The following is a 53,836-nucleotide window of genomic DNA, read 5'->3' on the forward strand; positions in this document are numbered from 1 at the left end:
TTAAGAGCAACTGCTTGCAGGGCAGAGATATGACGCAAAAATTTTCCAAAAAGGATCCAAGGTTCTAGTGGAGGAAGAGATTAAGAAAGCATGCCTTGTATCCATCTTTAACCTCATATGAACCAGAGGCATTACCTTCCCAGCATAAATGTTTCGGGATATTAGTAAGGGATATAGGGATTTTTGGATAGATTCAACCGCAGCAGAGGAATAAAGTTCATGAATTAAAGAAGCATTCCACTGCAGGGGGCTCCAGTTAGAAGGAACATACACTAATAGGTCAGCAAACATTGAAGAAAATTTGCGTTGCAGAAATCTTCCTGCATGGGCCACCATAAGGGGTAGCTGAGTGGGATTGAGGAGCCACCACCAACTCTCCATTTAGCCTATTAAAGAGCGAGAGTTACAGACGAGGGTCGTTGTGGGTGAGACGCCGACCAGAAGAGCGGCCACCGACTCAGGATCAGGCAAGAGTGAAGCACGAGATACATGCAGCACCATAGCAGCGGCGCCTGGGAATACTCCCTTTTTTTTAATTTTTTTCCGTCCAAGCCCGGAATACTTAATTTGTTAACATATACTTATGTTTTTTCCGAAAACGGAGAATGTTGAAAAGATGAAAAGACCAAACTATCCCTGCCTGGAGTCCACAACCTCGTATCAGATACAGAAAAGGAGAATCCACTTGGAAGGCTCGTCTTCTTACGACGGAGACCCTTCGACAGAGGCACTGCGACACCAGGAGCCATTCCGCGCAAGTGAGCAGTTCCGACGAAGAAGGTGTCGCGCTGCACGAAGGTTTTAGCTAGGGTTCGAAAATTTTGCAAAGTTAGGTATGACTGTGACCGATTCTGCTTGCAGATTAATGAGTTACTCATTGCTATTGTTAATAAGTAGAATTAGTTATTAGTCTGAACTGAATGTGTTTCACGGAATCATCTCAATGCTTGCAACTATCGTGCGTATGACAAAACCACATTTGGCTGCTGCGATTTGAAACAATATATGTGCTTAATCCTCATCACCATACTAGAAGCTAGTTTGCTTCTTCTTTTTATATAATCCATACGTTGTGGAGAGGAACCATGTGATTTAGCAGCAACACAAACATAAAGTTACAGATTTTTGTTTACTTCTCTTGTGAGTATTATTGATTAGAAAAAAGGAACAGGACGATGTTTTATCTTTTACAAAATTGCAATTGTAAAATCTCTTCACAAGAGAAATTATTTTATGACTTGGGAAAACTATGATACCCCATTACATGTAATGTAATCTCTCTTCCGATACCATCAAGTCAACTAGTTGGATTTTTAGGAAGACCTTTGACAGAATTTGTAGTTTTCCCCCTTTTTTGTTCTTGAAGTGACATTTTCAGAACTAATTAACATAATAATATGATATCTCCTAAATCATGGAAAACTTGATCCTCGAACTGACAAATCCTAGTGTTCCAATCTCTATGAAACAACTTGAAGCTTGAACCATTGATACTACTACACTAATTAATCCATCGACCTCCAAATATGTCCTTCAACTTGTGCACTTGTTTTCCTTTGATCCTGTTTGTGGGCTTCAAAATGATATATTAGACTCATGTTCTATTGTATTTATATGATGAAAAGAAAAGCGAGAAGAATATTGTGAAAGGAACTTTGCCTCTCAGGTTGTCCCTAGTGACTAAGTGAGGATCATATATTAATTAGGAAGGTAATGATAATGACATAAAATAAGAATAGTGTAGGTTATATTAGAAAGACTTTTTATGTTCTATTGTAACGTTATCACCTTAATTATGCCTAAATTTTGATTGATTTAATGTGCTTATCATGTTGGAATCTCCAATATCCTAAATTTCATCTTGTAGCTATTTTATCTATATGTTACTTAATGGAAACTTGATTTCATTGGAGTTTAAGCTGTTTTAAGTTTCCTGCGTTGTCTTTTAACTGTGATGCTTAAATTTTGGTTACAACTCGTTTAGTAATCTTTTTGCATGTGGTTTCTAAAAGATACATTGTTTAGAATGTAAAATATTTTCACCTTTTATGATTTTTTTGGTGGAAAATCTTTTAACCTTTTACGCTAGCTTCTACATTCCTTTCGGGAAATTTATATCTCCATGCTTAGTCTTTCTTTTTGCTTTTTTTAGTTCTGATGGAAATAAAAACTTACGCTACATCTCAGTGTATGATTTGTGTATATCAGTGTTAAAAAATAAATGTTCATGCTGAGTAATCTAATTTTCAGTTTTTAATCTTTCAGGCACAAGAGTAGGGAGTTGCTAGTGGGTAAATGCAGTGAATCTCGTCTAATATAATACGGAACTTGTCAAGCATCAGCAAATTTGAATGTAAGATATTTTTGTTCTAATCGATCAAAGCTTTAAATGGTCATGAATTTACATAAATACGCCTTTGATTAACTTGGATATAGAGTCTCAATTTAAAAGAGTTATTCTGACGATAGACAAACTTTGTCTTGTATACATTCTGTACAATTTTTTAATGTGATTGGGTCATGTCCTTGTTCTTTTTTATTATTTTTATTTCACACAGAGAAGGAGCTGTTGTTTCCATATTTCTTTGCACTGGTATGTCATGTATGTTGATTATTGATGCCTGTCTCAGTAACTTGATGGAGAGTTCTGAAGAAGAAAAAGATGCTGTTTCTGGGGCTCATGCTATACCCTTGGAATTGAGCCGTTTAGCATCTAATGGTGCAAATTTGTAGATGAAGTTTTAATGGTCATAATCAACGCTGTATGGAAAACTTTCGCATGGATAAGCATGTTTTTTATAAGTTGTGTGATATTTTGCAAGCCAAGGGCTTACTGCGTCACACAAATCGAATCAAAATTGAGGAGCAACTGGCCATATTTATGTTCATAGTTGGTCATAATCTGAGGACTCGGGCTGTTCAAGAGCTATTCCGTTATTCTGGAGAAACCATCAGTCGTCACTTCAACAATGTTTTGAATGCAATAATGTCAATTTCGCTCGATTTTTTTAAGCCTCCAGGCTCCGAGGTTCCTTCAGAAATTGTTGAAGATCCTAGGTTCTACCCATATTTTAAGGTATGATTTCTTTTACTGAATTGACCTTGCTTCCTGATGATCCAATATCACTTTTTGAATATTTTTTAAAATAGGATTGTGTGGGAGCAGTTGATGGTATACACATGCCGGTGATGGTTGGTGTAGACGAGCATGGACCTTTCCGCAATAAGAATGGTTTACTTTCACAACATGTTCTGGCAGCTTGCTCGTTTGACCTCAAGTTCCATTATGTTTTGGCTGGCTGGGAAGGATCTGCTTCTGATTTGCAAGTTTTTAATTCAGCAATCACAAGGCGGAATAGGTTACAGGTCCCTGAAGGTAAAATTGTCTTTAAAATGTTGACATGATTTAGGTAGTGATGCTGGCTATAATGACATAATGGAATCTTATCTCTCGCCAATTTGAATGGTCAACTGTTATACACGTATTCTGGGTAGAAGAGGTTTTGTTTATGTGATTTCTTTATGGCTAATGGTTTTTACTTCGCATGCTAGAAAAGTGAAGGTTATCATGATACAGGCAAATTCTACCTTGTAGACGACAAGTATCCAAACGTGCCAGGCTTTGTTGCTCCTTACTCAGATATTCCCTACCACTCTAGGGAGTTTCCCAGCGGTTATCACCCACAGGATGAAAGAGAATTGTTCAATCTAAGACACTCATTGTTACGAAATGCTACTGATCGGGCTTTTGAGGTATTAAAGGCACGATTTCCTATATTGATGGCGGTTCCTCCCTACCCATTGCAAACGCAAGTAAAGCTGGTAGTGGCAGCATGCGCGTTACACAATTATATCCGCACGGAGAAACCAGATGATTGGCTTTTCAAAATGTATGAACAGAATGTTTCACTTCAAATGGAAGAATCGCTGCCTCCAATAGAGGTTGAACAACCAAAGTCAGATATTGATATGCAGTCTCTGGAAGACACTTTTGATGCAGAGCAACTTGAACTTGCTGCGCAGTTAAGGGACTCTATTGCAGCTGAAATGTGGAATAATTTTATCCATTCCATGTCTCCTAGTTAATGTCTTTTGCATCATTTTGTTAGGCTAGGTTTGAAATTTACTTAGGGTGCACAGAAGATGAAAGGATTTTGATTTTGAGAGTCATATTGACATTGGCATCATTTTGGTCATACGATAGGTGTAGTGGGAAATTACATTTACTTTATAGCTTCACCGATTGCTTTTAGAAGATGGATTATGGTAATCAATTCAGGGGCAAAGTATCAATTTTTCCGGTGCTTGCTTATGTATGATCACTGGAAGAATGAAAAATCTGTGTATTACTACTATGTTGATCAAAAGACATGGGATTCAGTTTGGCTGATTGAGCCCTAAATCTGAACCGTACAAATTAAAATTGGACATCCAGATTTAATGTAGTTTAGTTTAAATATTTTAATACTTCCAAAGATATAATGGAGTTCTTTTTTTCCAAATTGGAAATCTCTTGAAATTCGCCCTTTAATTTAAGCTTTTACTTACTATTTTCCTCAGCACTCTTTGTGGAGAGTCATAGGGTTAAGGAAGAATATCAAATTAACAATAGGGCATTTTAATGTTAATTTTTAATACTTAGATTATCATCCAATATGATTACATTTTTTGGATGTTAATAATTGTAGGGAAAAAAAACTTTCACACCCGCGGGAAAACCTTCTCCAATGATTCTACATTAAATCACATAAATGATTTTAACAATCACGTCGATTATAATAAATTAAGAGTAACCCCCTATAATAGATAACTAAATGATTTTATTTAGGCAAAATTATGCTATAGGACCAAAATCACAAGTTTTTCTAAGACATCGCAAATTTTGAAATTACTTCTGAAAGAGGTCCTTCTCTGCAAAACAAAAAAAGTGATGGTTGGATTGCCTTTTTTTTTTTTTTTTTATGCAAAGGAAACGAAGCAAGTCTCTGAATAGTAAATTAATATAATATTGTATTTAAATTTGTAAATTCTTCGGCAAAAACGATTTATAGAATTTAACACTTGAAGGACGCAAATTTATAATCCGTGTACGAAAATTTACCACCAGTCAGATATCATAAATTTAGCAGTAACAGTTAGGACAATTTAATAATCACAATTTATTTATTTACTTTTGCAGAGTGCCAGGACCTTACCACTTCAGAGTAATTTTAGAAATTTACAGTCCCTTGACATAAATAACTTCTAGTTAGAATAAATTTTCCTTTTGTTTGTCCATTTAAATTATGAAACCGTGTGAAGCACAGGAGTTGGGGCCTACGGCCACAGTAAAATTATTGAAACCATGATTATAAGCGAGTGCATAAACATATCCCCAAAAAAGTAATTATATATAAAACGATGATTTGATTTCTATACAGGAGCTCTTGAAGAATTTCCTGGATTCATAAAACATCATTATTGATCACCAAAAAAAATGATTAAAGTCAATTTACTCACAATGTAAAATGAGTGCATTAAAATGTGGGCACATCACATCAGAAAAATTTGAGTAAAACTCAAATTACCCAAATAATTTAGAACAATAAAAACAGAAATCCAATAACACAATAAAAAATTAACAGACAGTCAGAAGGTGAAAGGTCCACATGTAACGAAGCTTTCTGCAAACTCGTGCCTTCTTTAAGCAATTCACAGAAAAAAAGGTGTGAATATAGAACAAGAAATCCAGACAAGTCCTTGTTGTGCTCGGAGAATTACAATGAGATTTGAAAAAAGAAATAATTATTAAAAAGTTTCAATAACATTTAAATAGTTTGTAATAACAAGTTTTAGAATAAAAATTATATTTTTTGTGATTTATTTTATAATTTTTTTTGAGATTTTATTACAATTTTTCCTATTATTTTTCTTGTGTCAGCAGGGAAGGTGACATGTTTTAGCAATGCTAGGCATTTACGCAATTGATTTAATATCCACAGACCAAAGCCTGAAACTGCAGCGCTCCAATTCAGTACTCAGTACTAACGTATGGTCAAGCGAAGACGCCTCAATTCCTCATTGAAGCAATCTCTTTCTGCAAGATAGCATCAACCGATGTACTAAAATTCTTGATGATTGTATTCCCAAAAACCCAAAAAAAAAAAAAAAAAAATCTTGATGATAGCCAAATAGCCAATACCATGAAACCTCTCTTAAGTTGCCCTTTTATTTTTAAAAAATTGTAACTCAAATGTCATTTGGGTGTGGCTGAACTAGAATCATAATTAAAATAATATAATCTCATTAAAATACATAAAAATATTTATATGTAATCCTACAAAGAATAATATTCAAGTAAAAAGATATTAATTTACAAGTAAATAAAATATTCATATGTAAACTATATAAAATTTAATAAAATAGTTTTTGAAGTATAAATATGATAAATTATTCTTTAAAAAAAGTCAAAATAATATCGTTTCGAGATCAATAAATTAAAAAATATAAAACTGTTTCCTGCAAAAATATTTTACAGTTACATTCCCCATTTTTTGTATGGGTGCTTGAGATGTTTTAAAAGTATTTTAAAAAAGAAATTTTAAATAAATTTGGATAAAACTCTATTTCAAATTTCGTAAAATTATTTTTAAAATTAAAATTTGATTTTCATCCAATATATATATATATATATATATATTTTTTATCTGGCTCACGTATAGCACTTGGCAGCTCTCAGGTCAGCCATCTCACACACGCAATTGGTGTTCTTTCCTTGGGACCATCAGGCGGCATGTTCTGATACACTTGGCGAAGGAATCAACTTCAAGAACAAAACAAGGTGCTTTTTTTTTTTTTTTTCTCTTAAGAAAAACTACTTTTAGGGGTGTTTGGATGAAACCATATCATGGTTTCAGAAATGATTTTACGGTTTACGAGATAAAATGTGAAAGAATTTATCTCGATTTGCAAAAAAGTATTTTTGAGAAGCACTTTTCAAGGTATCCAAACACCCCCTTAGAAGTAGATACCACTCTATTACTTATTATAGGTCACTTGTATCTCCAAAATTTGTTTCAAAATAGGGAAAACCATATTGGAGGTACCTATACTTTCTCTCAATTTTTAATTGGGTACCTATGTGTTTTTTTCCCTTTAATTAAACATTTAATTTTATCTTTTTAGCAACATTAGCTCTTATAACTTTATTTTATTGATATTTTTAGTCTTTACATAAGGATTAATGATATTAATAGAGCAAAATTAAAGATTTAATTAAGAACAAAAAAACATATAGGTACCAAATTGAAAATTGAGAGAAAGTATAGGTACCTCTAATATGATTTTCCCTTCAAAATATAAATCATTTGTAGTATAATTAATGATCTTTTTCTAATTTTACCCCTATTAATTTAATAAAAAATTAATTAATCTCTCCATCTCTCTCTCAGCTTTTCATTTCCTATGCAATCCATCCCCTCATTCTCTCTCTCTCTCAACTTTTACTAAAGATAAATATGAAAAAAAAACTAGTTAATTTAATATATTTCTTGATTTGCGGGTTTAGAATACAAGTAACTTATAATAAAGAATAGAGTGGTAGATCATTTCAATTACTTATCATGACTATTAAATGGAATTTGACAACAGATAGATTTAATCATTTTTTAAAAAATATACATTAATTTGGACCAATAAAAATTAATTTGAACGTTTCAAAATTGTAGTGAAGCATGATAGAGGGGGGAAAAACCAAGCATCTAATTTTAAGCTAATTACTTCACTTGGAGGTTGAATACTTTTAGCCTCTGGGTTTTCTGTTGTCTTTAAACTTTTTAGGGCAAGAGACTCATTTATTATTCCAGCTTTTGATTAATTTGTATGCATTAAATCCTGAATTGTTAAAAAAAAAAAATCTTCCCGCCCGGCCCCTTTCATCCATAGTTCTCAAACTCATCAAGTTTACTTAAAAAGATACACACAGACACACACATATATAAAGTCCTTTTTTGTTTAATTTTGAGCTATGAACTTCAAAACATTCTCAAAGTTGGCTTTTTTCCTCTAAGAACAGTACCATCATCTCTAGTGATTTAATTGAGGAAATAGTGAACTTTGAACTTTCTATTGGACATGAATGACTGCTCTTCGTGGTTGAAACTTTTTCACATGAATTTGCATAGCCACCATGAACTGTAAAGTTAGAGAGAGCCCACAAGTCCCACAAGCGTACCTAAAAGCAAGCATGACCAATTAAGTGCACTGTTAGTTTCTTTACTTTAGATGTAATTTGCACCTTTTAGGTTGATAACACAGTATCCAATTCACAGAATTCCAAGACTTCTCAATTAGGTGAACATTAAGGTACAATGTTGTTGCCTGACAAGATTCCTTATGTTCCAAGTGAAAAAATAGCATGATTCAGGGACACTAAGCTTCCTTTTTATTAAAATTGTAGCCATGTGAGTTCTTAGCAATAAATCAATTCCCATTCTTTATTTGAATTCCCAAGAAAGTATGAGATATTTAAATAACGGGGGAAATATCAGTAGAGATTGGATCAAGAGAAAAAGATTTGGTGTTTCTTAAATAAGATTATAAATTTTGAATAATTGTTGCAGTTGAATCAAATAATGTTTTAATTCGGTCTAATAATACGAAATATTCACTCCACTGTATATACTACCTCCGATCTTTAATATAAGACCTTGTTTGACTTTTATTTTGATCCTAAATATAAGACCCCAATTTACTTTGTCTTTCATATTTATGTATTTTTTTTCAAGATAATCCTTCTAACAATGATAGTTCTAACCAATATACTTGATTAGTAAAGATATTTTAGGAAAGATAACATATATTTATTACAAATAACTAACTTAACTTCTTTCTCTAGTCTCATCAAATTAGTCAACTAACTCTTATAATTAAGACCGGAGGTAATATAAGACACAAATAAGCGAATTATACAGATTAAAAATTAATTAAATTTGATTAAAGACAATAAATATGTTGCACATATATTTTACTTTTTTAAAAAATATTATTATTTATAGAAAGAGAAGAAGAAGAAAAATGAGTAAGTATTAAAAAAAAAGTAGGTAATAGCAATACAATATGTAATGGAACTATCAAAGGGTGCCAATATTTAAAAAGAAAAAATCGGTTAAAACTTCAGACATTCTTTAAGTATATCTTATATATAAGATCATGCATGCTCCAAAAACTATCTTATAAAAAGAACATGTTAAAATAAATAGATAGCTGCTTTTGAAAAATAACCCCAAAAAAAAAAGGGTTGAGTAGTTGTGTAAGAAATTATTTTTACTAATTTAACAATAAAATTGATTTTAAAATCCTTAAGTCATCCAAATGATTGCCTCACGTATTCCAACCTTTCCCCACTTTCCATCTCGCATTTTGCCCCATCTACCCATACTATAATTGTATTTGGTTACGACATTACATCATGTGGGATAGCTCATCTGCTCTCAATCAATCTTTGCCTTTAATTAAAATTTTGAGGGCATTCATTCTTCATTGCTTCATTCTCACTGGACCCATAATTGACATATCATTATAGCAGCATTTTATTCACCAAGCATGTCATGATACCTATAATTTTTTTGATCGACAGTCATAATGCCTATAATTAAAAAGAAGAAATTTTTGTAAAATTAGATATCATTATCTTAATTATTGTTGTAATAAATTAAAATGGAAAAATTGAAAAAACAAAAAGGGACTGTATGTATGAGCTTTAACAATAATCGAATTGCAAACAACAACATAATTTTAGCAAAATACTTGGTTTGCTGTTCTCAATTTTCATGGCTTTTTTTTTCCCTTCAATTTTTTCAATTAAAATTGTTTATTTGTTAAATTTCATGTCTATATAAATTTGACAGCATTTTACATTTGCTGTTGAGGGTCTAAAGCACCCCTCCTTATTCATCTGAGCATGGAATTAGCTCTAGAGCGTGGACAGAGTTAATAATCTATCTAACTAAAAGGCTTGATTGTTGATAGAATATAATGATATCGTATAATCCATATAGCTGATCCCATCTAATGAGAGAATGATTGGTGGTGTTGTTATTTGTTAAATTGTTAATAACTTGACATCACTCCCTTTTTTTTGTTTTTTCGGTTTTAAATTAGGGCATTTAGGTAGTTCTACTATAAAATTCAATTGTGAACTAGTTCGTAAAAACTTTACATGATCAGGCATTTTGGGATATTGAATTGATATTTTAAAATTTTAAGGGTATCTTTGATCTTTTTCTTATTTTTTTAAAAACAATATCTTTAAAAAATTGGCCAAGGGATGCCCATAATAAAATAGCAAGTCTCATGACTCGATAGGACGAGCCTGAAAAAGATCATGTGGAAATAAAGGCTATATTATCCTAACCCAATCATGCTTATCTTTTAAGATTGGAAGGTTAACTCTTAAGATTTATCCTCTTTTAACTGTCTTAATTCACACGCAATTTCCTTCATTTTTCCAATTATATGGACTTATCGTCCTTACACCCATACAGAAAACTATGTTTTAATCTTTTGGTAATTATTTTATTTATTTGGCAACTTAATAATCCAATTAAATCAAACTAATCCCTCCAGAGCATTACAAGTTACAGACGGCCTGTAAGCAATGCTTATGTTATTCAAAGTCTAAAATGATAACAGCCCAGAAAAATGAGGTTCAACCGTATCTAGAGATTTTAAGTACCCCTCTAATCTTTTTAAAGGCTCACAAAAATTGGTTTAAATATAAATTTTTATAATAAAAACAATATTCTAGCTATTAATAAATAGTACTAAATAACAATAATTTATAATAAAAATAATAAATTTAAAATATACTATCTAAACATTACATTTACTATTTTTGCAACAACAGAATCTGATATAATCAAGATGCGGACCTTTTAATACAATTCATTGGAATTTGAAAAGAATTAGGGATGATAGAGATCTCTAAATTAAGGTAAAGTAATCTAAGGCTATGATATTATATACTCAACAAGATGCTTAACCATGATGGCTCTCTTACATCATTTTTTTTTTTTTGACACCTCTTACATCAAAATCCAACTTTAGTGATTCCTTACTTAATTTGGGAGAGCCTTTTTAAATTTTCATCCCATTTCATTAACGGAGTAAATTTCAAACAAAGCCTAACACCTGTTAAAAGTAAATTATTTTTCTGAAGTATTATCAATAACATACATTATTTTACAGAAATATTTACTTGGATTCTTAATCTAAAAGTTATCTAAATAATTTATTTTGATTCTAAATATAAAATCTTAATTCTAGACTTATAAATTTTTTAAAGGTATCTCTAACTTTTTGGATCAGACTCTATTGATTATATATATTATTATTATATTAAGAGGTTTCAAATGCAAAAGATTAAAAATGATGTTTATAAGAATTTTAATTTTTAATCATTACAAATTAATTACCTAATTCTTATAATTAGGAGTGAGGTGTGTATGAAATATTTTTAGGGAAAAAAAGGTAAACTGTAGCTTTACACATTTTCTTTTTATTTTTTTTTGGAAAAAAAATCTGCACATGTTATTTTTTGACATCATTTTACCCAGCTGGTTAGCATGAATTCAAACACAATCATCTCTCGTTCTCTCTGTTCCTTACTTCCTCCTCTCTTGCAGGCCATAATAAAGTTTGCCTCAATCACAAAACTCACAGTCCCTACTTCTTTCTTCTTCAAAAACCTCACGAGCAATCCTGTTTGATCTCTCAACCATACGCAAAAATGCTAGATCCAGCTACTGAATTGATGCCTGCACCATCTTCACCGACCATCTCGTCCGTTTCCTCCTCCGATCTTGACACTGAGGTAAGTCGATCTCACTTTCCTGATTTCCCCACTTTGTCCTTCTCTTGAATTTATGATTTGATCTTCTTTTCGCTGTGTACAGTCCACGGGGTCATTTTTCCATGATAGAAGCACTACTTTGGGTACTTTGATGGGAGTGAGCTTCCCGGCCATCACATTCAGAGCCCCATCTCAGCACCGAGACCCGCATTCCGCCACCGCTGGATCCGCCGCACCGTTAGGCGGCTCCAGGAGAGGCATCAAGCCTAATAAGAAAAACATGAGAGCAAAGGCGGTGGACGCGGCGGCTGTCGTAGCAGAAAGGCGAAGGAGATGGTGGAGCCTGTGCAGGGACGGCGACGCGAGGCCGGCAGCTTCGCTCGGCGACTTTCTTGAGGTGGAACGGAGATTCGGAGACGGCGAGTTTTACGGTACGGCGGCCGAGCTCGAAGGAATGGTCATGGGTCAGCAGAGGAATAGTGGTCGAGTGTTATTCGCGAACGGTAGAGTTCTCCCACCGGCCACCGACGTCGACGACGGAGCTTCCACGGCAGGAAGTCTTTGCAATAGATTCCCGGTTTCACTCACCGGGATCTGTAGCGGCGGGGCATAATGGATAGGAAGGATAAAGCTCCGAGTTTTGAATTTTCAATCAATTAAAAAAACAAAAAAGAAAAAGAAAATGGTGACTGTTTTGGAGGTTGTTTGGATGATGGTGATTGATGACTAATTAGTAATCAAATTATTTTTCAGTGTGCATTTCATCTTGTGGTTTTGGTTTACAGGCAAAAAGCAAGGTGATGCCTTTTGGGCTCTTTTACTTTCTTCTTTTCCTTTTTGATTTGGGAGTGGTCCATATTATAATCAATCTACAAATGGGTGATTGACATTAATCATGTGTCCCTTTTGGCAAAATTCAAATCAATTACTGATGTAAAAATGGTTTTTAGGGCATCCCTTTGATTGTTGCATCAATCAAACCCACTTACAGGAAATGGAATTTTGTCCTGTGTGTTCATGGACAAATTTGTCTCCCCCACTGTATAACTTCAAACAAAAGATTGATGAATTTTCCAGGAAAAAGGGAATTGAAGGATTGGTTAGAACAGCATCTTTTCTTTCTTACTCAAAAGAACTGTAATTTCAATTTTTCAAATTTAGTAATAGACAGAGCAGTTGCTGTCAAAGTATGATATGTCATGAAGTTCCTTAATTATATATCTTTAGTTGATTTCCTTCATAGTTTTGTAGTTTTCATTGTCGAACTTTAAGCTATGCATTTCTTTTGTCGCTTCTCTTTATTTGAACATTCAAAAATAAGGTTATGTGGCTTTCTTCATGTGTCCTCATCTTCCTCTTGTGTGTTTTGTTTGATTACACAGAAAGAAACAAACAAGGTGGGGGACAACTTCCGAGTTGTACATTCATAGTCTTTCTTTTCTTTTCTTCTTTCTTGATCCAAAATTGGAGAACATTATGAATTGTAAAGTTTCCTATTCCCAGATCCACACAACACGTTAAAATTCCTTTTCTTCGGCAACTTGTGCTCCCCCTTTTGTAATGAAGTTATAAATTAACTATCATTTCAAGACAATAAATATTTAAGCATAGCAGTTCGTGACTCGGAAATTGACTATAATTTTGACATTACGTTCATATTAAGAAAGCCGATATAAATTAAGTACAGCAGAGTTGACGAGAAGCTGTAGAAAATTTTCAGTCAATTTTACAGTCTCGTTCCAAGTAGATTCTACAAGACTTCCACTTGCAATCTTTTAACTTAGAAAATGGCCAAAAAATAAATAAATATATCAACTTGATATTTAGTATTACCGATCTTTAATATAAGACTCTATTTGGCTTTTATTTTGACCCTAAATATAATACCTCAATCCACTTTATCTCTCATATTTATGCATTTTTTTCAAGGTAATCTTTCTAATAATTGTAGTTGTAGCCAATATAGCTGATTAGTAAGGATATTTTAGAAAAGACAACACATACTTATTACAAATAACTAATTTAACTTCTTTCCTTAATCCCTTCAAATTAGTCAACTGGGTCTTATAATTAGGACCGAAGGTAGTATTTATTTTTCCATCATTATTTATTTTACATCATTTGCGAAATTTGCTTTTGCTTACATCATCATCATCATAATTTAAAAAAAAAAAAATCTTCCTCCCATTGTTCTTCAAAGGAACTTGGACTTCTGGCTGTCCTGTTTCTGCTGTGTCTAAACCACTGCAAACAGTTGAGTTTATGAGTTCATTGTATTAGGTGCGATCCAAATTTTGCAAGACTTGTCTCTTCTAATACAATATCTTTTAAGTTATTAAATATAAGAGCTCCAGATTAGCAACCCTTAATGTCAAAGGATCCAAAATACTTAAGCTGACTGCTTTTTGAATCTGTACTGGTGTAATAGAATCTGATGAACTGGACCTCTAAATGGTTCCAAAGTGACTACTGCCCTCCATTCTTTAAAACCCTCTCGTGAAGCTTCTGGTATCGCATCTCAGTTCATAGCTTAAACTTCTAAATAAAATAAACTTTCGACAAGCTTCTACATGACCAAGCATCTTCTCGAAAGCGTTTGGATTCAAAAACAATTGGCAACAGAAGGAGGGAAGCAGCTTTCTTTCTTGTTTTTACTTTTCGGTGTAGATACAGTAAGAATGGGAGTGTATGTAGAGAAGAAAATGCAACAAATATTGAGATCCAGAGGGATTTCCCAGAAATGTGCAGATCCAACGTTGCAACTTTCCTGAATGAAAAACTCCAAATCTATGGAGGTTGCAGAAAAAAAGTATTATATGTATACAAATCTAATATAAACTTACAATATATGTATCAAGAATATCTACTTCCAAGTTCAAGTAATACCAAAACCTAAAAACTTAATGTGCATTAAAACCCCCTCAGGGAATTTCATCAATGGTCTCCAAAGCAGGTCTCCAGGATCCCTGCTTTGAAAAGCTTCTTTTCTCAGCCTTCTCTCCCTCGCAAACCACCTTATAATCATCATCGTCATGACCTTCCAATCTCTCTGCTTCAGAAGGAAACATACAGACAGGAAAAATCTTGCCCAGATTGTTAAACCCTCCATGCTTGAGAGCCCTAGAAGCTTTATAATTCATAGAGCTTATCTCCTCATGTGTGAGAACAGAGTAAAGAAGCTCCATGGGAAGAAGAAAGTAGAACTTTTTCCTCTCAAGCTCTTCATCAGCCAGAAGCCCATGAATCCTATGGCCTACTTTGAGGAAACTAGAGTCACAGACAAACTGCCCAGGATTCTCAAGCATTAATTCTGCAGCCTTCACCGCTCTTGTGTAGGACTCTAGCCTCCCATCTAAGGATAAAACCTTGATTCCCCCATTTGATGTCATCAAGGAAGGTGTACAGGAAGCTGCATTGCCCATATTTCTCAGAAAGAGGCAAAATAGAAAGAGACTAAAGTGGGTTTGTGGTATTGGCCTGGTCAGAGAAAGCAAATGGTGGTGATGAAGCTTCTGTGAATGTGAGGTCCTATATATTCTGGCAAAGCAACCTGTCTGTCGAGAAAAGAAAGATAATTGTTGCTTGTCCTTTTTCTGGCTCATGGATAGTTGGGTAATCTGTTGGCGCATCTTCTTTTGTGTCTTTTTTTAAATTATTATATTAACGTTAATGTTTGTCGTACTCTTAGTGGCATATTTGAAGACCAAAATTTCCCTTCTGGCAGTGGCTTTGTTTTATGCAGCTATACACATTTTAAAAAAAAAAAAGGTCCTCAAGCTAGTTTGGTACAATGCACAATTGATTATTAACGTAACAAAAATAAAAGGATTGATAGATGTCTAGAACACTTGGTTCAATTGGATTGAGAGTCATCCAAATGAGAATTCATGAAACCAAGTATTTCAAATAATGGGATTGATTGAAATATTTATTTATAGATTACTACCTTCGGTTGTAGTTATAAGAGTTAATTGACTAATTTGAGGAGATTAACAAAAGAAGTTAAGTTAATTATTTGTAATAAATGTGTTATTTTTCCTAAAATATCCTTGCTACTCAAATTTATTAGTTAGAACTATCTTGTTGGAAGAACTATTTTAGAAAAAAAAATATAAATATGAGAGACAAAGTAGATTGAGGTTTTATATTTAGGATCAAAATAAAAATCAAACAAAATCTTATATTAAATATCGGAAATGGTATTTTATTAAGTTTTTGGTAGAGATTTTTTTAATATGAAAAGTGGAAGACTTTTATTTAAAAACATACTACCCATATGTCTTTGGTAACCACTGAAGCGTACAGCTTGTGCCCTTTATGCCCACTTAGAAGATCACATCCTATTTCCTATCTTAGGAGGTGAAAAAGGCCAACCTGTCAAACTTGGCCTAATTTAGGACTTGTTGAGATAAAATATTCAGAAAGCAGGGCCTTAGAGTGCAATTTGCCCCTTGAATTTCAAAATTAGTTAAATTGTGTGCAAGAGAGAGAGGGTAAGAAAGTTTCTTTATTGAAATTGTAGTGGTGCACATGGAGAGGGATGGAAGGAAATAAGACTAAGTACGTGAGACGTCACAAAAGGACAGCACCAAACTCATGATTAGATATGGTAGGAAGCAATTTGCTTTGATTTTATTCTATTTGCAAATTAAGGAGGAGGCGTCTTCACTCTTCACCTAATGGCTTGGAATTCTTAGTATTGTAGTACTCCTCCGGTCCTAATTATAAGACCCAATTAACTTATTTGAGGAGATTAAGGAAGTAAGTTAAGTTAGTTATTTATAATAAATAAGTGTTGTTATTCCTAAAATATCCTTGCTAATTAAGTATATTGGCTAAAACTATCATTATTAGAAGGATTATCTTGGAAAAAAATACATAAATATAAGAGAGAAAATGAATTGGGTCTTATAATTAGGACCAAATAAAAAGTCAAATTGGGTCTTATAATAAGGACCGGAGGAGTATTGTCTATTGTAAATAAAAATATATATTTGTGTTGTTGGGAGACGTGAAAGGGCCATCATCATCTTCTCCTCCTTCTTCTCGTTAATGTGGGTGGTGGCAAATGTCAAATCTTTTTCGATTTGGTATTTGGTCGCTATCTGTCACTATCCAATGCTAGCTTGCTCCCATGAATTAGTATTTTATCAAGTTCATGAACTCAGCTTCACTTGACATGTGCTTCGGCGTCAATTTGCCCCCCCTTCAATATTCATCTTTTTAGCGGCGGATTTTATCTTCTGCTTCTGCTTCTACTTCATCAGTTATATTCATTTAGTTAAGATTTTATTCAAATCATTTGCTGCTTCGTTTCTTGTAAGCTGTAACTTAATTAAAAGAGCCCTTCGTTTCTTGCTGCTTCGTTTCTTGTAAGCTGTAACTAAATCTACCTCATTTTAACCTGATGATTTAATATGATATATTCAGATCAAGTTAAGTAGGATCACATTTGATGATAAGGTTCTCCCATGAATTGTTTAATCTAGCATTATAGCCGCATTTCCAAAACTTAAATTAAAACATTTGGTTAAATTGATACAATGTTTTGATATATTATCAAGAACTAAATATAGATACTTCACTAAACAGAATTAGAATTTTAATTCATTAGGAGGGATTAATATCTTATGTTATCACAAACTTTGTTGGTAATATTTTATAGTTAAATCAAGCGCTTGGTGATAGCTAGGAGGCCTTCGGGACTATGTCGCTCCGCTATGTGTGGCGAGTCATGTGTTTACTGTCTACCCAATTGCCCACCCGAGCATTTAGTTTTTCTTCGAGTAAAAAAAATATTTATCAAGTCTTTAAAATTGGCTCTCTCTGTTATAAACTGTTAGGAAAAATAAAACGTTCAAAAATTTAACACCGGACTAAATTGATATTAGTTTCGATTCTAATTATAAGATCTAGTTAATAGATTATAAATAAGATCTTATAATTAAAATCAAATATAATAAAAACAAATCATGCCACAATCAAATCAATGTATAGTACAACGTTATATAAGCCATATGGCGGATAAAACAGACACTGAAACGGGTTGGTACATACAAATAGGAGTTTTCCCAAACCTTTTTTTTTTTTTTTGAAAAAGGAATTGAAAAAAAAAAGGCTACCTGCTAAGGTAATAAATGAAGAATCTTGACCATAAAAGAGGGGGAACTAAATAATGATTAAGAATTCTGGCAAATTAATGATTAATTAGTTGTCAAATAGATTTGGTAGGTCTTATGTTGCTCATGTCTTGTCAGTCATCCGAAAGGAAATGATGAGTGCTAGCCTAGCACATACGTCTACTTGTTGCTTGCATACCCAGCATCAACAATTTAACATATTATTAACCAACCAAGAAACCCACTTCACATTCTGATTCAAAAGCCGCCACAATTTTGGATTACATGGGTTTATAGCTACATGTTGCAACATTTTGGCATGTTAATGGACCTTTAAGACACAATAATTCAGTTCTTGCCTCCCAAATCATTCACATTAAAGACATTCGTTGAATTAAAAAAAAAACTAAACTTTTCAGAAATCATGAATGATAGTATGATTTATTTGAAGTTTATATACATCCAAAACCTATATAGTTATACGATCAGGTTTTTTTTTTGCCATAATATTTATACAATCAGATTGTGGGGTGATGTTTTGTCTAGGATAACGTGTAAATAATGTGTTTTCGTCCAAATCCGATATCATATATAAATATATAAGTTAACTGTATACTACCTCCAGTCCTAATTATAAGAGCTAGTTGACTAATTTGAAGAGATTAACGAAAGAAGTTAAGTTAGTTATTTGTAACAAATGTGTTTTCTTTCCTAGAATATCCTTACTAATCAAGTGTATTGGCTACAACTACCATTGTTAAAAAGATTACTTTGGAAAAAAATGTATAAATATTAGAGACAAAATTGATTGGGGTCTTATATTTAGGATTAAAATAAAAGTCAAATAAGATTTTATATTAAGGACCAGATGTAGTATATATTTGATGACACTAGTATCTTAATAAGAGTGACTTTCACACTTCAATTTGTCAAAATTTGATGTTACTTAAATTTTACATTAATATATTGAGATAACTTTGTCAGTTTTTTTGGATAAGCATGGTCTTTTTTTGGGCCGAAATAGTATCCTCCTATTGATTTTTGAAAAACACATACTAAAAGAGGTTTTTTTGGGCCAAAATAACATATTGAGAATGATCCCATGAAAAAAGAAAAGGAATGATCCTATGTGTTTCGGCTTGACCTTTTGGGCCTAACTTGGAACCTTTGGGCTTTTGTGCCATTAATAGACCTCCAAAATTCAGAACAAGACCCCATAAACTCTCTGGCACTACTCCATAAAATAAACGGATCCAAATTATTGTTACTAATAGAAATTGAGTCTAGTCCTTGTAAAATGGACTAGTATAACGAATCAAAGTTCATTTTTAATTTTAAAACCGTCTGATTTAGACATTTTCACAGCCAATTCAAGTTGATGATGGTAGAAGAAAAGAAACCACGTATCAGCAAAAAAGTCTACCATTATTAGAAGGGAGAATTACAAGCAAGTCTTATAAAAAAAAATTACAAAATACGTCTCAAAAATTGTTATTTTTTATTGTAAGACTTGTTATTATAGACTGTTTAAGTTATTATTGAGATCTTTTAGTAATTTTTTCTTTTCTATAAGATTTGATTGTAATTCTCCCTTATTAGAAAGACTCAAAACCCCTCCACATCAATTCCAAACCAGAAATTAATTTTCCTAATTGTGCAGTCATATTTCAGATTTTAGTGGGATTATTTTGCAATTATTTAACTTTTTGCAGGGGCTTTAGTGCGATTTCCCCTATTTCTAGTGGGACCCAACTGAGCCGAGACGGGCACGTTGACGGGCGTGCAAAGAGAGATTAACGAAATACCTCATCTCCACTGCATTAACGGCCTCCACTCATCTCTGCGGTTGCTTCCACTCGCACCACCAGGTAATCCCTCCGTAAATTTTTGTGCTTTATGCTTTCCCATATTCGATTCCATGCTTGTTTGCATAATTACTGTTTTTTTTCCGCCCTTTTTCGTTGGATGAATTAATTAATACTCGTTACTCTCTATGCAACTGCAAAGCTATGCTTGAGCTAAGGCTGCCTTTTGAATTAATTTTTATTCATTGACTTCAGTTGGAATTTAGTGATATAGTTCGTTGGTGCATATGAGTAAATTTTCTTTAAAAAAGTGATCGGTATTATTTACAGGAATGGCTTCTGTTCCACACGGCAATGCGAATTGCCGCATTTTATTAGAAAAAACTGCGATCCCCTATGCGGGAATTTCTGCTTTGCCGTACTTGCATACCGGAAGAACAGCGTCTAGATGTTTCAGAAGAGGTCAGTTACTTAATTACTTATTGTTTAATGTTGTGTTGGTTTTGTAAAGTGGTACAAATTTTGGCAGTTCCATTTGGAACCGAGTTCTTTTGAAGATGAGAAGCAATGAAGTATGCTACTATTTTCATACTTCAGATACTTCATTTTAGGTGTGGCGATTGGTTCTTGCCTTATTCTTCAATTACTTGCGGTGCCTCAATTTTGTGGTCTAATGGGCATCTCTCCCCAAAATAATGTGAATTGTGACGTTCGAAGACTTTCATTAAACCAATTCGATCACCCTGCTGTATTTTTATTAAAATTTTAAAAACATTGTATTGCCTCGCCTACATCCACTTCTTTTGTGTATTCAGAGAGAAATTGAGAGAAAAGAAAAGAAGTATGTCATAATAATATGAATTCCAGTACGTAGTCACATTCTTTGGTGTCATTCGCTACTGAAGGTATAAATGCATGAATGTAGGGATTCCAATAATCTGAATCACCTGCATTCACGAAAGTGAATATAATTATATATATATGTATATATATATGATATATTCGAAGAGAGGAGACCAAAAAAGAAAAAAGGGAAAAAAATGATAAGTAAAATGATAAGATGTGAATTCCATGTAAATGGCAGGGGTTCCTTGACCTCTTGCTTCCAAGGGTAATGTTCATCCCTATCTATAAAAAGTTGCAATTTTCTCATGATAAATTAGTACCACTAGAACTATAGAATAAGACCCCTACAGTCTAAATTGGCTCTCAAGTTCAATTTTAGCCACGTCAAATTACTAAAATATCCTTGACATTCATCTTCATATGAGTTTAAATTGCCAGCGCCGTTAATTGATATTCCCTTATCGTAGATACAATAATAACGAATTATATATGCACGATATGGTGTTTTTCACCGGGAAGGGAACTGCAATTTCCCCATTTATTTATGCATAATGTATAAGATTTCTCTCCTGCTATTTATTGCAATGATTGAAAGCATTTTGTATCTCCGTTCCAAAAAGCAAAATCAACTCTATCAAACAGTAACGAGTAGAATAATACGGGATATTATAGAAAACTGAACTTCCTTTAGTTGAAAATATTCTTAGACTGTTCTAAAGGGAATCTTAGAGTCTAGACTACTGGAAAAGGCATTATACTTGTGATTATATAATTAGGTGTGAAAAATCTTGATGGAAGGTCTATCTGTTGGCCAGGTATGGACATTGAGAAATAATGGTAAGGAGCTAAATTTTTGGAACATTTGTACTATTAGCTTGAATGCTTAACAGTTTGAATGATTCACAAGCAATCATGACTTATTTGAGAGTTGGTTGACCTGTAATGCCGTAGCATTCGATTGTGTTGAACTTGACGACCTGCCAAGTGTTAGTATCTATTCTAGATTTTTTATGAATGGAACATCACATTTTCTTCACTGATTATGATTTCTTCTCTTAGAGGACTTTCTGTATCTCTGATTATGACACTTTTTAAACTGAAACATTTCAGGAACAATAATTTCTCGATGCTTGTATGGAAAGAAGTGTTTTTCTTCATCAGAAAAGAGCTTTAGTGGGAATTTTATGAAGAATGAGGGCTTCTTTGTCCCCAGAAGTGGCAGTTCTTTAAATTCTAGTGGAAGTGATGATGCCCCACCTAATCAGACAGAGGCATGTATCAAAAACTACAATGGTTCTCCTGTGACACTTGACTGAATATGGCCACTGGCATAGTAATTCATCCTTTTTAGATGGATGAAAGTGAGCATAACTATATTTCCTTGGAGGCTTCTCCTCTGCCTTGTATATCTACAAGAATTGGGTCTAGAATATTGCCTTCCATATTTGTTCAAATTGTTAAGCGGGGGTTGTCCCGTGCAATTTCCATGTGATGTAATAATGGTCTTGTGTTGATTGTTGAAATAGGATCAATACATGGAAAATGGGATGAACACTTGGTTCATAGAAGACTGTTATTTTAATCGCATAATACTCAAATTGAAATGATCTAGTTACTTTGCAACCTCCCATTATTTAACTAGTAAATTTTGGAATGACAAATTGTACTTATATCTTTGCACCTTACAGAAGACACCATTTGGATATACGAGAAAGGATGTTCTATTAATTGGGCTTGGAGTTACTGTCCTAGGCATTGGCTTAAAAAGTGGATTAGAGGTACCTTCTTTTTTGTGCTCCTCCTGTAATGCAATCATTGGTATGCATTTTCCATCTTATCTTATCCCATGACTTCCTTCAACCCCACAGCTCTGGTATAAGAATGAGATTGTATTTAGATGGCTCTTGACAAATAAATCAGATGCATTATGAAATAATTATACTTGCAGTGTGACTTGTTGATTCCTATAATTGTTTTCACCTTTGATATGATGGAGACCATGTCAGCAATACCACATTGATCCTACTCTGGAAAATATTTTTGCCATGTTTTATGCAGTTTGTAGGAGTGGATCCACTGCAAGCTGGGAATGTGGTTCAGTTGGTACTGGTTTTGGGACTCACAGTTGGATGGATCTCAACATATATCTTTAGAGTTTCAAACAAGGAGATGACATACGCTCAACAATTACGGGACTATGAATACAAAGTGATGGAGGTAGACAACATGACGAGAGCTTCTCTTTTTTCTATTGTTTCTAGCTAAGACATATGATTTGCCACAAGATAAGGTCTTCAATTGCATATCTGGTATTGATTGTCTACTTCATTAGTCTAATTCGCTACCTCCCGATTACATCGCACAACATAGTGTATAATTATGTGCTAGTTAAATTTTCTTTGGCACTTCTCATTGATTTTTATTCGTCATTTGAAGCATGTTGCAATTTCTGGTAAGTTATTTTCAAACTGTTCTGTGCTTAGATTAATGAAGCCGCAAGCCCTGTTCATGAATGTGGAAAATTGTGTTACTTTGTTGTGCTAGGGACTAAGATGAGTGAATTCCCGGCTTCTTATTAGTTTCTTTACAGTCTTGATATGTCTTTGTAATAAGATGATTGGATGTTGGATATATCTTCAGTTATTGTTGACAAATATCAATTTGGGAACAGTAGCACTCCCTTGAATGAGATTTCACTTATATTTTACTTTTCTGGATGATGACCCAGAATTTTTCCCCGTCCACAAATGACTCAAAACCGAATCTCATGTATTCATGTTGTAACCTCTGAATCTGCAGAAAAGATTAGAGGGCCTAACAGAAGCAGAGCTAGAAGCACTACTTGAACAAGTTGAGGAAGAGAAGAGACGCAGCGCTGGTGGAGAACAGGTGAATCGAAGTAACTAGTCTGTATATATAAAGTAAACTTTTACCACAGAAATTGGGGCTGTAATTTTAAGCTGTATGGACAACCTAGTTCAGATAGATTTTGGTTATGCCTGCTTCACATACCCACAGACATGAAAAATGGATTAACTTTCGAAATCCATTCTAAGAAATTCCCATACGTAAGAAATTCTGAAAGTTATGAAGGATTATATTGCTTTACATTGCATATTCTAGCAATGATGGAGGACGCAAGTGGCAAGGTTGCCCTTTATCTTTGCTTTGTTCACATATTTTCTGTCCGTTCTCCACATCTCAAGCCACGAGAAATTTTTTACTAGATAAATTTCACTTTTTTTAAAAAAAAATTTAACAACTAGGGGAGGGGGATCGCATATCCGCCCATCGCACACACCCATCCCATTTTGATCACTTTGGGGTATAGAACCTACAACCTCCTCTATGAGAGGAGGTGTGGGGTACCATTGAACCAAGAGGTTCTTGGCCTAAAGTCCACTAATTGACTGTACAATAAACTAATGAAAAAACTGAAGATAAGTGTTTTAGGAGGTGTAAATGAAACCCACTTTTCAGGCCAAGAAAGAAAAGAAGAGAAAAGAAAGCCACCTTCAATTGATTTAGGATACGAAATGACTTTACACCATGACAGTTGAGAATTTATGCTTGCCTTTAAAAAAAAAAAAAAAGTTGCAGACGACATATCACGTGATTGAACAACTGCCTAGGTGGATGAACTGTCTTCAGAATAAATTTGTCAGATAGACCCGAATTTCAGATGAAGATACTTACAGAATTTTGCTTCTAAATAATGAGGAAGTAGCAGCACTAAAACTTCCAACTCCAGAGTTCATGCAATGTTGCTGCCTTTCTATGCAAGAATGTTTTGAACCCACTCAAATATTTCTTTTAATCCACAGTGACTTTTTCGTCCAAATCTACAGACTAAAACTCGCTGAAATAACCTAACACTACAGAAGTGACTGCTCTAAATCTCCAATAGTCCCTACCATGCAACAATTTGGAGTAATTTCTTCATCTGCATTCTTTCTCCACAATGGTGGTTTCTGTGAGAAGCCAGAGTTCAGAAGAACTCTTTGCTCTGATGTCTGCAATAGCACTTGATAGCTGTCGTAAGCAGGCACATGCAAAACAGGGAAGGGCAAGTGGGAACAATCATGGAATTGAAATTCTTGTGTGATGAAGTAAAGGTAATATTTGATGCTCCTCAATTATTTTCTTTTCCTTTTTCTTTTTGGCCTGCATATGTTCCTCTATGATTGTGTTATGAGAAAGTGACTCATTGCCCTCCATTTTCTGATAATGACAGTCCATAGGTCGAAATTGTTGCTACTTCGCAATTTGATACCACACTTCACCTTCAGCATATATTCATACGTCCCTGAAAAGCCAGGTGTAGTGGGCACCTCAAGCTATAATTAAACAAAAGCATGCAAATTTTTTAAGAATGTAAGGCTAAGAAAATAAATAAATAAATAAATTGCGTTAATGGATTTTCTTTATGGAGCTTCATGCTTATCCATATTCAAGGCCCAAACTACCAACAGAAAAGACCATTCAAATTCCTGCGCGCGCGCCTAGAACACAAGCAAATGGAATAAGAAACAAGTAGTTAAAATTTATTAAAAAAAAAAAATTTATGTCTTTGATTTTAATTGGAAAAATGTTTGAATAGGATGAAAGAATCTCTCTCTTTTTAACATAGTCAACAAAATGGAGAACAACTTCCAACGGAGTGGTTGGCCCAACAAGTGCTTCCAAGTAGAGGAAGTACTCTTTTGCAATTTTGGAAGAAAGCAGAAGAAAACAGATAGGAAAAGAACAATATGGGGAAGGTCTTATTTATTTATTTATTTGGAAACTTGTGGAATTTGCTAAATGCCAACTGTTATTTGGGACTTGAAAATCATTGTACAGGGTGGCATATGTTGGTTAATAGCGCCTGCAGCAGCAAGGGCACGTGATGTGGCCTTAGTAATAGATCTGGCCTTTGCTTCCCACAATCTGTCTATTTAATAATTACTACTACTATCTTATACAGTTCCTTTTTTTTTTAAACCATACTACTATCTTATATTTCAACCCAATCCATTTTTTAAAATCAATAGAAATCGAAGTTATGGGAGTTGAAAAACAATAGGTCAACATAACATCAATATTAATACATAATATAAAACCTATAAAATTGAAGTATTTATAAGCCATAAATAGATTTCGTGCCATCGTAGTTTAATTTCTTCGATTTTTTACACATTTCTAAGCTAAATGTTAGTAGTTTTTAATTTATTGTCCAACTCATACATCATAATATAGAAAGAAATCTAGTTTCATCGCAAAATTTAGTTTGATGCCCATGTTACAAAATTAAAGAAGAAATATAATATGTTGTGCATATTTTTATTTCAAATTATGGTGTATAAAATGATTGGCTTATTTTGCCTGCCAAAAAAGATGATTAGTTTATTATATTATACGCATCGTATTTTATAATTTTTATTTTTCTATTTGTAACAATAGACTTGTACGTTGATGGCTAGAAAGATTATATGGTACCTGTCCTCGGGAGTAAAGAAAGTGAACATGCGGCGTATGGGCACTTAGGAGAATGCATGCTTGCCACGTGTCCTTTACCACAATTCTTGAATTCTTAATTTTATGTTTGAAAGATTTACTCCTCTGTACTATTTAGGCAAAATATTTTTTATCCTATTTATAGGATATCAAAAAATTCTTTTATATAAATATCTAATTTTATTTCTTATTTATTATTATGTTAATTTTGCTTGTATTAAAAATAATGTATATTAAAAAACATAAAATAAAAAATTATTAAATTTTAAATCAGAATAATAAAATGTAAGATTTTTTTAATTTATATAAAATACACTGAAAATAACTTGTTGTTGTTAATAGATTCAGAGCACTAACCAATTTTAATTATAGAAATAAAAATATTCACTGTTACAATGAGGTCTCCCATCAATTGGCTAATTCCTGATGATGATGATGATCTTGAATCTTTGATGAGATGCCCTCTGCTTGACTTAATGATTACGTTACATTACATCACATCCCTAGCCTCTCTCTTTCTCTATCACCCTCAAAAGCCGTACCCATGGCCGTTTCTTCCTTTTCGTCGATCCCTCCCAAACCACCATTTTTTCTCTCACTCCTCCCATTTTTGTTGTGAAATTCTTTCGCCTCTAGAGTTCTCTGTTCTCTCTGCGTAGTTATTTCCATCCGTTCTTCTGCATCTCTCTCTTTTTGTCTATGTTTCACTTTGCACAAGTCTTTCCCATGGAGTTGGCGGGTTCTGTTTTCTATCCCAAAACCCTGATTCGACCTTGAGGTCTCAAGGGATTGGATTGACTCCTCTCTGTATTGAAATGGCGATTGCAACTGGAGATCGGTACCTGGAGAAGTTGGTGAAGTTCGTGGACGAACAAGCTGGTCCTCTGATTGAAGGAACTCTGGTGTTGAAGCTTAACCCCGCTGGGCTTCACTATGTTCAATCTAGGCTTGAGGCCTTGCATGAGGTTGAGAGCCTTCTTGCCGGGGCACCTGTTGACTATTTGCGAGCTTATGTCTCCGACCTCGGTGATCACCGCGCTCTGGAGCAACTCCGTCGGATTCTTCGCCTTCTTACCTCGCTGAAAGTTGTTTCTGTCTTGCCACCGCCTGCCAGGGATCCCACGCCCTTGTCTTTCTTGTCTTTTGGGCGGTTGAAAGTGTTGGAGCTCCGGGGAAGTGACTTGTCCACTTCGGCGGCTAAAGGGTTGCTTGAGCTAAGGCACACACTCGAGAAAATCATTTGTCATAATTCCACGGTTTGCTTGCTCATTTCTCTGCCCCGCCCCCCGTTCTGAATTCTATGAAGCATAGACTATTTTCATGGCTATTACTTGTAAAGTGTACTTGTTTCCCATTTCAAGTGCTTCTGCGTTAGAAAGTTGATAATTATCTCATTATGTGTAATTTCTTTTCGTCGTAGTGGATTGAATGTTGGAATTTCCTATATGCTAGGATGCGCTGCGGCATATATTTGCAAGCAGGATAGCGGAAATTAAGAATTCTCCGCAGTGGAACCGGTTGTCGTTTGTCTCTTGTGCATGCAATGGTTTGGTTCTCATGGATGAGTCTTTGCAGCTTCTTCCTGCAGTTGAAACGCTTGACCTTAGCAGGAACAAGTTTGCTAAGGTAGATAATCTTCGTAAGTGTACAAAATTGAAGCACTTGGACCTTGGTTTCAATCACCTGAGAACAATTGCGCCTTTCAATGAGGTACTTGGTGAAAATATTTATTTTCTTGATGATTGCATGGAGAAATCTATGCGTGGTTTCTGTGGAAGGCAGTCTGGTGCTCGTTATAAATATTAATATCTTGTTTTTCTATAGGATATAGGTATGAAAGTGAATGGTGAAATGTTTTAGTATTATGGTAACCTGAGGGCGTTTTTAGTTTTACTTTTCGTTTAATCGTATTTGAAACTTAACAGCAAACATTCATCGTCGGCAACTTCAACAGGACCCTTGTAATTCCTCTGTTTTTTGTTTAATCGTTGGGGCGGGGAGAGTCAAGTTGTTTTCAACTGATGGAATTTAGATATCTTCCCAGGAAAGTTTTATTCAATTTGATGCTCTAACTTGGGGATGTGTTTCTCTATTTCATAATGAGGTTGAGCTGCTGTCAACCTCATGATGGATAATCTAGTTGAGAAATTATGAATCTCTTAGGACGTGGAAAAGGTTGAACAAAGTGGGATTGGTCTGCCATTGGATGTTATTGAGAGTATTCAGGGGTCAACCTGATTGCGTACTGGCACGATGACGGGCTTTCAATCTTGCTGAGTTGGAAAAATAAAACTTGCAAATGCACCATGAATTCAGAATATCATTACAGTGGGAAAAAGGAAATTACTGGAAGGGTTGTATGATATATCCTTTGTTTCCATGTTGATCACATTGGGTATAAGCATACATGGAGTGGATTTGAACATGCCACCACACAGTAGAGTAGAAATGGTGCTAGTCTTTCCATTTTGATTAGCTCTTTTTGTTGGGTCATTACTTCTGTCGGATCTTTTGAGTGAACAAAATGTTCCCCGGCTATATTTATTTTGAGAATCTTCTTTCAATTCCGCAATTTGATCGGGTTTCTGGATGTTGAAAGTAATGATATCACTTGTAATTTCACTGTGCATGTAAAGAACAACTAGGTTTTCTTAAGATAATATTATTGTGGATACAGTATTGATGGAATATATGTTGATGTTTGGGGTTTGAAAATAGAAGACTGTTGGTCCAAGACTATCGTTCTTGGAGATGGATATGAAACAACTTAAAAGACCTGTTAAATTATAAAGTATGTTAGTTCTGCTAGACATTTACTTATATTGCTTCCTGTTGGAAGAAATTTGTTGGAGAAATTCTTTAACCTTTGCTTTTAATGCATACCCTTTATTTGGGGATTGGCTCTGGGCTCATACCATTTTTGTTGGATCATTCAGGTTTCCTTTCATATTGTTAAACTAGTCTTGAGAAACAATGCACTAACTACTTTGCGTGGGATTGAGAAGTTGAAGTCACTTGAAGGACTTGACGTTTCCTACAATATTATTTCCAATTTTTCAGAGCTACAGTTCCTCACTGGGCTTCCGGTTCTTCAAAGCTTGTGGCTGGAAGGAAATCCTTTGTGCTGTGCTCGATGGTATAGGGCACAAGTATTCAGCTTCTTCACCTTCCCTGAAAAAGTAAGTTATGGTTTGAGTATACGCAAGTAATAAGCATACATGTTAAAGTGTCTATCTGTCTTATCTGTTTCATGTAATATTTCATTTTGGAATTTTTTTTCTACTCATGGTTTCTTCTTTAGTTATTATTAACTTGTGATGCTTGAAGTATTTCTGTACTTGAGCATATTCACCTACTGGCTTTATTCTCATTAAATTTCAATCTGTTCTTTTATGTGCTGATTAGCTGAAATTAGATGACAAGGAAATTAATACCAAAGATTATTGGAAGAGACGACTAATTATTGCCAGCAAGCATAGGAGACCTTCCAGCTTTGGGGTTTATTTGCCTGCAAAAGATGAGGATGCAGAGCAGGAAACATTAAATAGAAGGGTAGGTAAATAGTGAATTTGTTTGTGTATTTCTTTGGGCAATATGATTCTATATTTGTATAAATGAAAATTGTCAACTCAAGTTTTTATTTCATTTTAAGCTTGGTGCTAAATGCTCACGTTTCTAAAATGAAGGTGAGACTTGAGAGATCAGTTTTATGGGATATGTGTCTCATTTTCTTTTGAAAAATAATTAATATCAGTTTTGGCCTATATGGAGATGAACATTCCACTTTATTACGGTTTTCCTTTTTCTTTCTGTTTTTTTTGAACAAGCAGAGGAAAGCTTCACGTCTTGCCTGTATTGAGAATGAAGAGGATATCACTAGCATATTGTCTGACGAGGAGTCTGTGTCATGTGGGAATGATGCTCGAAGTCGAGATGATTGTGATTTATCTGATGGTGAAGCTGAAATAGTGGATTTAATGAATAAAGTTGAGCATATGAAGAAAGAGCGTTCTATTCTTTGGTTGCGGGAATTTAAGGAGTGGATGGATATTGATTCTGGTAGATTTGTGGAAAGCAGCAAAGAAGGAAAACCTAAATTGCATCCTCGGAGAGAGAATATAAAAAGGAGGCCAGACCAGGGGCAAACAGTTGAAGTCTCAAGATATGCCTCTGACTCTGTTCTAGCCTCTGGAGATGAAAGTAGTTTGAATATTGTAGAGTCTGATAGTTCTTTTGTAGATACTTCTGCTAGTGTTCTTAGTCAGCATTACTTTGAAAGTAGAGGTTTGCTTGGTAATGCTAGTGGGGCTTCTCTTAATGACTTAGGGGGAGTGGATCAGGACCATTTAAATCTCATTCCTTGAAAGGGATTAGTAGTGCATTCTCACGCTCTAGAGGTTCCCATTTTGATACCTATACTAATCAAGAAGCACATAGAATGGCTGAAAAAGGTGACTTATCGCCACTGACAACAATTGATGACATATCTGGAACTCACTCATCTGTTTGCCCCTCATCTCCTCCTCACTTTCAAGAAGACCTCCTTCAACGTCGGCAAAACTTGGTGGAGGAAATTTTGCAGCTCTCTGCAGGCTCCTTTTCAGTAGCATCTTCGGATAGCAACACTAGCTGTAGTGAAGTTGACTACTCTGGATATGATCAATCAGTGCTTGAAATTGATAATTTCTGTAATAAGGACTATGTGACCAGGGGTGTTAATGAGCGTATATCACTAAATCTACCCAAGGACATTCTTAATTATCAAAGCCCTGGAAGAGAGAATGGCATTCATTCGTCTGATTTTTCTGCTGATCAAACTTCTAAACAATGTTCCAGCGATTTTGCTGCTGGTGCTGACAGCAGTGAGAGTGCTTGTTTTGTTAACCAACATGCTGATCTGCTAGGGCTTAGAAAAAACAGAAAGAAAGCCAAGAAAAGATTTATTTCAATCTTAGAAGAGAGTTCAGACAATGCATGTCATTATGAAAGTGAATTTAAACAAGAGCAAAGTAAGCTAGTTTCTCATGCAGAGGCTCTGAAATTGTGGGAAAGGATCAAACGTTTGCAAATTTCAAGAGAATACTTCCTGCTGATGATGCTTCTGAGTTGTCTACCCAAGTTGGCAATGATGTGATTGTTACTTATTTCAATACACATATTGCTGATTCAGAAGCTCATGAAATTTGTAGCCGTTGTGTATGCTGTAATTCTGTCCTTCAGAGGGATTCTACCTACCAGGAAAGGTAACCTTCATCAACTATACTGTAATACGCTATGTATGTATGTATGTAAGTATGTGCTTTCCATAGGATGTTGGCCGACTATTTCTCATATTTATTCATTCTACTCTCTATCTATTAGGCATCTCATTCTTTTTAAACATGAGCTGTTCATGTTTTACTGGATTTGGAGAACACTCTTTTTACCTGCTAAGTAGCCACAATATTCGTTTACCCTTGTAACTTATTTATTCTTTTGCTAATAAAATATATGTCATCTTTTCATGTTAACCAGGTATGGGTTTTGTGCATTGATCCGAGTTTGAAGAATGAGTTTTACTATTTGTAGCTTATGGATAGTGTGACTTGATACTGATTTTATATTTTATATTGACATTTCATATTCAATTTCCAACCATGGTTGTTGCGAACATCATGGTTTCAGAGCATGATTTCCCATGATAGCATGTGTAATGTTACTTTGTTCCGGTGTAGGGAAGTTGCAGTGATACTTAGCAGCCATTTGAAGCTCTATTTGCTACTAATCACCGATGCTGATGACGAGTCAGGTTAGGCTGAGCACCTTCTCTTTTTTCAGCGGAGGAACTTCAATTTGAGTTCACATCTTCATTCGAATGTCTTTAGAGACTTTAAAAGCATGTTCAGATTTCTTAAGGAGGAGATTTAGTTGAGGCACAGGAGTTGAGTGGAGTTAAACGTAGAAGTCCAAATTCCATTTCTCTGCATATCAGACCTTCCATAAAATTAGTAAAATCAACATCTCATCCATATTTCACATGCTTAGACAATTAAGCACTGCATTTTTTGATGCTGTTCAGGAAGTCATCTGAGTTTATTGAGTTGCCACAAGGCAGAAGAAGTTTGTGAGGTGCTTGTTGGGATGGGACTTCAGGTGTTAAGGTTTGTGACTTTGTGTGCTCAAAAGAACTAAAGAACTGTTCATTTTTTTTAAATGTATGGCATTTGAAGTGTATGTTACTGATTTGGCAGGGTGAATTTTGAAAGTGGTGAAACATACCTTTTCATTACAAGGAGCATACAGAGGTCAAGAGAGCTACTAGAGACCTTGCAACTTTCTGGTTCTTGTGAAGAAAATGATAGATGCTCAATGAGAAGGTGATATATGTAGTGCCCTATACCTTTTGGCGCCGAACCTGAGATTGTGTGCCTATATTTTTGTCCAAATAACTGAAATAAAAACTTTGTACACAAATTTGTATTGAATTAATTTGGATTTCACTGAAAGATGTGCTATAGATTTTACCTTTTTTTTTTTTTTGGTGTCAATTATTTTCCTGCTTTAATATAGAGTTGGGTTTTGGAAATATAAATGGCAGTTTGGAGCAGGTTCAGGTTGAATTGTTTGACAACCAGATATGTGGTGGTTCCAATTTGAGCATTTATCAGTATGCAATGGTGCTTGCTTGTTGTAACAACGGCAAAGGTATGCTTACTTTTCCAAGCTTTTCAAATTATAGCTTTGTTTTCTTTTTATGCTACTGGCAATGTATATCTTTATTGGTTTTTATATTGTTAACTTTAACCCCAAACTTCCAGAAGACTAACTTATCTAGAACTCTAAAAACTGATGTTAAGGGAACTTTCTAGAAGCTAGTTTAAAACACCGATTTGAGAAATAGATTGTGTTTTTAGATGTCTGTCTAGAGCAATGCTTCACTCTCGTTATAAACTACTGTGTTAATAATATCCTTGCGGGAATTGATTTACTGTGAGTGCATGGTTATGGTAAGGTAAACCATGGTTCTCCGAGTGCTATATAAGCAATGCCTCTCAAAGGTATTAGATACTATGCGGGTTTTTAGTGGTACCAGTACAAGATCTGAAAATATTTGTTTAAACTTATGGTGTCACTTCAAATGGAAAAATTCAATGTAAAAACATGCTTATTAGTGTACAAACGTAAAGGTGAGTAGGTGACCTTTTGTTACTTGTTTATCCTTCAGACGAATCATGGCTTTCAAGATCACTGTTTGTGACTGGGGGATATGTGCTTTTGTGCATTGAGGATGTGACCCAATTCTGCTTATTTTCCTCAGATTCATCTCTATCACCGTATTTCAGAATTGACTCTTGTTGCCTAATTACTGACATTTGTGAGGCAGTAAGTTCTGTTATTCCTTAACAGTATTGGCTACATTTATAAGTGCTTTGAATCTTTGTCTGAGTGGGGTAAATGTCAGCACTTCTTTTTTCCCTCTATCTCCCTTATTCTTCAGTCAAACTGGTAAATTGGCATGTTTAAATTAGGTCATTCTTCAGGTATACAAATTTGCTTCAGTAATAAAACTTACTGCAGATAGCAATTTATGGACATTGCAGGAGGCCTTTGTAGGCTTCGGGAGTGAAATTGATTTAAAATTCACAATATCCTTGAATTTATTTAGGCATGTGCCTTTCTTTTAGAAGTTCTTAACGTAGAAAATACCCACTAAAATGCACACATCTACCGGGTTTGAATTCTTGATGTCTTGGGGCTTATTCTCAGGGCAGAAAACGAGCATAAAATGAAATGTTAAGTACTTTATTTGGAAAAAAAGGGAAAGGAAATGAAATAGAAAAAAAAAAAAAGAAACATCTTCCTTTGGTCACACCCAAGGATGGAGCTAGGTACTGGCAACCCCCCCAAAAATTTGTTGGCCTATCTATATATATAGGCTTATGTTACACTGTTGTCCCCAAAAAATTATAGTCAAAATATTTAGAAACTCTGATTTTTCCCCTGTACTTTTTTCTGGCTCCATCCGTGGTCACGCCTCTCCTTGGTATGGTGTTTTCCCTGTTCTTTCTTCTTACTCTTCTATCATTTTTCTGGGAATTTATGATTTAATGACATAATGTTGACTAATTCCAGGTTATTGATGTTAAAGAGCGCTTCTGCGTGACATTAGTTCTGGAACGTCTAATGTCAGAATTCCACCAATCTACCCACGCTAACCTTCATGTTGTGAATGACAGAAATCAGATTTCAAGATCTATTAAATTGAAGCTTCAGTGGTTCTCTAGAGATAATTTGTTGAAGTTTGTGTCGTTGTTGAAGGCAATCCATGGAGAAAAAATGGGCTCTACTTTGGTAGTAAGATGTACATCATAAAGCTTTTTTGCTTATTGTTGTTTCATATTCATTTCATTCTTTTGATTTCAGTTTTCTTTTTGCTTTTTCTGTAAGTTGAATGTTTTGGTTGGTTGCTTGGTGTGTTGAGTTGATCCTAGCTTGCTTTCCTTTTATTCTTTAATTTGTATCTGCGTAGCTGTCATTCTTTGATTTATTGCAGTGTACAGAGTTGTACAGTACAAACAGCAAATTTTTGTCTTGCTCTTTAACCTCTTCCCCTCTCCTTTTGGTCCAATTTATTGAAGAGGAAGATCGCAATCTTTGTGGAATGTTACAATTGTTTCTTTGAATATTGGCCTCTAATTTGGCGAGCAAGAAGTACATCCCTAATTACCAGCTATTTGTAATTTTTTCCTGTACTCGGGTTCTTTATTTTCGTGGTAACTGAGTCTAGTATTCTTTATATTTTGAGGGATCTAGCTGCCGCCTCTCGTGCTTAACATTTATCACTCCTATGTCCTAAGGTGCAAGCAGGGCTGCTCAAAGACTTGGTTTGGCATCAGTCTGAAGTCTGATTGAAAAATGACCAGGTTGAAATATTTGGTCTAAGGTCCTGTCCAGTCTGATTGAAGAACTCGAGACCAAGACCGGGTTGGACTTGGTCTGTCGGGTTACTCGACCAGTCCACCAAACTTTGCTCCTTCCTTTAAAAAAAAAAGGATTATACAAAAAACTCTGGATTTGGATCTGGGCTGTCATTTTTTCCCCTCATACATACAAAGGCGTAGACCCATTTTCTTTTCCGATTTTTCCATATTATATTCTAATAAAATAAAATGGTTTGATAAAAATATTTTTTGAATGGTGAATTTTTTCCTTTAAAATTTAAAAACTTTAAATTTTTTGATAAAAATATATACTTTAAAATGCAATTTTTTCCTTCTCTGCGCATCACGCCCTCATCCTTTTTCCCTAATTTGAATGGTGAATAGTGAACACTCAAGAACCCATCTTCAAGTTCACGGAACAACAATCATCAAACTATTTCGAACCCATCTTCATCTTCCCTTCTCCCAACACTCACTCTCTTCCACCACCACCAACAATGGAGTTTAGTCTCAAAAACCACCCCTACAGACCTATCATAGAAGAGCATGAAAATTATCCAAGATATAATCAAAGTCTGATAACTTGAAAAATGAATATGAAATCTATGTGAAATTTGAACTTATAAGTGAAAATGGAGAAGGATGGGGTCAATTATCACCAAGAGAGTGAAGAAGCTGAAACGCCAAAACTTAAGTGGAGAATGGGAAAGACTAACAAGTAGCGACACTAGAGCCTAAGTGGAAATGTAGGGTACAAAAGAGGCGAAGTTGACGCTAACACCGAAGTTTGAGTGAATATGGAGAGATGAGAGTAGAGGGAAGATCGATAGTCAAGAGGAATAGCGGCGACAAGTTGAAGGAAGAGGAGGCCAAAGGAAGAGGAGGATAGAAAGGAATCATGGCATAGGTGAAAAAATAAGGAGGGCAAAAAAAAAAAAAATTCTACCTGGACCAGGTCAGACCAAATGGTTCGAAGCATTAGTCCTAAACTCAATCTTGCCCGGTTTTCTAGTCTAACCCGATTGGCCTAGTCTTTTTTTTTTTCTTTTTTTCCAGGCAGCTTTTTTCAGACCAGGGGGGACCGGGTTGTTGCGGTCAGACCGAGCAAACCAGGTTTTGGGTTTTTTTTGCACAGCCCTGCGTGCAAGGATCCAAGTTATTTTGATGATCCCATTATATGTTTTTACAAAAAAAAAAAGCAGAGTTTTGATCTTTGATATTTATTTATACCCTGCTACATTTTTGTCACATAAGCTGGGGGTGGCTGCATCCAATGGAGTTTAAGCGCGGATAGAGTTATGTTAACTTAGAAGTAACCATTTGTCCTGGAAACTTGTTAAAATCGATTATGGTTGAAATCAGCAATATGCTGAAAATAAATAACGGACGATGACCAACAGTGCAAATTAATGTGGGGTAAATAATTATGAGATTTTAAGGAAGAGTGCTGAAAGCATTTTCTAACGTGCCTAAAATATTTTCTAGCACTATAAATTATTTTTTCAGGTAGATTCAGTATCTTAAAATATTTTTTAATGTAATTTTATGCTTCAAAATAATTTAGAATGCAGGACTGGATGTACTGGGAAATATAATTCAAGATGCTGGATACATTTCAATCTAAGAGTATAATTATAGAAGTTTTATAAGCCAGCAGCATGTGATAATGAGTTCTCGGTAATTTTCTTGGTGACTATTTCTTTCCTGTGAATTTTCCCATTAAATTTAAGATCTTTAGCTATGATTCATGCCACAGAATTTACACTTCTACCGCTACCGAAGATTCAACTTAAAATGAAAGTATGTTTTTTGGAATGTTCCAAAATTACCTATAAAATTTTCCGCCTCTTAGCAGTGCCATACGAAGCCTGCTCAATTAAAATTCCCACATCAATGAAGGACAGGCACAGCCAATGAAACAAGAATGATATCCCATGCCAACGGGGAAAACAAAACATAATCATGTAAGCACAGCACAAATAGGTCACTGAACTCAGCTGGCAAGGGGAATGGCCAAAAATGACCATTGACAAACCCTGGACATGTTAAGAGCTCAGTTTGAACAAAACTTAATAGGAAAAAAAAATTGAACATCAAGTATTGAGATTGGGACTGATTCAACTACTCACTTCCTCAGCTACCTCCTACTTTTAATACTTTGTCCTCTCAAAACAAGTAACAATACTTTATTTTCAGATGGAAAATTGGCTTGGTTGCCGCTGAACAATTTAATCGCCATCCACCTCATCGTTAAGTAAAACATAAGTGTCAAGAAACATAATCTTATCATCATTTAGGGCGAGAGCCATACCCTAGGCTGAGAAGATATCATTTGAACCGAACTTAGATGGAAATAATTCCCGTTCAGTTAAGATCTGACTTTAAGCGCGAAAACATGAATGGAGATGTATGCACCATGCCATATTACTGGGAAATGCGCAGTGACGATTTTGTTATCTCCGCTTATTTTTCTGCCTCAGTCTCTTAAATGCCATAAATGTAACAGCTGCAGAAAGAGAATACCTGCTCCCCCATCCAGAGAAAAAAAATTATAATGGTTAGAAGGTACTTTGGACCCCTACATTCTAATGAGAATGCCTCACCAGAACGGATATAAAAATTCCCATGTGATCACAGAACACAGCAAGCACAAGGGAAAAAAATCCTAAAGATTTGTGTCATGAGATGCATGACAAAGAGAAAAACTCCATTACATGTCAGATAAAACCAAACACTGTCATACTTCTGAAACTATAAATAATAATAATAATAATAAATAATAATAATAAAAATAAAATTAAAAGATGACAACGGAAATGACAGAGTCAAAGACATTAAGGGATTTCATAACAAGAGATTTAGTTTAGCGGAGACGTTTCAACTGTCTCTTACTTCCAAGCTATTTCTTTGTGTCAAAATTTTTAATTCCGTTATAAATTAAAACTCACAATTAGGTGAAACCCAGAGATAAAAGGAAATACAGCCATCCCAGGCAGAGAAGAATAAAATCAACACAGGAAATTGTTATGGCCTAGAGGCAAGGGGAAAAAATGGAGCACACAAAGCGGCTTGAAATTATGTTCAGTGATAGAGTTCTAAATGCTTAAAATGGAAGGATGGAACTTCTTAGAACTATGTGCTAAAATTCAACTTCTGAAAACTCAACCCATTGTCCAATACTTCACAGAACAAGTATTTTTCCTATGGCCACACCTTCAATATCCGAATTTCAGATATTGATTCCATTATTGTTAGTTACCGCAGTTTAAACTAATGAAATTCTAATCTGTGTACTAATCAGCCGCTCATTATTGGAAGCAGTACGCTTGCTAACAAATTAGGTTAACTGCAATTTAGACATAATTAAATTCAAGCAGAATTAATACCAACAGAAAAGGTTTTACTATCTTGAGACCCCTTTTTGGCGGAAGTGTTCCCCAAAGCAATTTTTATTCGAAGAAAAATCTGAAGCAATACTAGATGATGTATAATATGGTGGCTTAAGAAGAGCACACGACAGGAAAGAAAACAAGTCCGAAGGGAAATAACAATAATGCCATGATCTGCTATACTGCTTGACTAATCACTGAAAAACCATAAGGCTTGATCTTCCAATGGAAGATGCACACCCTGCTTCCTAGCAATGATGTTTTAAACCAAGAGAAAAACCAAAAAGAATGAGAGATACAAGCTTTGCATGGCACAATTTCTATTCTTCCTATCAGGGTCCTCCTAAAGAGTGCCAAAGGATTTCTTACTGCACAGGCATACTTTCTTCACTTTTTGGTTTCAGACCAAATTTAACAGCTGATAATGCTCCAGTTAAGATCACTAACAATCTACACAACCTTGACAATACAAAAATTCCTTAGCAGCGATTCAGCAGGATACTACTACTGATACCCAATTTTAACTTAGCTAATTTCAATTACATAATATTTCGTTGTCAATTCAAAACAACCTACGATCTTGTCTGCCAAGATTATAAAAGCCAGTACTATAACTGATGCTATAGTCAACCCCAAAAAAGCAATCATCGGCTTAAGTAAAACAAGGAAAGGCACCAACATTAAAACAATGGTTAACTTCAATATCGTCAGAGCAATAAACTTCAATTAAACACAACGAATTCATCCATTCGGCAAAGAGAAAAATGTTGCATACCATGTCATTGTATAATTGAGGTGGTCTCTAGGCATGACTGAACTTCGAATCAAAGTGTTGACATCCTTTGGGATAGGGTAAGGATTACTTGGATTGATATTTTCATTAATATCTTCAAGATAGATAGTGTTTTCTGGGAGTCCACAAGCACGGGCAATGCCTGGAACATCAACATAGAACCATTGGGAAGACTCAGGATCATTTGCTGGAACAAAAATACTTGGTTTCTCACTTTCACGAACTACTCCGATTACTTCTACGGGTGTGACAGGAGGGGAATGATCCTGCATGTTGCACCAAACAATACATGGCGTGCAGCAATTCAAGTCATATCAGGTAACAGGACAGTTATGGGAGGAGAGTGGAGAAGGCATAAAACAAAACATTTAAAGTTCAGTTTTAAAATATTAGGAAGAATTACACTGAATGACCAAATTCACAAATTAATTATTAAGAAGACCTTCAAATTTATCAGTCACGTAATGCACATTTACCAATCAAACTACAAATATTTACCATTCACATGATGAAATACAACTCGAACAACACTAATTTACAGGTGGAAATGAGTATTTACAATTAGTGATCCTTAGTAATATAATGAATAAGATTTCTAAATTTGGTCCTTAGGCATAATTCTCCAAAAATATTGTCTTTCTCATTCCTAAGATACTGTCATGTAACAAAAGATGATCTAGATCCAGAATGATGACAACACCTCAGTGATATCAGGTTTTCTAGACCAAAATCTCCACCAGGATTTTGTTCCACCAGCCTGCGATGGAGAGGGGAGTCGTTCTGAAGACTGCTCACCATCTTGAGAAGCTTCAACAAACTTATCTCTCCAACTGCGTGGAACCCATCCTCTGTTGACTATTACTGGAAAACTCACGCTGAAAGAAAATTAAACAACGTACAAAAATAGAATCACTTCAATGAATACAGTAGGTAGCAAGACAAAGAAATGATCGATTCTTCTTTGCCGAAATAAAAATATCTTAATATGGACAGGTTGTCAATGAAACTACGGCTGACAAATAAAGCCTCATCAAATATTATGAATTACAGTTCAGGTGCTAGAAAAGATTGAAGACATTTAAACTGGGACAGTGGGTTTGCATGCATGTTTCTTGTTGATGAAATGAGAACAAGAAGACAAATCTAATTATCTGAATAATTTTTCAATAGAAGCAAAAGCTTAAAGGTTATTCAGGATAAGTGCAATTTGCAACCACATGTTTCAAAAATGTTATAGTCTAAAGAAAAGTTAGTTATTGTACTTCTTATATGAACAGTCAAATTTAAATATTTTTCGCGTGAGAATTCTCCATATATGATGATATGATTACAAAGGCATGGGAATCCAGATTATCAATAATACCAATTTCCTAAACCTGTCCATTAGTTAAGTTATATTTGCATTCTAATCCATGCTGTAATGGTGCTGATTAGCACACGATCCATTATAAGGTATTGTGTAAAATTACCATATTTTTAAAATCGAACTGTTCTAGAAGTCCAAACCTACCCATTGAGCAGAATCAGCAACATTTTACTTCAATTTAAAAGTACAGCTAAATGCTATGTGAGCGTGCGTTTCAATAATCAATATTTATCAATTTTGTAAAGATTTTGTGATCAGTTACTTTCCCATTAAATTTTTTTTCCCAGAGGTACAGACGATATTTCTCATCTATGAAACCATTTTTTAAAATTTTATTTCCTTTCCATTCCAGTCTATTTTAAAAACCAAACAACTTGTTAAATATACAATACAAAAGCCGTACCTGTCTGGACAACTGGGAGCCGGCATAAGAGGTGTTATAAGATAGTAGCCATTTTCAGTCACTCCTGAAATACTTCTCGAACGTGGACCCACAAAGATTGATTTTTTATCATCATAAACTCCTTTGCAGACCGCCTTCCTGAATTCTAGAGAATCCAATTCTTCAGCAGATGGAGATGCACTGCTGAATTTTAAAGGCTCCATCTGCAGTCTCTTCTCTCGATAGTCCAACATTTTATCTATTACCAATGGTTGAGGAGACTCATTTTCAGTTTGCTAATTTGCTTAGCCAATATTAAGACATGGAATCTGGAATCTTATAACTTCGTGAAAATTAAACTTCAAAAGTGGAAGGTATTCATCCAGAAATCCATTCTGTAATATTTAGCAAGTTTTTAAACATATAATGTTCAAAACTTATAGTATCATTTAATGGATTCCTCCAAGACATTTGAACTGAAAAAGGCATAATCCACAACATGAGCCTATGAATCCCTTTGAACCAGAATAAATATGTGACATTGAGCTGAATATTCCTGATGTGTGTGCAGATGAAATTACAATTTATAGGGCCTGAATTATAAATGGAGAGCTGGAATAAATCAATACATAGATAAGTCTAAAATTTCAGACCAACGAACAACCAATAATTATTCGTACAAAATGTCAGCCCCAAAACCATGCTTAGGTCACAAGCTTATCTATACGATGCTTGTCCTGGTTCGAATTTGGATCCTTTCAAATTAAAGCGCCTCGTTGGGGTGACAGAACGGTTTGACACATGGAGTAGGAATATGTAATTATGTATAAATTCCACTTACAATTTTTCTACACACTCCATCTTTTTTTTCTACATCTCCGTTAGTTCTGAACATTTTGCAAGCTTCTAACATCTGTAAGCCATTCGCTTTAGAACTACTGATTGAAAAGTAAAACTAGAACAATCATGAATTCAATGCAAGACATCAGATCACCATTCACTTCTATGACGTTGCTGCGGATAGTCATAGAACGAGTAAACAACTAAATGAACTTGAAATTTTCATGATAGAGAAGAGATTATAAGTTTACTGAGTCCACACCTTCTCTTGTCTTCTGAAAATCTGCCAAGTTCCAAGACCAAATGTGATCGCTCCAGGTAGGAATAGAAACCATTTTGACCACCTAGAGGATTTCCCTTTCACAAATAAAAGCACCAATAAGCGAAGAAATTTAAAATTCTGACACGCTCTGCAAGCAAACAAACTCAGCATGGCAAAATGCAATGTTAAGCGCATGTAGAGAATCACTCGGATGAACCAGCGCACATACCTTCTATTTCAGAAGAAGGCGGCGATGGTTGAAAACCAGATGAAGAGGCAACGGAAGCGGCGGAGCTGAAAGAATAGGAGGAGGACGAAATCGGCGATGCGTATGCAACCCACTTAGTAGCGAGAAAATGAGATAATGTCCCGCCGGCGCCGCCGCGTCGAAGCCTGGCTAGCGATTTGCCAGTGGAGACTGATCCCATCTTGACTCCGTCATCCGGAACGAATTTCCCGCCGTTTCGACGCAAAGCGGGCTTATGGTTCCTCCCCGAGGGTTTACGGGAAAATAGCTTGCGGCCCAATTAATAATAATAAGGAGAAATGAACTAAAAAGAAATTAGAATTGTAATATTCTGATTCAAGGATCTAGGACTTCAACATTTCATGAAACAAAGTGATGTCTCATCGACTATTTTATAAATATAGTTAAATGATAAAAATATCTTTATATTAAAATATTTATTAACAAGTTGTGAATTGATAATGATAAGTACTGAATAACAAATGATAAGAAATGTACCGACAATGACAAATTATTTATTAATAAGTTGTGAAGTGATAATAACAAATATTAAACAGTTAATGATAAAAAATATATTGATAATGATAAATTTGATATTTTTTTTAAAAAAAAAAATGATACAATGACATTTTAGTTATTTGACTATATTTACAAAATATCAAATCAGAAGCCACTTCCTTCATTAGGCTTTTGTACTATTACCTCTAGTTCTTAACGTAAGATTTTGTTTGACTTTTATTTTGATTTTAATTATAAATTTCTAATCCACTTTGTCTTTCATATTTATGTATTTTTTTCAAGGTAGTCCCTCTAATAATAGTAGTTCTAGCTAATAAACTTGATTAGCAAGAATATTTTATGAAAGACAACACCTATTTATTACAAATAACTAACTTAATATATTTCCTTAATCTCCTCAAATTAGTCAGCTGGCTTTTATAATTAGGACCGGAGGTAATTTTAGGTATCTGAATTGAAATATTATAATTTTTAATTTCTTTTTATGTCTTTTTTTTGATAATAATATTAATAAGAATTCGCTGGCAGAAAAAATAATAATAACCACAAAATAGCTGCATTGGGTTTAATATTGTTTTTTGCAAGAGCTGCCTGAAAGGTTAGATTTATAGTTTTTTTTTTAATTTCATAAGGGGATAATTTCAATAAATATATTTTAAAAAATAATTTAGGGAAATCAGCACACACTTATTACAAATAATACATTTAAATAATTATATTAATATTCCCAAATTAATTATCAAGCTCTTGATATATATGGAAGGGAAGTAGTACATGATAATCTTTGCATCTTTATGTATACATATAATATAAAAATTTAAGAAGTTGCAATATAAATATTTAATATGAGAGTTAGTCTAACATTTAATTTGGTTCTAAATATAAGACCCTAATTTGTTTTAATTCTCGTATTTATCTTCTTTTTTTTAAAGTAATCATTGTATTAGTTACACATGTTATATATCTCATCAAATAGCAATTCTAGCTAATACATATTATCAGCAAGGATATTTTAAGAAAAACAATATTTATTTATTATAAATAACTGATTTTAATAATTTTTTAATATACTTAAATTAATCAATTAACCCTTATATTAAGGCTTAGAAGTAGTAGTATATTGTCAATCACAAAATTTGAAATAAATTATATTGTTTATAATTTATAAACAATATATTTTGTTATAAATTTTTTATTTTTTATTTATGATTTTAGTAAAAAGATTTTAAAATTAAATTTTAATAGTAAAAATTCTATAAAATTTAATGATATAGAGAATGAGGGAGGGAGGGAAAGATAAATTCTATCAAAATATTGTTGTTGTTCCAAGCATCACAAGCCCATATTTTATATCACCTTGTTTTTGGTTAAGTTAGAAAAAATAAATACAACGTGTTGATGTATTAATTTTAGTGGAAGGAGCTCGGACCAATTAAACATTGAGATCTTGAATATGTGTGAATGTAACAAATATTATAAAAGACTCTTAATTAGAATTTGAGAATGCTTGAATTTGACCTAAATGGTAACGTGAAAACTGTGAATGCCCTAGGAAAAATGTGTCACAAATTCAGGGGTATTTTAATCTGTGCTTAAGTCTTGTGAAAAAAAACATATTAATAGTAAGAACATTTACATGACAAAAGTACTCATATTTATAAAGATACAAATTTCTCATTAAAAACGACTTTGATTAAGTACCGATCCAGACCTATTTCAGGTTGTAACAGCATTTGAAATTCTCTTGGTAGTAGTAAGGATCTCCAAAATCTGTCGCCAGATCGAATTGGAAGATCATCAATATTGCTGTGGCACCTTCATTATATTCATAAGAGATTGCTGGACACTCTCTCCAGGTGGAACATTGTTGAAAGGAAATAATAGAGCCTGCAAATCTTTCTGATTCTACTTATTATTGCTTCCGGTCTTTTCAAGCAATCTTACAAACGCATCATGTACCATTTTCTGAATATCTTTTTGTCTCCCCATGTGGTGGCTTGAACTTCAAATTCACTTCCCTTTATATGCATTATTAATTTTTGTTTTAAATATAAGAGTTAGTTGAAGATTCAAATTAGTCATATATATATATATATATATAAGATCTAATCCACTTTATCTCTCCCATATTTATCCCTTTTTTTTTTTAAATTAGTTCTCATTATTACACATGTTAAAGGGTTTTCATTTTAATGTACGTAATTAACAATACTATTTTAAGAAAGATAATACTCATTTGTTATAACTAATTAACTTAACTGATTTTTTTATGTTAGTAAATTAGTTATCTAATTTTTAAATTAATAAGCACTAAAGGTAATACCACAATTATCACTCTGTAATATCTCTCAGTATAAATCTGACAACACAAAGTCACAAACTGAAAATGTTCGTCTTCACACAAGCACTACAATACGTTTTTCTTAAGTAACGTATCTAGCACATGTTTTAGATGTTACGATCTCACTTCAAGATATAAATTTAAACGAGAAGAGAAGTCCTTTTTCAAGAAAGTATTGACATTTTAGTGTCAAAATCTCTTTGCTATCCTCCAAACACACAGTTGAGTTGACTGTGTGTCTAGGGTGCATGCCTTTGTTTCGCAAATTTTGATAAAACAAAATAACAATTATTAATAAATCCTCCGAATACTATCTTCAGTCTTTAATGTAAGAGTTAGTTAAGAGTCAGATTTGATTATAAATAAAAAGACTTCAATCAATCAATTTTGTCTTCTAAATTTATAACTTTTCCCTTTAAAATATTCCTATTGATTGTACGTATTAAAATATTATTATTAAGGAGTAGTTTTAATGCAAATAATTAAAGAAGGTAGTTTAGGGAAGCCAAAAAATATTTGTTATAAATAACCAACTTAATTAAGTTTTTTAATATCTCCAAATTACTTATTTAGTTTTTATTTAAGGATCGAAGGTAGTAGTAGTTATACATAAAAGGCCAGTTTTATCAAGCTAATAACCTTAAAAACTTGTCAAGAAGATAGAATAATATTCTTGTGTAATTGATTGTAAGGATTATTAATCGTAGCTACGTACTTCGGATGCAGTTGCAAAATAAGAGACTAAAATGACAGTAGTGTACTTTTTTTTAATGTGTCAAGACAGATAAAAGTTTTTTATTATTATTTGATAATCATATATAATATAATATATATACAATCACTGTGTGAAATAAATTTATGAAGCAAAGCCCACTGTCGAGCAGATTCTGATCCAATGCTGAAATTATATTTATGCAGAGAAAAGGAGCGACTTAGTTCATGAATAACAATGAAGCAGAGGCTACAAGAACAACACCGAAATACGTGATTCTTTTGGTTGAATCACTACCAGAAGTGGCTGCAGGCACATCTTGGCTGGCATTTGCGCCTGAAACTTCAATCATATAAGACCAAAACAGCTATTAATACAAAGCATGCATATGGCAATCCACAAAGATATAAACCAGTAATTAAGTTTTGCTAAATGTTAATTAATACTCGACACCGTGATAGCTAGATATATTTTTAGAATGCATTAGTGTGTGTGTGTATATTTCTTACAGGGAATTCTCTAGTCTTATTTATAATTAGACAAAGAAAGAAGGCTTTTTGATACTATTGATCAGTGACGTTATTAAATTTAGGGTTGAGGTGCATCCAGCATCCAAAGTATTTTTCATGTGTATTTAGCACCCTAAAATATTTTTTGTTTTAGTGCTGAATGTATCAAAAAATATTTTTGGATACTGGACGCATCTAAAAAAAATATTTTAGTATGTTGGATACACTCGAAAAAATATTTTGAGGTGTTGAATATACTTTAACCCTTAAATTTATTTTTAGGAAACTCATGAGGCAAAATGGATATTAAATGGAATGCAATTCGAAAGTTGTTAAATTTTAAGTTATAGTTTATAAGATTTAAGGTTTCTCTTGATTCTAGTAAAATATATTAGAAGTGATTCATATACGCACACGGCCCTGAAATCTACCATGGAGTTTATCTTTCTCAAGCTATTTTGTTTAAAGATGGAGAAAATATATCATAAAAACTAAGAGAGAGAGTGTGTGTGGGTGTCTTACTGGACTTCTCTGCTGCTGCAAGTACTGCAGCTGCAGCTGCTGCTTGATTTGTTGATGAAGAAGCATCAGTTGGAGTTGGGGTTGGAGAATTCGCTTCTGCAATGGAAAAGATTGTCCCTCAATTTATTTTAATTAAATCAAAGTCTTCCATTTCTTGTAATCTTTTGCTGCAAATAGTATATATAACACACAATATCTTATGATGATTATGAGTAGTAAACACTCGCCACTAGCTAATTGATAAAAGAAAACTATGCTCATCAATTGTTTGGTATGTTTGCTTAAGTTTCTATATTATCCTAAAAGGATATAACTGATGATCAGTTGATTGAATTAATTCGGACTTTTAAGTTTTATGAATTGTACAATTTGTCAATTATTATGATTTTCTTCCCCAAAGAGAAACACAAGCTTGCTCAGTAGTTAATCATTAGGGGAAACAAAATTAGAAATAACCTCGATGCTTTAGGGGCCGGATCAGCGATAATATTACATACTACCTACTCTTAATATAAGCTTTAATTGACTAATTTGAAAATATTAAAAAAGTTAGTTTAGTTAATTATTTGTAGTAAATATATATTGTCTTTTTTAAAATGTCTTTGTTAATCATGTGTGTCTAAATTACAAATTAATAGTAACTTCTTAATATATGCAACTACTATAGTAATTATTTGATGGCAAAATGAATAAATACTCTTCCAATCCTTAATAAAAGACCTAATTATTGAATTAATTTTTGTTCTAAATATAAACATATTTATTCTGTTTATTAATTTTTTCTAAATTATTCTTATTGATACTCCTTCAACTATAATTAAATAAGAAATGGAGGAAAGATATATTAAGAAAGATGATTATAGTATTTTAGAAAAATATGTCATATTTCTTATATTTAACTAACTTATCCAGCTTTCTTAATCTAATCAAATTAGTTAAATAGATTTTATTTTAATAACCGAAGGAGTACTAGAGATAAAGTAAATTGCGGTATTATATTTATAACTAACTAAAAGTCAAACTAACTCTTCTATTAAAGACCAAAAGTAATATTGTGCAAGACCCATACAACTTCACAACATTATTCATCGATTTCCATTGCTGTAATTGATGAAGTTGGCTTCAAGATAACAAGTTATTTTGACATATTATAACCTAAACTTTCAGGTTTCAAATGAAAAGAATCCGCTCGCTCGATCCATTTTGGGTAACATGCATGCATTATGACTTTCTGTTGTAAATTATAAGTTGAGAAAAAGCAGATTCAAATATAGCCATAAAAACTGTGAATTAAAAACCTATAAACAACACTGCATGTCCCAACAAGCTTTAATATGTTACGGAGCAACATTGATATGATATATATATATATATTATCTATATGTAAGGGTGGAGGAGGGTGATTATAAAAATACGCACCATCTTTGCATTTGGAAAGGCGAAGACGGACAAAGGCCTTAGGGAGCTGGAGGGCATCATGCCTGGTAATATTCAAGGTAGGGAGGATCTGAGGATCCTTATAGAAACGGCAGAGCACTCGAAGTCGTTGTCCACGACGTCCTTCAAGGAGGAGCAGCAGGTCTCCGGCGGCGGTTCGGTGGCGGAAACGTTGAGGTAGGCTTTGCAGGGCAGCAGTTTCTGCATGCATTGCATGGTGTCGTGAAGGGAAGTGACGGATCCGTGAGAGAGGCTGTTGAGAAGTCCGTTGAGATCAGGATCGGCTGAGACGGACGGCGGCGAGGAGGAGGAGAAGGAGGAGGGAGTAATTGGAAGCCATGATGATGATGAGGAGAGGGAAAAGTGGTGTTACGTTCTTCCTCTCCGTTCTCCTCTGGTTTGGGAATGTGGATGAGATTGGCATTTGATTAGAGAAAGTTGCTATCTTTAGAAAGGTCGTTTGGGAGACGATATGTTGGGGCCTCCTTCCGCCAGCACACCACACGCTATAGATTTTATTGCATTTTTTTCAACTTTTTAATTAAAGTTAAACTAAATAATTAACAATTTTATTACCATAGGTATAATTATTTTTTTTTTTGAAAAAAGGTGATGATATTCTGCACATATCGATAAGCATATGATGCAATTACGCACATAGAATCTAGCTAGATTATTTGATTTTTACTATGTACGCCTTTTTAAAACTATTACTCCTCCGGTTCTTAATATAAGGCACATTTAATTAATTTGATTAGATTAAGGAAGTTAGGTAAGTTAGTTAATTATAAGAAAAGTGATACATTTTTCCTAAAACATCATAATCATCTTTCTTAATACCCCTCTCCCTATTCTATTTGATTATGGTTGAGGGAGTATCCATAGGGGTAATTTAGAGAAATTGATAAATATGATAAATGGATCTTATATTTAGGACCAAAATCAACTCAAAAATTGGGTCCTATATTAAGGATCGGAGAATATTACTATTTTATGACCGTATTTTTATAAAGTGTTAGTATGATTTTTTGTCCTCAAGTTTATTCTCATTGTGGTTTTGATCTCTTGAGTTTCAAACCATAATTTTTGGTTCCTCATGTTTATTTTTATTTAAAACATTGGTCTTATAATTCAATAAAAATCTGAACCATTTTGCCCTTAAGGTTAAGAGACTAAAATCAAAATAAAGCAAATTTGAGAGATTTAAAATTAATATTAACCCTCTTATACATGTTTAATTATTACATTGAATAAATAATGATATTCATGTGAGCAATGAAAAAAAATGCCATTCAACCTTATATGGAACTAGTTAGAAGTTTGATTTAATACTAAATATAACATCCGAATCTATTTTATCTTTCATATATTTATCATTTTCTAAACTAAATGATTATCTAACCTACAACTCTAATGTAATACAGAAGATTTGTTATAGCTTATAATTAGCTACTACCTCTGGTCCTAATTATAGGAGCCAATTGACTAATTTGAAGAGATTAATGAAGTAATTAAGTTGAGTTAGTTACTTGTCCTAAATAGGTGCAGTTTTTCCTAAAATATCCTTACTAATTAAGTGTATTGACTAGAACTATCATTATTAGAAGTGTTACTTTGGAAAAAAAATGTATAAATATGATATATAAAGTGGATTGGGGTCTCATATTTAGGACCAAAATAAAAGTCAAATAAGGTTTTATATTAAGGACCGGAAGTAGTAATTTATTTGACTTCCGTAATATATTCAAATTAATTAAATACCTCTTATATTAAAAGTTGTTATTTTTATATTAAAAACCGGCGAATGGCATACAACTTTCAATATAAAAGTAGGCCCTTAACGCACCTATTTCATCCAAACTTAATCTATTCTGTTTGCTACTAATCCAATATACTACCTCCGGTCATAATTATAAGATTCAGTTGACTAATTTGGAGAGATTAAGAAACTTAGCTAAATTAGTTATTTGTAATGAATAGATGTTGTTTTTTCTAAAATATCCTTGCTAATCAAATTTGTTATCTAGAACTACTATTATTAGAAGGATTACTTTGAGAAAAAATGTGTAAACATGATAGACAAAGTGGATTGAGATTTTATATTTAAAACCAAAATAAAAATTAAATAAGGTTTTATATTAAAGATTGGAGGTAGTATATAGATTTAACACACATTAACTTCTTATTCCCCCCAAGCTGACGGCATCCAATATAATTAATTAATTAATTAATGATAAATCCAGTAACATTAGTTTTTAGTATAGCCTGATATTGGTTGAAAAAAACCCAAGATAGCTAGATATGCCAACACAGCAAAAACGCAGTACTGACATGTAAGTAACTTTCTTGGGTCACTTGCGGCAAAAATAAACGTGCCTGGTTAATCATCAATTCATCGCAATACATGCACAAGTATCAGCTACTTCTTTCGTCTCTTGTTATAAGATCCTTTTAACTAAAAAAAATAATTAAAATTAGTTAAAAATAATTAATATGTAACAAATATAATTTTTTTTCAAATATACCCCTATATATAAATAGGTAAATATGAGAGAATAATAGTAAAATAAAAGAAAAAAGAAAATATATTAAATATATTGAATTATAAGTAAAATAGGTACTAATAGATTAAATGCTGAAACAAACTAAAAAAAATCTTGTAAAAAAGGATATACTTATTCAAAAAATTGAATCTTATAATAAGAAACAGAGGAAGTATGTATCAACCAATTAGTCGAGCCAAATTTTCAGCTTATAATTTAAAAGCGGACTTATTATCTGATTAAATGCATGTACATAATGCCTTTGTTTTAAAAAATTAATATAATAAATTAATAAATAATATAAAACTCTCGAATTTGTTATTGGGTCAGATAATGATAGTAAACTACCGATTACTGAAAGAGCAATAAATTTTGAACTTAATATTCAGGGAGAATTAGAATGAAGGAGCTGTAGAGAAGAATATTTAGTGCAGAAGATTATAAAAATTAAAATTATTTTAAAGAATGATATATTAAAATATAATTTTAGAAAGACTAAATTACTCATTACTAATCCTCTTATATTCTCTTGTACAATATTTCAATTATTTGACAGTTAGTGAGTTTCTTCAATCTCTATTAGCCGCACCTCACTCCATACAAAATATAAAGAATATTGATTGATGTACTTTACTCTCTTTTTTATTCCTGAATGTAAACAAAATAGGGAGAATTGCAGAGGGGATGAAGAAAGTAGAAGGGGTAGTTTGGTATTTTAAAATCTATATTTGGACCTTTTAAATAATTCTAATTTTTATTATCCCTCTTATTAAATATTTTTCTCTGCAGATCCTTTGGTCTAATTCTCCCTTTTATTTAAAAGAAGACTTATCATCCAATTAAATGCATATACGTTATAATAATTAACTAGCATTCATGCGCAATAAAATTTATTTAACAAAATGAACATCGAGCACTGGTGAACTGATATCTCTATGAGTGCCGTCCGGGTATCAAATTCATATTCCTTCCTTAGGAATTTTCGCCGCTCGTCTTCTTTTAAAAACAAATGCCCTTCACAAATATTAATTGCAATATATAGATATATATAATTTATATTAGATGACTTTTTTGTTCAACAAAGACCTTAACTTTTGAGTACTTAAAAATATTAAGTATGTTGAGGCGGTGAGGGTACAACATCAAGACAGATATTGAAAGAATTAAGAGCTGTGATTAACAGCACAAGACAAATTAAACAAGTAATTATTGGAATATTATTTGTGCTTTTCTAAGTGGATTAGTTCCTAGCATGCAGAGTGAAACAAAATAGTAATATTATAATGGCCTAGCCTCGGCACCATCAACGTAAATAGAACAAAACTAGAGAGGAAGAGAACATGTTTGCCGGCTGATGATGTCCAAGATTGGTTTCAGTCTAACCGTCAGATTTTGTCCCCCTGCAAATCCTGTCGATTCTGAACATCGATCACTTTTTAAAACCTGCTAAATAGCAGAAGCTGAGGAAGCCAGAAAAGTGGTTTCTGAGGATAATAATCACTGCAATGGCAAGGCAAGATAAGTCAGGCACAAGTAAAAACAGCTTAGAGAACTTGCTGGACTTGGACAAAACAAGAGCCGCGCAAAGCATTGCGAAGCAACTGAGATCCCACAGGTCCATTCCTGAATATGGTCTAGAATTCAAGAACATATCATATTGTGTCCAGAAGAAGCAAAAGAATAATGGTGTTTGGATCAAGAAAGAAGCTTACCTCCTTCATGACATATCTGGGCAGGCAAACAGAGGTGAAGTCATGGCTATCATGGGACCAAGTGGGGCTGGCAAATCAACATTCCTCGATGCCTTGGCTGGTCGGATTGCACAAGGGAGCCTCGAAGGATCAGTTAGAATGGATGGAAAACCAGTAATTCATTAAGAAAATGAAGTCATACTGTTCTGATGCTTTGTTTGTGCTGGATTCATTCGAGTCTGATTCCTTTTTGTTTCTCTGGTTAAAATAGCAATGATTGGTGAATTTTCTAATCGTGCAGGTCAGTGCAAGTTACTTGAAGATGGTATCATCGTATGTGATGCAAGATGACCAACTTTTTCCTATGTTGACAGTTTTTGAGACATTCATGTTTGCAGCAGAGGTTAGGCTTCCTCCTACACTCTCCAGGGAGGATAAAAAGAACAGAGTTCATGAGCTCCTTGATCAGCTCGGCTTGCAGGTAAACATGCTCAAACATTTTAGACTATTTGTTGGGCTAGGCAAGACCAAGCCCACTAGACTAGATGGGCTTCAGTCAAAACCCATCAGACCAAATAGGTCCAAAGCTAGGCCTACTATGTCAGTCCACCTATATGCAGGTTTAACTCAGATTTGGATTCATTACAGTGCCAGAATTTGTAAAGGGCTAGTGCAGGGTATTAAAAAGGAATGAATCACTTGTAAATAAGGAAATAGTATAAAAGTAATATAAATGTTTCAAATTTATAAGCAATTGACAGATTTTGGCACTGCATGGAATCTAAGCCAGCAGCTTATCTTACCAACCTACTTGAAACTCACAAAAAACTTGTGTTGGATTTTAAGTAGCACAACATCAAGATGTACTTAGATATATTGATTACTTATGTCTTTTACTTCTTTATTAACCGAAAAACACATACTATGGTTGAATGAATGAATAGTTGTTCAGAGTGCAGCACATACATATATTGGTGATGAAGGGACAAGAGGAGTGTCGGGAGGGGAAAAAAGAAGAGTATCTATTGGCATAGACATCATTCACAAGCCTGCGCTTCTGTTTCTTGACGAACCAACCTCAGGTCTCGATTCTACAAGTGCTTACAATGTAGTGGAAAAGATTAAACACATAGCTCAAGGTGGAAGTATTGTCCTCATGACCATACATCAGCCTTCATTCAGAATTCAAAAGCTCCTCGACCAGATCGCTATCCTTGCAAGGTGCAAATTTTGAAACTCACAATATGACATCCAAATTTCCTAATC

General features: G+C 33.8%; 6 protein-coding genes, 1 long non-coding RNA gene and 2 pseudogenes across 8 annotated transcripts; 6 read left to right on the forward strand and 3 right to left on the reverse strand.

Annotated features, from left to right (window-relative positions):
• The first annotated feature begins 751 nt into the window (after positions 1 to 751).
• Positions 752 to 2,714, forward strand: LOC114760379 (uncharacterized). Its single transcript, XR_003742049.1, has 3 exons — positions 752 to 833; positions 2,266 to 2,353; positions 2,631 to 2,714. It is a non-coding gene; the product is annotated as an uncharacterized LOC114760379 (long non-coding RNA).
• Positions 2,715 to 2,747: 33 nt separating this feature from the next.
• LOC114760385 (uncharacterized) lies at positions 2,748 to 4,428 on the forward strand. Its single transcript, XM_028949642.1, has 3 exons — positions 2,748 to 3,076; positions 3,151 to 3,376; positions 3,596 to 4,428. The coding sequence occupies exons 1-3, from the start codon at positions 2,765 to 2,767 to the stop codon at positions 4,084 to 4,086; spliced, it is 1,029 nt and encodes a 342-aa protein (XP_028805475.1). The 5' UTR covers positions 2,748 to 2,764; the 3' UTR covers positions 4,087 to 4,428.
• Positions 4,429 to 11,622: 7,194 nt separating this feature from the next.
• Positions 11,623 to 12,494, forward strand: LOC114760386 (uncharacterized protein At3g17950-like). The gene is made up of 2 exons (XM_028949643.1): positions 11,623 to 11,851; positions 11,934 to 12,494. Exons 1-2 carry the CDS (start codon positions 11,768 to 11,770, stop codon positions 12,441 to 12,443), a joined length of 594 nt encoding a protein of 197 aa, XP_028805476.1. The 5' UTR covers positions 11,623 to 11,767; the 3' UTR covers positions 12,444 to 12,494.
• Positions 12,495 to 14,497: 2,003 nt separating this feature from the next.
• LOC114760374 (uncharacterized) lies at positions 14,498 to 15,314 on the reverse strand. The gene has a single exon (XM_028949631.1). It carries the CDS (start codon positions 15,250 to 15,252, stop codon positions 14,752 to 14,754), a length of 501 nt encoding a protein of 166 aa, XP_028805464.1. The 5' UTR covers positions 15,253 to 15,314; the 3' UTR covers positions 14,498 to 14,751.
• Positions 15,315 to 19,778: 4,464 nt separating this feature from the next.
• Positions 19,779 to 23,726, forward strand: LOC114760381 (uncharacterized). 2 transcript variants are annotated; one of them, XM_028949638.1, is made up of 6 exons: positions 19,779 to 19,814; positions 20,081 to 20,216; positions 21,711 to 21,871; positions 22,289 to 22,378; positions 22,659 to 22,817; positions 23,400 to 23,715. In XM_028949638.1, the coding sequence occupies exons 2-6, from the start codon at positions 20,087 to 20,089 to the stop codon at positions 23,505 to 23,507; spliced, it is 648 nt and encodes a 215-aa protein (XP_028805471.1). In that variant the 5' UTR covers positions 19,779 to 19,814; positions 20,081 to 20,086; the 3' UTR covers positions 23,508 to 23,715. The 2 variants fall into 2 exon arrangements, with proteins under 2 accessions (XP_028805471.1, XP_028805472.1); XM_028949639.1 differs by lacking the exon at positions 19,779 to 19,814 and having other exon boundaries at positions 20,071 to 20,216; positions 23,400 to 23,726.
• A 2,917-nt stretch (positions 23,727 to 26,643) lies between these two features.
• On the forward strand, positions 26,644 to 34,738 carry LOC114760387 (uncharacterized; annotated as a pseudogene).
• Positions 34,739 to 36,931: 2,193 nt separating this feature from the next.
• On the reverse strand, positions 36,932 to 41,206 carry LOC114760380 (surfeit locus protein 1-like). The gene is made up of 4 exons (XM_028949637.1): positions 40,969 to 41,206; positions 39,900 to 40,074; positions 39,182 to 39,465; positions 36,932 to 37,540 (listed from the first exon to the last, which is right to left on the reverse strand). Exons 1-4 carry the CDS (start codon positions 41,199 to 41,201, stop codon positions 37,471 to 37,473), a joined length of 762 nt encoding a protein of 253 aa, XP_028805470.1. The 5' UTR covers positions 41,202 to 41,206; the 3' UTR covers positions 36,932 to 37,470.
• A 46-nt stretch (positions 41,207 to 41,252) lies between these two features.
• On the reverse strand, positions 41,253 to 42,531 carry LOC114760382 (uncharacterized). The gene is made up of 4 exons (XM_028949640.1): positions 42,279 to 42,531; positions 42,050 to 42,144; positions 41,789 to 41,860; positions 41,253 to 41,342 (listed from the first exon to the last, which is right to left on the reverse strand). The coding sequence occupies exons 1-4, from the start codon at positions 42,475 to 42,477 to the stop codon at positions 41,253 to 41,255; spliced, it is 456 nt and encodes a 151-aa protein (XP_028805473.1). The 5' UTR covers positions 42,478 to 42,531.
• Positions 42,532 to 52,384: 9,853 nt separating this feature from the next.
• LOC114760388 (ABC transporter G family member 18-like) overlaps positions 52,385 to 53,836 on the forward strand; it is a 3,121-nt pseudogene continuing 1,669 nt past the window's right edge.

Source organism: Neltuma alba, unplaced genomic scaffold (genome assembly GCF_004799145.2).
Source record: "Neltuma alba isolate B1F8T4 unplaced genomic scaffold, ASM479914v2 tig00010972_pilon, whole genome shotgun sequence".
Classification (NCBI taxonomy): Eukaryota; Viridiplantae; Streptophyta; class Magnoliopsida; order Fabales; family Fabaceae; genus Neltuma; species Neltuma alba.

Bases quoted from the DNA above. Each gene is read 5' to 3' on its own strand.
- LOC114760386 (XM_028949643.1), top strand. From the start codon at position 11,768: ATGCTAGATCCAGCTACTGAATTGATGCCTGCACCATCTTCACCGACC. The intron at 11,852-11,933 runs GTAAGTCGATCT...CGCTGTGTACAG, and splicing joins CCTCCGATCTTGACACTGAG to TCCACGGGGTCATTTTTCCA.
- LOC114760382 (XM_028949640.1), bottom strand. From the start codon at position 42,477: ATGGGATCAGTCTCCACTGGCAAATCGCTAGCCAGGCTTCGACGCGGC. The intron at 41,861-42,049 runs GTGTGGACTCAG...AATGGCTTACAG, and splicing joins TTTTCAGAAGACAAGAGAAG to ATGTTAGAAGCTTGCAAAAT. The intron at 41,343-41,788 runs GTAAGTGGAATT...TAAATATTACAG, and splicing joins ATGGAGTGTGTAGAAAAATT to AATGGATTTCTGGATGAATA.
- LOC114760385 (XM_028949642.1), top strand. From the start codon at position 2,765: ATGGAAAACTTTCGCATGGATAAGCATGTTTTTTATAAGTTGTGTGAT. The intron at 3,077-3,150 runs GTATGATTTCTT...TTTTTAAAATAG, and splicing joins GGTTCTACCCATATTTTAAG to GATTGTGTGGGAGCAGTTGA. The intron at 3,377-3,595 runs GTAAAATTGTCT...TCTACCTTGTAG, and splicing joins TAGGTTACAGGTCCCTGAAG to ACGACAAGTATCCAAACGTG.
- LOC114760380 (XM_028949637.1), bottom strand. From the start codon at position 41,201: ATGTTGGACTATCGAGAGAAGAGACTGCAGATGGAGCCTTTAAAATTC. The intron at 40,075-40,968 runs GTACGGCTTTTG...ATTTTCTTTCAG, and splicing joins GCTCCCAGTTGTCCAGACAG to CGTGAGTTTTCCAGTAATAG. The intron at 39,466-39,899 runs GTGTTGTCATCA...TGCAACATGCAG, and splicing joins GAAAACCTGATATCACTGAG to GATCATTCCCCTCCTGTCAC.
- LOC114760381 (XM_028949638.1), top strand. From the start codon at position 20,087: ATGGCTTCTGTTCCACACGGCAATGCGAATTGCCGCATTTTATTAGAA. The intron at 21,872-22,288 runs GCATGTATCAAA...TGCACCTTACAG, and splicing joins CCCCACCTAATCAGACAGAG to AAGACACCATTTGGATATAC. The intron at 22,818-23,399 runs GTAGACAACATG...CTGAATCTGCAG, and splicing joins ATGAATACAAAGTGATGGAG to AAAAGATTAGAGGGCCTAAC.
- LOC114760374 (XM_028949631.1), bottom strand. From the start codon at position 15,252: ATGGGCAATGCAGCTTCCTGTACACCTTCCTTGATGACATCAAATGGG.